The sequence below is a fragment of the Coptis chinensis genome, chromosome 3 (assembly GCF_015680905.1).
Source record: "Coptis chinensis isolate HL-2020 chromosome 3, ASM1568090v1, whole genome shotgun sequence".
NCBI classification, from domain to species: domain Eukaryota; kingdom Viridiplantae; phylum Streptophyta; class Magnoliopsida; order Ranunculales; family Ranunculaceae; genus Coptis; species Coptis chinensis.
This window is the reverse complement of record NC_141458.1, coordinates 25,658,456-25,730,544: the sequence shown is the minus strand read 5'-3', so window position 1 is coordinate 25,730,544 and position 72,089 is coordinate 25,658,456. Positions and strand designations below refer to the sequence as shown.

Here is a 72,089-nt window from a genome sequence, read left to right as displayed (position 1 = left end):
TGTTGCGGCGTTTTTTGGTGTTGCAAAAATGGGCTTTGGTTTGGGCTTAAAATAATCCTTTTTGTTTGCAAAATATTTTTCGCTCCAAATCTCCAGTTTTCGTGTTCCAGCTGGAAGTCATAACAAAATTAGGAATACTAAAAAAAAAAACCATGTTAAAACCCTAGATTGCCGTCTCTCTCCAACTAAATCTAAACTTCTTTCCTCTATCGATCTCTAAAACTCATCCTCTCCACATCTTCAAAGCTTATCTCTCCTCCACCCTCAACCTCAAGGTGAGAAGAATTGAAAAGTCATTGAAACTACAACAAAATCAAAAGATTTGTTTTTTTTTGTTCCCCCCCTAGTTGAAATCGTTTTTTTTTTTTGTCTTGATTGATTGTTTTAACTTTAAAATGGGGTTTTGGTGTTCTTTGCGGTGATTTGTGGAGCCGGTAGAACCGCTTTCGAATTGGGGTTTTCTACAAATGGTAAGATATATTGCTTTGCTTTTGATTTTGGGTATTTTGTTTTTTGTTTTTGATTTGTGATATAAAACAACAAATCTTTATATTTCAATTTGAAGGAATTTTTGGCGCGTGTATTCTATTTCAATATCAATCTTTCAATAGTTTGGCGTGTATTAATCTTTGCCGGGTAGTTTAGTTGGTTTTGTTGTTTCTCGGTCAGATTTTTGGCAAGCATCTTGTGTTTGATTTGCATGTTGCGTCTTGGTGTAATGTGTTATGGGTGTTAGTATAGTTAGATCATATTGGATTTATTGTATATTCCGGCTGGGATGTAAGTGTTGGGTTTGATAGCTACTATAATATTGTTTTGGGGTTGAGAAACTTTTTGTAATCGGTTACAACCCAAATTAATGCTAAATAGGATGATTTTAAACATCTTTGGATTGCAAGTTCTACCCTTTGTTTGCGTATTTCTATTAGGATAACCTCTTTTGGGAAAACCTTCTACTTTTTCTGTTTTGAGAGTCGGTTTAGTCTGGTGGGATAATCTCATGTTAGATAAATGGCATACATGGACTGCAGATCATCGTTGATATCAAGTTAGAATTCCTGGACGACCAATTTAATAAGTCAAGAACATCGGTCTCGAGTCCTGCTTCAAGTCAAGTATGACCTTGTAAGCGATCACCATTGTCAGACCTTATCATGGAGTCCTGGAGTCATCTCAAGTCATGTACTGTATGTAGATACTTCATGGACTTGTTTCACACAAACTGATCCTTCATATTTTTATCTAGCTTCGTCAAGTTCTTCCATGGTCCAACTCTAAGATTCACCATCCATCAGTGGAAGTTCCACCACATTTATTGATCTATATTTGGTTTAGTTTCTGGTGTTGGTTCAGAAGAATCTTGAAAAATCGTGCTTGAGAATTTGGTCTCGGGGCTTGAATAAGATTTTTAGATCTGCGAGTCTGCTTTCCAATACAATTGGATTCATCTTGTTTCGATATCTGCATAGTAAGCTACAACTGTTTTAGTACATAATGGTTAGTCTAGATTTTTCTGACGAAGTTCTGTGTTTGGTGGCGCTTAAATGCGTTTTTGTTGGGAAAACGTGGGGTGGGGTGGGGAGTATAACGAGTGTATAGATGACCTTACCTATACTAGTGCATCATAAATGGATGTTCAGGGAATTATATAAATCACAAGGTCGTTATGAATACTAAATTTTGTGAGATATAGTTTTGGACTATTGGTTCCGTCCCAAGGTGATGGATGGTCTTACGGACTTACCCGAGCACCATCTTGTAAACTTTGATTTTCTCTTTGGAATTCCCTAGTGTATAGATGACCTTACCTATACTAGTGCATCATAAATGGACGCGTTGGGAATTATGTAAATCGAGGAAGGTCATATGAATACTAAATTTTGTGAGATATGGTTTTGGACAATTGGTTCCGTCCCAAGGTGATGGTCTTCTGGACTTACCCGAGCACCATCTTGTAAACTTTGATTTTCTGCGCTGGAATTCCCTAGTGTTATCGCCTTCTACTCTGAACTTGCACTACCTCTATTATTAAAAACAGACATGCAAGTTGCAGTTGCTCAAATAAAAGTGATTTTCAAGAGCTGTAAATTTAAGCTTCTTGAAATCACTGTTTTGGAGTGAAAGTTACACGCGTCTGAGCTCAATATAATGGGGGCTCTGCAACGTAGTAGAGCAAACAACAAAGCACTTGAGAGTTTCAACTATCAACGATTATGATGCTTTGCCTAGAGAAGGTCATATAGAGACATAGAGCAAGGATGGTATTCCGTACTTGTAACATTATTTTTATGTAATTTAACCTTTACGTCTTTACTAGGGATATTCAACCAATAGATGTCAAACCACTTACATCACTGAGCAACCCGACCTCCTCTTGCAGGAGTTATAGATGTTCCTCCAGAATGCTAGCTTTTGCTCCCGTAAAGACCCTTTAACTCAACACCTTTGCCGAGCTTCCCAACGAGGACCCTCACACAGTTATACACTTCCTCACCAAATTCATAGCCTAAAACACCACAACTACTGTTAACAATACTTACTTCACTCTCTGCATTACAAACAGAGAGCTTGTCGTTCCGTTGCCATCAATAGAGTGGGATTCAATTGCGCGCATATGCTTGTAGGACCCACTGTCTCTCTTTCTCACTTTACAAATGCCATAAGCCTCTTCACATTCACTTTCCTCATAAGCTACTTGCTTTACAGAACAAAACATCTCCGACTCTCAATGCCTGTATTTTTGTGTCTTCGTCCTCAACAAAATTCAAAACAAACACTTCAAAACTTCCGAGCACATTTTCTTTGGGCTGCTTCCTTCTCCTGTTCTTTCCTCAGGCATATCCATCTGGCTTTCTTCCCGCTAATATCTTCCACTGCTCTGCATTCTAGCTAGAAATGCAAAACCGTCACATCATCGCATTTACTTTGTAAATATCACTAGAAACAGGACTACTTCTTATATATCACTACAAATGCTAACTCTGTATACCTTTATTTTCACTGCCTCCAAACGCTTCTCCACGGATGTTTCCACCACTCAAGCTCCCTTCACTGGGGTTCTAATTCTTTGCTCACCTTTGCTTTGGGGATTGCTTCTTTTTCCTTTTAGGATTACTGCAAGACTCCTTCTCTTTGCCGCGACTGTCTTCGGACCACTGTATCCTTTTCCAGGGCTGTTTCTCATTTCCAAACTTTCTACAACGCTTCCCAATTTCATCACGCCTAAGCTTTGCTACCAATTGCGTTCAAATTACACCCTTCCCTTCTTCTTTGGATTTCCAGTAACATTACATTCAGAGCTTCGTTTCTCTGTTTTCTTTTCATATAAACCGCTCGGCCTTTCCCTAATTCTCTTGGATCATCAAATCTTCACAGCTTCTTCATAAAGGCCTTGTCTAACATTCACCGCCTGTTCTTCCACCCGTACAACCTCCTCCTCCAAAACTGCTACTTCACCAAGCAGCTCCACTGTCTACAATAAAATCACACTGAATAGATTCTCATCCACAGAGGACATCACACTTCTTCCAAAACTTATCATAATTGGATCATTTTCATGGATAGATTATATAAGCAAATTCAACAACTACCGTCCGCCTTCCTTTGCTAGTCGTTTAATATTCCTTTGAAGTGACACCTAGCACAAGCGTTTGTCAATTAAACGGTCGAGAACTTAAAGTACGTCAGCTAATATATAGTCATAATGCTCCTCCACGAAGTCATCCTTAATCCAGAAGTTTCCTTGACCCTAGCAGATAGATATGGGGCAAAAAGTCCAAAGTATCTGCGAGTGGAGAAAAGCGCTTTCCACTAGGTCCTTAGGCACCCTTTAAAAAAGGAATTCTTTCTCGCTAAGCGAAGGACGGAATGTGAGCAGAGCGGGATGGTTTGAGTTTTTTAATCCTTTTTCTGTGTGAAATCGGGGCTTTAGCCGAACATCCATACGTCTGACACAAACTCCAATAAAACCAATAGCAGCTAGCAGCCGAAAGAGGAACAACCACTACCTGCTCTACCCAACCGAACTACTTGATTCCAGCTTACTAAGTGAGTTAGTCAATAAGAGGTCTTTAAATCCTTTCACTCTGCGTCAATCAAGTAAGTTGACTCCCTAACTAAATTCGGCTTGCCTGATTCGATATCTGATCGGTATGTATAGGGTTTGAATTCCGGATGGTAGAGGTAGAGAAGGCGGAGTAAGGAAAGTTCGATTCCAGAGCTCTCAATCAATCAAATAATAGAAGCTGGAATCTTAGCCCTATCTATTCTATTCCACAGCGTCACAGTTGATCTGTTGGACGAATTTAGTGAAGTGTGGAGCTCACTCATTTACCCATGGCTCTCATTACAGAAGTAAAGGATTTAGCCCAAAAAGCAATCTTGTTATAAGTCCTAAAAACTTCTCTTTCACAGTCTATAGTAATTATTACTGCATGACCAGAACATAGATTTGATACAGAGATTGTTTTCTTGGGTTTGAGTTGCTAAGAGAAAAAAAAAATGTCAAGTGGACTTGTTCGTGGTGGTGGTGGTAATAGCAGTTGTAGTAGTATAGTATGGTTTAGAAGAGATCTTAGAATTGAAGATAACCCTGCACTTGGTGCTGGTGTAAGAGCAGTCTTTGTGGTTCTTTTTTTTATTTGGGCATCCAAGAGGAAGGTTATTATTATCCAGGGAGAGTTTCTAGGTGGTGGTTGGTGATAATCATCCAATTAGGTAACTAGTGTTGTGGATCTGCTAGATTTTTCGATTTCAAAGGCACCCATAGTTTTTTTTTTTTTTTTTTTTTTAAGGTTACCCAAAAGGGGTCTTTAAATTTAAAAAGAAAAGAGGGAGACTAGACGGACAACGACAAATGAGGCAAAGAACAAGGAAAAACAAAGACGCGCTTCTCATTATCCAAACACACTACTTAAACAAATCCCCAAATTGGGTTTATGGTACGGTTTGGCTCGGAAAAACTCCTCCTTCGTTAAAAGGGCTCTCTTGAGCAATTATTGCAACAAATAGAGTACACAATTAGAATTATATTACCAAAGAAGAACCTTTACATATTATCAAGAACAACTTCCGTCAAAATCTGGGAAACATGATTACAACTCAAGTAATAAATAGGAGATCGTTCTTTGCTTTCAATCTTACGCTTTAGCACCATCCAAGGTATTTTTTGAGTAGCATTGCAACGGTCATTGGGCCCACACCTCCACAGGCTGAGTCACCCATCCAAAGAACTTTGCAAGCTTGTTCAAAGTCCACATCACCTACTGAGCCTATAGCCCGACTTTCTACTTGGGTCATCAACGGCATTTGTACCAACATCAATAACTGCTGCGCACGGGTTTGATCCAAATCACCTTTAATCATATTTGCCTGTCCCGCTGCAGCTATGATGATGTCTCGCTTCACGAATAATGCTTTCGAATCGATTATGCGTGAGTGAACTTCTGATATGATGGGCATCTGCTTTGAGAAGAAGCAACGCCACCGGTAGTCCAACTATATTACCTCGACCAACTACCACTGCCCTTTTGCTCTTTACACTTATGCCACTGTGTGATAGAAGTTCAAGGCAACCCTTTGGTGTACACGGTTGAAATAATGGATCTCTGCCTTTCATACCAAGTTTGCCAATGTTCAGAGGATGAAAACCATCTACATCCTTTTCAATGCTGATTTCATTTAAGGCGTTTTCTTCATTGATATGTGCTGGAAGAGGAAGTTGAACCAGTATTCCATGGATGTCAGGATGAGCGTTTAACTCCTGGACCTTTTGGATCAATTCAGCTTAGCCGGGTACTTTCTCGGCAGATTGATATCATAAGATTTAATTCCAACTTCACATGCCTTTCTTTCTTCATATTCACATAGCTTTGAGAATCTTTCCTACTTCCCACAATAATAACGGCTAGCCCGGGGACCTTTCCATGTTTAGTGGAGAGTTGTTGAACCGAAAGCTATTTCGAACGTATAGTATGAGCTATTGCTTTACCATCTATGATCGTGGGCTTTCTTACGCTCTTCTTCCGAAGACGCCATTATTAAATGAGATGGATAATGATGAAAGGCACCCATAGTTGATCAATAAGATGTAGACTTACGCTATTGATCACAAGCTAAAAAGCTTTGCAAGATGTTTTGCGCTTCTAGTCCACCAATAGTGCATCTAGGGCTGTTCAGTGGCTGATCATAACTATTAAGGTCTGCTATCTTTGCATTTTCAAAGATACACACTTTCAATTTTAAAATTTGTTTGAACAGATAGCTCCTTTTCATGTTATCGATCCAATTATTAAGGCTGAAATGGAGGAGAGTGCTTGCTCGAAGTGTGGGTGTTGGATAGAAAGGCTTCGCTTGTCTGTTCTTGACCCTCCTTCTAGCTCTGTTTCCGTTTCATCGATCAACCGTCTCTGCTGGTTTAGGATCAATCTGGATGTACTTCCGCTGTCAAAATGAGAGTTTCAGGCACCTTGTGGGGAATCATTCGATGTCGGAACCATGTTATCCACGAAGCCGGGTCCTTTTCCTCTGCTTTTTGTCGAATGAAGCCTTTTTTCTCTGTTTTCCTTTTATTAATATTTGAATTCTTCATAGTAAAATGATCGATGAGGTGTACACGCGGCGGGGAAGGCACCTACTACAACTCGGCCCGGAACCCCAATCTATTATCTCCGTTCAGACTTTATCCCGTCTAATCCCTTGGCAGCGCTTTGCTCCGGAACCGGCCTCTGTGGCATCGGCTTTTTGCCGCCTCTTACGCTTCGAACATAGCGGTTTCTACATCTGAACTGCGACGAGCAGCAGCGGCAGCCTCCCGGTGGTGGTCATGTTTCTCAACTTTGCACTTTCTAATGGTTTCCCAAAGCATATGGGACGCCTTGTCTAGTTCTCATTGAAAGGAATCACCGAATATTCCTTACGTCTCCCGCGACCGCAGTTTGACACACGGTCATACCCGATTGGCTCCAAATCTATAGTTGTAGAAAGAATATCAAGAGAACTATCATGCGGGAAAAGCAAGTGTATGATCGATCAATCAAGAGATAGTGGTTCGCCAAACAACTTTTTCCCTTCCGAAGAAAGATAGGGTCAATTTCGGCAGACTAATTCCTACACTTGATCGGTCTCATATGTTACCTTAAAAGAGTTGGTTCAACACATATGGCTTAAACGCGCTATTCTAGAGCCCAACCCTTCCTTCGAGCATTTTTGTTGATGGTTGAGCTTCCCCGATCCTAGCCTATCCATCTCGCCCTTGTTCCTTTTGCGGTAGTGCGTGTTTTTTGTGCTTAGGTTCTTTCCCCGAGCCTCCCTATTAAATAGTAGCAAAGGATAGAAAGAATAGCCGAAGGATAAAGGTTAGGACAAAGGATATTCATCTGTTAAACAAGAGAGCAAGGGATAGAAGGAATAGCCAAAGGCAGGACTTCTTGACTCCTAAATCATAGGCAGGGGGTTAAAAATCTCATTATAGGTTGGTCGATACCTTTACATCTGACTATGCCATCTGTTGGAACTGCTTTTTGTAGTTGAGCTTGTTTGCTTGATTTACTTGATGTTTAGCCTTACTTATTTTATTGTTTCATTGGTGATAACTTTATGACACGAGGTTTTTTAATGGTTTGGCATTTACATGTACAATTTAGATCAAAATCTATTAGTTTTTTGCTATTTTTGTCTTCTTATTTGATCGTACCTTCATGAATGTGATCGAGTTATAACTTTGATAAGTTCTTTCTAAGCTTTTGGCTATGGGCACCAATTTACGCATATAGGAGGTGCATAGTTTCACATGCATTGTCAACTTGAGTGTGTATTAGGTTTATTAATGTTTCTAATAAATTTACTTACGTGATTTTTTTTTTAATTTGTTATGCCAGATTGGTTAGATGGTCGCCATAAATAGTAGAATCAAGAAGAAGCTCGAGTGGATGCTTGCTCAAATTAGCATGTTATAGACATTATTTGTGGAATTTTTAGTTTTGAATAATTAGCCTAATTTAGTTGAACGTTGTTAAGATTATGTGAGACGATGTTTTTTTCATAAAAAATAGTTATGTGAATTCTTTAAGATCTTTTGTATTGATCGAATGGTTTAGTAATGAAATTCATTTTGTTATGATTTGTGGTGAATTGTTATAGGGTTACTGTGTTCTATAAAAATTGTTTTGGGCAGGATTATGTAAATGAAAATGTACAGGTATATATATGAATTGTACCATTTGTAATGCTAAATCGTCCCAAATAAAGTGTGTGCTTTTAAGAATTTATATCATTAACAACAATTTTGGTGTAGCTAAAAGATTTGATTCTACCGTAACGTAGACACTTTTTGCCACACTTGGTGTGTCGCTAAATTTATGGACGTCTGTTGCCACGCCAAATGTATAGCTAAAAATTCAAACTTTCCGCAACGGAAATAGTGTAGCAAAAGGTTGCCTTTTGCGATGCCTAGTTGTGCAGCTAAAGGTATCACTTTTGCAACGCCATCCTAGTTGTTACAAGCTCTCTTTTGCGACGCCAAGCGCTGCAAATAGTTTGAAATAAATTTGCAATTAATTTAATTTTCATAAATAAAGTAGCAACGGAATTAGTGTATTAGCAGCGCCCATAGGCGTCGCAACAAACTAGGAACATTTGCCACGCCACTTTTGGCGTTGCATTTAAGTATTTGAGACGCACTTTTTAGCCACGCCTTTGCAACGCCATCTGGTGCGTTGCGACAGATCTTTTGCCACGCTCAAAGGCACCTTTAGCGATGGGGTATGGCGCTGCTAAAAACATGCTCTGTTGTAGTGTCATTGTTTGGTAGGAAAGCAACACAGGGTGCCTTTCCAAAGATTCTCCTCTCACATAAATGACAATGTTCTTGAGCTAATACAAACAGATTTATGTGGTCATATAAAAGTAAAGTCCCACGGGGGAGCTTTGTACTTCTTGACTTTCATTGATTATATGTCAAGAAAGATATGGGCATATAGTCTGAAGACCAAGGAAGAAATACTTGGCGTGTTCAAGACTTTCCATAGTATGGTGAAAAGAGAGACAGGGAAGCCTTTGAAGTATATTCGCTCAGATAATGGGGGTGAGTATATTGGGCCGTTTGAAAAGTATTGCAAGAGTCATGGGATTCGTCATGAGCAGATCATTTCCAAGACTCCGCAACACAACAGTATAGCCGAAAGGATGAACCAGACAATTGTAGAGAGGATGAGATGCATGTTGTCTCACTCTAAGTTACCTAGAAGTTACTGGGTAGAAGCAATGCGCACAGCCGTACATGTGATCAACCTATCGCCTTCGAAGCCTCTGAATAGTGATTATCCAGAGAGAGTATGGTCAGGTAGAGATGTTGATTATGGATACTTGAGGGTATTTGGGTGCAGGGCATTTGTTCATATTCCCAAGGATGAGAGATCCAAGCTTGATGACAAAGCTAAGCAGTGTATTTTTCTAGGTTATGGGGATGAGAAGTTTGGCTACAAACTTTATGATCCAGTTAACAAGAAGGTAATCCAAAGTCGAGATGTTGTGTTCTTGGAAGACCAAACCATAATAGACTTTGAGGATGGTGAGAAGCTAGAAGTTTTTACTAATGATCTTGTTAACTCATAACCAGAAGTTCCTACTGTGGAACGTACATAAGGCATTAAGAATGCAAAGAACCATGGGTTTGAAGCTCATGATAATGATCCTATTGCTCATGATGATGATCCTATTGCTCATGATGGGATAAAACCTATTGATATAGAAAATGCAGATAAAGTGCATAAACCACCACTTGAGCAAGCAGAAGTGCATCCTCCTGAGGCACAAGAAGATAGGGCAAGAAGGTCCGACAGAGAGAGACAAGCTTCAACTAAGTATCCACCACATACTTATGTTTTACTATCTGATGGTGGAGAACCTATGTACTATCAAGAGTGTAACGCCCATATTTAAAATACGTATTTATTTATTTATTTAAAATTGGTTGGATTGGATTTAGGATACGTGGGCCTGATTTCTGGGCCCGAGTCTATGTTGGGCTTAGGTTTCAAACCCAAGTATATATTCATATTTTTCTAGAGAATAGGGTTTTTAAATAAAAAATAAATAAAAATGGAGGCAGAGATAGAAGCTGGATTGCTAGAGTGTTGGAGCGCGATAATTCGAACTATGATGAATTCGTTGAGCTTTTAATACAGGTGAGTAGATTAGTTTTCTATTTCACGTCTAACTTTAATGTTAAAGGTTTCTGCTCATGTTTTCGGCTAATTATTCTGTTATTAATATTAGTCCTGTCATTGTTAAAACTTGTTAAAATTGTCGTTATTAAAACTTATTAAACTCTGTTGAAACTCAGAAATTGGATTTGAACTGTTGAAGCTTGAAAGAGCGTCAATGGCGACTAAAGCCCAAAGAAAATATCGTTCAGTAAATGGGTTGAACTGGTATACAGTTTTGATATTTGGCTGATGTTGGGGTTTAGGGATGGACGTTGGGTTGTGTTGGTACATTATTAGGGAGCTGTTCAAGCTCGAAGAACTCGTTAATGGAGACGCCAGCCCCATTAGAAATCGGTTCTGTATGTTTATTATGAACTATTATGTTGTTGGGTTGGTAGATGCGGTTGAACTGTTAAACTATGATTAGTGATGGGTGATTGAATGTTGGTCGGATGGAGCTGTTGAAGCTTTGACAAAAAGCTCGAAGACTCGTTAATGGAGGTCGAGTTTTCTGTAAGTGGTGAATGAGGTAAGGAATCAAGTTTTTTTTGTATAGTATAGTGTTGGGTTTTGCTGGGGATCAAAACCCAACTGTTTCGATGGTTGGTAAGGTCTTTGTTGAAGCTTGGAGGTCCATTAATGGCGTCGAAACGCGATGTTGGAGGAGTGATGGAATTTCAATTGGGTGGTATCGGCAGGTTGGGTTTTTCGGGAGGAGTCCAACCGTTGGGATGAGGGTGGCTGATGAGTGGTGGCTGGTGGTGGCCGGAATTCACAGTGGAGGCTGCTGTTGAGGAAGAAGTAGTGAGAAGACGACCTGTTTGGTTCGTGGGCTTGGGGCTTGGGCCTAAACCTTTTGTTTGGTTGGGCAAAAACTCTATTTTTATGTTGGGCCGGTTCTATTTCTTGTTGGGGCCAGTTTTAATTGTGTTTTGGTTGGGCCGGTTATGATTTCCGTTTTTGGGCCTAAACACTAATTAGTGGTTGGGCCGGCTTAATCTTGAGTTTTGGACCAGTTTAGTTTAAGTTTGGGCCGGAACTAACTAGTGTTTTCTTTGGGCCAGTTTCTATTTTGTTTGGGATACGTCTGTCCATATAATTAAAATAGATCTAATTGGGTCTTTAAATGTTTAGACTTTTGGGGCCGGGTTCTAAGGTTTGGGTTTGGGCTTGGCTAGTTGGGTCCGAACCATTTCCTTAGTCATGAGCCCATGAGCCATGCACCTTTGCCCTTAGCCATGAACCATGGTTATGACCCTGAACCTGTTGAACATGAAAACGACAGTTTGACTTCGACAATGATGTGTTGACTTTGACTTTGACCGTTGACCGTTGACTGTGGAATATTTACTTTTTCCAGTTTTTCACATATTTAAGAATATGGACAAATGTAATAATAAAATGTTGTCGAAAATTATATAACCTTATTTGTCATTATCTAATTAAGATTTGACGTGAGTAGTGTGTAAAGAATATAAATATTGGCACATAACAAGAGGGGAATTCTTATAAGACTTGTGATTTGGACTCGAATAATTATGCGTGATATTTGGACTTGAGTTGTTCTTTCTTTTTAAAGTCATTTCATTTTGATATTTGGTGGAATGGACTTATATTTTGATTATTTATATACTATTTATATTGTGTACAAATGGAAATAATGCGTGCCTTTGATGATGAATTGAGTTCACATAAATATATTGAACGAATACGTTACAGGATTGATTGCTATTATGAGTTGCTACTTAAATGAATTGTAGTATGTATGAAGGCTTGAGATATTCCATATGGTGTAGTGCAATATATAATTGGCACGTGAAATAATAAGTTTCGATATTTGATATAGAGATATTTGGATATCATGCAATGAATAGTATTGGCACGTGATAATATGGATTGTATTATAATGAGAAACGTTGAGCTTCAGTACAATTAAGTATATTGGCATGAGATAGAATAAGAATTATTCTGAGATATAAATGTATGACACCTGAATAAATTACATAACAAAAATCCTAGAACCTAGCTACCACAACTCATGTGATTTGGCCTTTGTGATGGGCGTATGTGATATGATTGGCCTTTCGGGCGTTTCAGTGAATCTGAATGGCTCTTCTGGCGTAAGTAATGTGATTGGCCCTTCTGGCGTAGCCGAATGGTAGCTTGATTATTCTGTTCGCAAAATTAGAATGAGACACGCGATATTTTATGCCGAATAGTGGCAGTACTTGCATAATGACTTTCGTGTGAGGGTTATCTGGTGTGCGGCATCCCGCTCAGGGTAGTTACGCACGGAGTGGTTCATTATGTGAGGGGAGGTATGTGGATGTATGATAAGAGCCCAAAATTGTAGTTTTAACCCCTTAACCATCATACTTTTAGACCAATTATGTGAGTAATAATTAAGAGTTAATACTGATTACGTGTTTTTTATGCATTTCAGGCTTCAAAGTCCATGATGTGCAGAAATGTGCCACTTTAGCGAGATAAAGGAGCAAAGGTCGGTTGCTAAGGAGTTCCGTGATTAAAGGCCAAGATTCAAGAAGACAAAGCCTTTGTAAGCCCGGTCAAAAGCTGAAAAGTCGACGCAGGCAGAAACAGCACACAAAGTCAGCAGAACTTCCGAAGGCCGTATCTTTGGACTCAGACCTCGGAATTGGGCCTACCTTATGTCAAAACGACCGCCTCGGAAAGAGCTTTCCAATGGTCTAAGCTTTGACCCAATCAGAGGAGCAGAAATGGACGAAAAATCTGTTGAAGCCAACTGCAGCTGAAGAGGCCTTTTTGGACTGAAAGAATTGGGTTTTGGGCCCAAAACATGGCTCCAAGCCCATGCACGATTTTTGGATCTGAAAGTATAAAAACAAAAGCTTAGCTCTTTGTTAATGGTAAATAGTTAGGTTAGAAAATAAATTAGGTTAGGATAAGAAAAGTAGCCATTAAATCTTAGTTCTAGATCTAGTTTTTGATTAATTAATTAGTTTATTTCTTGAGTATTGAATCATTATTTTTTTATTGTTCATTAGATTAATAAGTAGTTGTTATTCATTCAATCATATCTTGTTCTTATTGTTCTATTAGATTTATAAAGTTAATTACTTATTCCATAATGACATGTTCTTATTATTGTTCTTGTGTTGGGAATGGTAGTATAAAAATTTCACATCAAATCATTACTCTCACCATTGTTCCTTTTTAGTTTGATTAGTTGAATTCAATTTAAGTCTAGACAGTTAAGAGCGGAACGAATCCTTACTCATTATATTGCATGATTATGTTTTGAGAGTAAGAAGAATTGATTTAAACGTAAGAACGGTAGGATTACGTATTAGTGTTGTTACATTAATATTTAGGATTTTACTATATTTATACGATTATCAAATGGCGCCGCTGCCATCTTAATCTCGTTCAAGACAAGAATTCAATTGATTGAATCCAAGGGGCAATCCCCCATTCTCTACCCACCCACCCTTTTTAATTTTTCATTCTTATTTCTTGAATTTTTGGAACTGTTCACTGTTTTAGGAATAGGAGCTGCGGATTCACAGAGAAAAACACTGCGGTGAAGCATTAAACATCCTCGAAAAAAAAAAAAAAAAAATTTTGGCGCTTTCGCTTCAAAGGAGCGCACTGCGCTAAAGTTCTTGGAAGCCGAAGCGCGACCCGCTCAAGCACTGTAACTTCGAAGTTTACACCGAGCCACCTGCTTCAAAGTGAGCGCACCAGAAATGAATTTTGCGGATTTCCACGGGTTTGATTCAAACCGGTTTTCAAGTTTTTCGGTGTTCTAACTTGTTATATACACGAACACGCCAGTAAACAAGGCGTTATTCATAAAGCGAAGCAAGACCCAATCAGGTATTCCTTACTTCCACACCTCGCGTCTCCGGTTAGAGGTTTCTACTAGTATATCGAATTGTTTGGAGTGTTGTGCATGTTTAGTTAAGTTCGACTTAGTCTTGCATGAGATTAAGGTGCAGTGAAGAAAAACAACTAACGTAATTACACGCGGCGCCGACAAAAACGCGTCTATCTAGTATACCACCATTACACCTCTAGCTATTATTCCACACACCACGATATAATGGGTGAAGAAAGAGAGACTCCTCTCTCGACTTCTACAAAGCCTTGAGCGATAGCCCCAAATCTTGCATCGTTCTAGCGGACCCGATTGGGGATTTCGAATCCCCAAATATTTTTATTTGTTACCCGTTTTTCATGGTTTAGACCATGAAAAACCTTATCAACTACATGTGTAGGATTGAACAAGTCCTAACAATATTCCACCATCCACGGTTGGTGCGGAACAAATTAAACCGAGGGTATTCCCTTTCACCTTAGCCGATAAAGGCGGCGTCTTGGTTAAGCGCCCCTAAACGCCAAACTCGTGGACTCATGGGCTCGACTTGTTCAATTGTTCATGGAACAATTTTACCCACCATCTTGAAGGCGGATGAAATGCTTCACAAGATTCATTTCTTTAGCCATAATCCTCATGAATCCTTTTCAGAGGCCTGGAATCATTTCACTGATCTTCTCATTGAATGCCCGCATCATAATCTTGCGAAAGACACGCTTGTTCGTGCTTTCTTTTAGGGGCTTTCACATTATCATAAGGAGGTTCTAGATATTATGACTGGGGGTAGTTTTCTTAGTAAAGGAGCCTTGGAGGCTTATAAATTCTTAGAAGATCAATCTAAGAAGAACAACAATTGGGGAGGTAACGATTCCTCCCGCTCCTCTCCTTCTTCTCTTGAGGTTAAATATGATCCCGAGCTTAAAACTCTTATCGATGCCCTCACTAAAAAGGTAGATGCCATCTTTATTCAACAACAACCCAGCTCCAGTCATGAACATTAACTCTACTTTCGTTGTAATGTACATTTGTAGTCTTGAGCATTCCGACTTCTATTGTCCTCTTGTCTATGCACAAACACCACCACAACCATCACACTTCAACCAGTTAACTTCGACATCAAGGACAAGGGAACTTAGGTGACCCGGAATAGAGGTTTAGTACCCATAACCCGGAACTATCAACATCAAGACATGAGCGCTCAACAAGCTTTAATTCCAATACAACCATCTACAGACAAAGTAGTAGTGACCTTGTTGGAGAAACAAAATCAAATTATGCAACAAAACTCCAACTTTATGAAAGATCTGCATGATCAAAACTCTAATATGATGAAACAAACGATGCAAATGATGCGTCTTTGTGCCAAAAGGTTATTGACATGTCTTCTAACCAAAATAATAACCAAACCCGGTGTTTTTCAAGTCAAGCGATTACCTAATCCTAAGTCAACAAACACCGCCTTTGAAATAAAATGTATTTCTTGTAATGGTAATATAAACCAAAGGGGACTACCAGTGATCCACTACCCTTCGTTCGAGGCAAGCGGTTGATAACCAAGTGACTATACCTAAAGATTACCCGCAAACTAAAAATGATACCATACCAAATACTATAATTGAAACTGAAGACCCTACAACTGTAGAAGTACCAGTTAAACCACAACCAAAAGGGAAAACATTACAAGACCCAATAATAGAAAGTGAAGACCCTACACCTGTAGAGGTTCGAATATGGACACCTAGATGGAAAACGGCTAGAGATAAAGCAAAGACTAATAATACTTTTATCCCTTCTGCTAAAAATAGCGATAAAGCACCATATCCCCAAAGACTAGTTGTGTTTAAAAGGGCGAGAATTTTGATGAGATTAGGGAAGTGTTTAAAAATTTGACTATAAACCTACCTTTTCTAGAAGCTATAAAAAGTCTACGGACACGCTAAGTTTCTAAAAGAGTTGTGCACCAAGAAGAGAAAAACCAACATACCCCACGAAGCATTCTTAATCGAACAATATCCTCTTTATCCGAACATAACGGAATTGTTAAGTACAAGGACCTTGGTCGATCCTCTTCAATGATGCACCTTAGGTGATACCTTCATAACAACTGCTTTATTAGACACGGGGCGAGTGTTAACTTACTCCCTTTTTATTATATAAACAACTAGGTCTAACAAAACTTCAACCAACCAAAATGACTTTGCAGTTAGCCCGTCGTTCTATTAAGTATCCCAAGGGTGTAGTTGAAAATATTCTCGTTAAAGTTCAGGATTTTTACTATCCGGCCGACTTTGTTATTCTTGACACGAAGTTGCTCATGATTCCATTCCCATCATCTTAGGGCGTCCTTTCTTGGCAACCTTGAATGCCCAAATCAATTGTCGGGATGGCTCAATGACTCTTTCTTTTGGAAATCTTTACGTAGAAGTTAATATGTTTAGACAAAAACAAGGACAACTAGGTTTGCACTGTAGAAGGGAAGTGAAGTACATTGAGAGTTTTGTACCTCACATTAGTCGGTGACACTTTAGTCCCCACACTAGTAGATACCCTCTTATGGAAGAAGACAAGGATCACAATTTCTACTCCCTAGACGTAGATAACATCAAGGAGGATTTCCTTCGACTCTTTTGCAACCCTTCTTTGCTGCCTCACGAGTTCTCTCCTATTGACATCCATTCATCTCTTGACGCCATGACGGAAGAAGAATTTTTCGCCCTCTATCCCAGTGATTCTTCTTACCCACCTATTGAGGAATGTCTTGCATATCTCAAGGCCTCTGATGATATAGACCTAAGAACACTAGTTGAACACCATTCACCCACCTCACATCCTCATGTCACTCATTCACCTTCCATCACGAATGTTTCTCACCCTCTACCTTTTCAAAGAACCATTGAGTTTGTACTTGACCTTGGCGTTTCTCCTATGCTTCATAACTATCTAAAACCAACTGGTGAAGAAGTAACACCCAAGGACAAGCCACCTGACACTTTTTCATTTTTTCCATTTTTTCCTTCTAAAAATTATCCACATCCTACGTATCTTCCACAACCATCAATTTTCTCCGCGTTCATTTACTTGGCATCCCCTTCCGTGGGGAGGACAAAAAGAAACCAGATGCTTCTATTAGGTTTTAGATCTATATAGGCTTTGCTCTCATTCCACTAAGCTACATCATAGGAAATCTTGGTGCTTAATTCTGTTTGATGGTGGATTCCATGTTAATTATTTGTGGAAAGACCCACAACTTTTTCGATTGTTGATATATGGTAAACTGCATTTTAATACATATATATTAGATAAAGTCTCGAGTATCGACTATAAAAGACTCATTTTATTCTTGATTGTACTCCATTCCAATCTTATGTTATAGGAGTGCACCATTAAGGCAACCGGACCCTCCTTTTGGGTGAGTGGTTGTAAGTGTCGGATTCTTAGTCTACGTTTCATGTGACTCACGCATTTATCTCTTGCACTTTTTCTCTCGTGGATTGAGTAGTGCTTCTCTATGGAGTGAGTTTCATTTTTATTTCTTTATCGTAATTTTGTTTTGTTTTTTCTAAAAATCAAACATATAAAAACTAAATAAAATAAAAACATAAACATATATTAGTAAGTCTAGGGAATCGACTTTAAAAAGACCCAAGTTTTTTAAATGACAATACCAACTTTAAGGAGTATAGGCCAAACAAAATTTTCAAACTTAAAAAGAGTTTTCCAATTTTGTTTGGGGTGGCATTTTTGGTATTCATTTCAAATCATGTTGCCACCCTAAGCCCTGTCATGTTTACTCCAAGAGAGTTTGTGTTAGTTAGTACGCACCGGTTTAATTGTGCTTCATATTATCATATCATCTTTACAATATTTACATTCACAGTCTTTGCCAATTTTTGCCACGTTTCTATGGTAAATTCTTTCCTTATCTCTTTACACTTTGAGGACAAAGCGTTGATTGTTTGGGGTGGGATAGAAACATTTGCAAAAATTAGACACTTTTAGGATGTAAATTCACGACTTTTATTTATAAAATGTTAAAAATTATAAAAATTAGTTAGTTACATAATTTAATTGTGCTATTGAATTGTTTCATGAACCCCCTTCTCCCAAATTGTTTGGGGGTGGTATAGAAACACGATGTAAATATTAAGCACATATTAGGTTGTATATTACGTATTATTTGTCTTAAAAATAATAAAAATAAAAAGTTTATGCTATACACTTAGGAATATTGGTATTGTTTCTTTCTTTATGTTCTTAATAATCTAGAAGTCTCACGTAGCTTTTGCATTAGAATAGTTTTTAGAAACTTAGGTTAATATGTAAGTAATAATCTTTGCATCTATCTATAAATATATTACATGAGTATCTATGATTGTTTGGCGAGAAAGTTTAAAATCTAGGCTAGAGTACTTATTCTACAAATCCTGTGAGAATATAGCCTAAAGCCTTATATGAGTGAAACATTTGAGAAAATGACACAAGGGAGAAGTATATTCCGAATAGAGAAATCACACGTCCACTTGCTTGACCACTATACCATGTCCTAAGAGAGAATTTAGGCCCTTTTTGGATCGATATAGCTAGAAATTCTGACCTAACTATATTTTCCGCTAGTCGCCCCACTGAGCCTTCCATAAACCACAATTCTTTTACCCTGTTACAAAAACAAAACAAAATATATATATATAAAAAAAAAAAAAAATCAACCTACCCATTTTAGAATAAGTCTGAGAATAGGATGAGTGAAGAAAAGAGAAGAGAAAAACCTGTGTAAACAGAAATTAGTTAGTTGCTTCAGAAAAGAAAAGAAAAAGAAAAGAAGTTTCCATCCAAAGAAAAGAAAAAAAGAAAAGAAAAAAAGAAATAAAATAAAAACTCCAAAAATAGAATAAAAGGAGTCGAAAAGCCAAAAGAAAAAGGCTAAGGATGGAAACAAAGTGTAGAAGCAAAAGAACAAGGTTTTCTCTAGTTCACGTAATATGAAGACCCTATTGTCTCGGACTTGTCTTTTTTGAATATCTGTTTCCTTCATTCTTAAACCATCTCCTAATCCCATGACACCTAATAAAGACTTCTAGCTCAATTAGGAATAGGTTAGTGGGATAGTAAGTGGCGATGTGTTTGATCAACTTCGGCTTCCTTGTGTGTCATTGAGATTATAAGGTAAAGTATGCCCAACCGCATTAATGGAGTAGCAAAACTTGAGTGGAAAAATCAGAGTGATTTTTGTCTTGACTTTTATGTGAGAACCTACTTAAGGACGCTATTCCAAAGTTTCAGAAACGAACCTGCTAGGCATTTCATAGTATTACTCATTGTATATATGTTTATTGTAGATGATTGATTATTATGCATATATTAGCTTAGGTTTTCCCTTGATTACTATATATGCATTGCTAGTGAGAGGTATAGTTAATTTAGAGCATGAATAAGGAAACAATAGTTTTATTTCTTAGTCATTGTAGTATAGATGAAGTTTGTGAGTACCTTCACTGGAAAACTCTCACGAGGCTATAACTCATCCACTAGGGAATTCCTAGTGGTTTAAGGCCTTGTTGCATATGGTCAATGCAATCGCACTCAGCGAAACGAGAGTAGATAGAACTTCATTTTTGGTCACTTATTCTAATTTCTCATCTTTGCTTGAGGACAAGCAAAATGCTGTTTGGGGGTGGTTTGATAAGAGCCCAAAACTGTAGTTTTAACCCCTTAACCATCATACTTTTAGACCAATTATGTGAGTAATAATTAAGAGTTAATACCGATTACGTGTTTTTTATGCATTTTAGGCTTCAAAGTCCATGATGTGCAGAAATGTGCCACTTTAGCGAGATAAAAGAGAAAAGGTTAGTTGCTAAGGAGTTCCGTGATTAAAGGCCAAGATTCAAGAAGACAAAGCCTTTGTAAGCTCGATCAAAAGCTGAAAAGTCGACGAGGGCAGAAACAGCACACAAAGTCAGCAGAACTTCCAAAGGCCGTATCTTTGGACTCAGACCTCGGAATTGGGCCTACCTTATATCAAAACGACCGGCTCAGAAAGAGATTTCCAATGGTCTAAGCCTTGACCCAATCAGAGGAGCAGAAGTAGACGAAAAGTCTGTTGAAGCCAACTGCAGCTGAAAAGGCCTTTTTGGACTGAAAGAATTGGGTTTTGGGCCTGATTCTCTGGCCCAAAATATGGCTCCAAGCCCATGCACGATTTTTGGATTTGAAAGTATAAAAACAAAAGCTTAGCTCTTTGTTAATGGTAGATAGTTAGGTTAGAAAATAAATTAGGTTAGGATAAGAAAAGTAGCCATTAAACCTTAGTTCTAGATCTAGTTTTAGATTAATTAATTAGTTTATTTCTTGAGTATTGAATCATTGTTTTTTTATTGTTCATTAGATTAATAAGTAGTTGTTATTCATTCAATCATATCTTGTTCTTATTGTTCTATTAGATTTATAAAGTTAATTACTTATTCCATAATGACATATTCTTATTATTGTTCTTGTTCTTGTGTTGGGAATGGTAGTATAAAAATTTCACATCAAATCATTACTCTCACCATTGTTCCTTTTGGGTTTGATTAGTTGAATTCAATTTAAGTCTAGACAGTTAAGAGTGGAACGAATCCTTACTCATTATATTGCATGATTATGTTTTGAGAGTAAGAAGAATTGATTTAAACGTAAGAACGATAGGATTACGTATTAGTGTTGTTAACATTAATATTTATGATTTTACTATATTTATACGATTATCAATGTACATGTTCGGCATTGGGAAGCGATTGTGGTAGCCAGGGAAACTAGGTAAGACATAGATACGACGTGATTTTAGGGACACGCAAAGAAAGCCTTAATTAATATAATTATGATAATGTGTTGGTTAATGATATATCTTTAAAGATATGATTGTATATAGTTTTGCAGAAGGATGGGTCAAACTAATTACTTGTGCAGAGACGACCCACTCTGTAATTGAGCATGAAATGTGGTAAGTATAGAATATGCTTGACTGATTATTAGTTTAGTTAGAACCTAAGGTGCCTCGTGGAGGAACTAAATGCCTTTGTATTATTGTCGGGAAGCTAAGGCGCCTCAGTGGAGGAACTACCTGCCTTAGTTAGGGTACTTAATGATGTTGTATTATTCGTTGGAAGTTAAGGCGCCTCGGTGGAGGAACTAACTGCCTTATAGATTATGTATGTATATGTATAAATATATGTTGTATTTTAGAGCTACTCACACCAGCATTTTTATAATGCTGACCCGATTTGCATGTTTGCTTATCGAGTGTGTTCATTAAATGAACATAGTTGATAAGTCTTGACAGGTTTAGTGTTGAAGAAGGTTAGCTGTTGCTTGTGGTTTACGTTAGCGTCGCATTTCAAAATAGGTTTTGTTTTCCCTTGAGGTGATATAGATTTTCAATTGAGACAATGTTATTTGTATTTTCATTTGTAATTTTAAATAAAGAGTTATTGAAAAGAGATTTGTAACCTAATCTTATTTGTGAATTTTTGTAATGAAGAGGACTTTTGTCTAAGTTAAAATTTTTATTGGTTTTTAATTATCCGCATATTTAAACTGTTTATGGGTTTTTAGGAGTTGAGAGTGCGTCACACCTCGAAAATCGAAGAGTCGGGAACAAATATTGTTTTTCCGAATTCTGTCGAAATTCGGGGTGTGACAAATAGGCTCTTGAAGGTACAAACAAAGAGAAGTGGTTGAAGGTCATGCATGATGAGATGGATTCTTTGCATAAGAGTCACACTTATGACTTAGTTGAGAAACCGAAATGAAGAAAAGTTCTCAAGAATAAGTGGATCTACAAAGTCAAGCATGATGAGAATAATCCGCATCCAAGGCACAAATCACGCCTTGTTGTGAAGGGATTCGGTCAAAGGAAAGGTATTGACTTTGATAAAATTTTCTCTCCTGTAGTGAAGATGACTTCTATCAGGGTGGTATTGGGTTTGATCGCAAGTATGAACCTAGAGGTTGAACAACTAGATGTCAAGACAGTTTTTCTTCATGGAGACCTTGAAGAAGATGTCTACATGGACCAACCAGAGGGGTTTGAGGTGAAAGGCAAGGAGCACCTAGTATGCAAGCTGATAAAAAGTTTGTATAGGTTGAAGCAGGCATCGAGACAGTGGTACATAAAGTTTGATTCCTTTATGGTAAAACATGGCTACATGAAGTCTGCTTCTTATCATTGTGTGTTTGTTCAGAAATTTCCAGATGAGAATTTCATAGTGCTCTTGTTGTATGTGGATGATATGTTGATAGTTGGCCAGAACATCAACAAGATATCCAAGCTAAATAAAGACTTGAGTAAGTCCTTTGAGATTAAAGATTTGGGTCAAGCAAAGTAGATACTTGGTATGCGGATCACTCGTGACAGAAAGAGTGTGAAGTTGTGGCTTTTTCAAGAAAGCTACATTGAGAAGGTGTTAAAGAGATTTAACATGGATCAAGCGAAGCCAGTCAGTTGTCCGCTTGGTGGCCAGTTCCGCATGACCAAAGATATGTGTCCAAAGGGTAAGCATGAGCATAGTCAAATGAAAAATATTCCTTATGCATCCACAGTGGGCAGCTTGATGTATGCAATGGTGTGTACAAGATCGGATATTGCTTTCGTCGTTGGTGTTGTAAGCCGTTTTCTGTCAAATCTAGGTAAAGAGCATTAGGAAGGTGTTAAGTGGATATTGAGCTATCTCAAGGGCACTTCCAAAGCTTGGTTGTGTTATGGTGGGAGTAAGACCTTGCTTGAAGGCTATACAGATGCACACATGGCAGGTGATGTTGACTCTATGAAGTCCACCTCCTGTTATCTGTTTACTTTTGCAAGGGGAGTAGTTTCTTGGCAATCTAAGTTGCAAAAATGTGTTGCCCTCTCCACTACAGAAACCGAGTATATTGCAACCACTGAGTGTTGCAAAGAGATGCTATGGATGAAGAGGTTCTTCGATGAACTAGGGCTAAAGCAGAAACATTTTATAGTTCTATGTGACAGTCAGAGCGCTATCCATTTGAGTAAGAATCTGAGTTTTCATTATAGATCAAAGCACATACATGTGCGTTATCATTGGATTAGAGAAGTTCTTGAAGACAAGCATTTGTGTATTGAGAAGATCTATACCGACAAGAACGGGTTGGATATGATGACCAAAGTCTTACTGAAAGGTAAGTTTGATGCTTGTTGTGCTACTGCCGGAATTGTAGCACACTCCTCCTGTTTATTTGGGAATTGATATAAGCTTGGAGAACACTACTTAGAGTTTTGAACTCTCTAAATTAATGTAAAAGCAATCAAGATTCCTTACTCACGATCTTCGTTTCGTAGAGTTTGAATAAGGATTCGAACTAACCTAAAGCTTAGAACAACTAAAAATTAGATGTTACAATAAAGGGAAATTAAGGAGTAAGGATATAATATAAATGTTAGATTTTTCCCTCCTATACAAACATTAATAAAAACATTAACAATGAAAACATGCACTTAATACCGAAATGGAAATTTGAAAGAGAAATTGGAGAGTTAATCCTCCTCATGTGAAACTATCATTAGTGTTGATTTGAAATAGGTTTTGATTCTTCCTAGACTCATAGACAAGTCCCTAACGGAAAAATAGATTTGATCCCTAGCATGCATGGCTCACTAAAGAGCTCATACATGCTAGCAAGTGAAACCAAACAATGACTTATCTCTAAGCTCATTGCTTGATTTCTAACTAAACTCTACACCAACTACCATTTTGGGGTAGGATGTAGAGTTAGTTGTTCTTCCTAAACCTACCAAACCAACAATTGGTTTACCCTCACATGAGTTAGACTAACTCCCCAAAAGGGAAGTTAGCTCATGATCCTTGGGACAAAGACTTATGAACTAATAAAAACACAAAAGAGAAAGAGAGAGAGAGAGAGAGAAGAAAATCCACAACCAAACTCACTTCTATTATTTCTTAGAAGAACAAGTGTTCCTCCATTAAAACTATTACAAGCTTTTTAATAAAAACCAAAACTAACTTCTCATTTTCACTAAGGAACTAAAATAATGTCATGTGAGGAAAATAAGTCAAGGGAGTAAATGGAGTGTCCCCCACCCTTGTCTAATTTCTTCTCCATTTTAGAGAAATCTCATTTCCTCCCACGTGAACTATCAAACCACATTGATTCATTTTTATCTACCACATTAAAACAAAGTGACACCTTGCCTTTTTCTCACTATTAACACCTAATCTAATTTATTACATGCAAGGTGTCAACTTTGCACCAATAATTTGTTATCTTTGTCTTGACATGCTCCATGATTGATGACTCATCCAATCTTGTGGCCCCGCGATAGTGGGTCCATAATGCGATCCGATGGCGATCCGGTATTTTGGGCGGTTTTACAACTTCCCGCCTATCGCGTAGAGTTCATCATACGATTATGCGAGCAGCTTCGCTTGTCGCGTTCGAGTCCCGGTTTCGAGAGGTAGGAGCTTTGGAAGTTTGATGCTTCTAATGGGATTTGGAAGAATTCATATATCGCCGTTCCTCGTGCTTTATTGCGGGTTTAACCAATATTTCCATGTTTCTTTGCAAATACACGCAAAAGTATGAAAACATATTTATTTCATGATTATTAAACACATAATGAACCAAATTTATATGCCTCAATGGGGTTTCATAATACACTTTTGGGTGCTTATCACACTACCCCCAAACAACACTTTGCTTGTCCTCAAGCAAAGAAGAGACACTAAAATAGATAAGTGGCCAAAAATGTGTAGTCCTAAACTAATTCTCGTTTAGCAGAGTGCGATTGCATTGACCATATGCAACAAGGCCTTAAACCACTAGGAATTCCCTAGTGGGCCGAGTTATAGCCTCGTGAGAGTTTTCGAGAAAAAGATACTCACAAACTTTATTTATACTACAACGACTTCGATGTGAAACTTGTTTCCTAAATTAATCTCGGATATCCATACATCTCCTTAGCGGGAACGAGGATTTATTTCTTTGAAACTCAAGTTAATATGTATTCAATAATTAAAACATCTACATATGATTATTCATGCGGTGAACTTTTCATTGAAATATACTAGCGAGGGTTGTTTCTAGATCCTTGGACAAACATACCTAAATGGGTTCTCCGCAGGTATGTGTTGAAACACATATTCACTCAAAAATTTTCCACTCGGGTTTTGTTAACTCCGATTAATACGGTGGGCACACGTTTCCTTACATCTCAATGACGGTCGAGGAGGAGCCGATGTCGATCAATCACGCCTACTACTTATTATCACACCACCCTACTCCTAATTGAGCTAGAGGTCTTTATTAGGTATTGTGGGGCTTAGGTGATAGTGTACAAGAAAATGGAAATGGATAATCAAAATTCTGAAGTATGAGAGAATAGGGTCTTCATATATTTTACACTAGAGAAATCCTTGTTTCCTTTCCTTCTTCTAACCGAAGTTTTTCCAACCTTGTTCTTAAGCCTCCTCTCACGGCTACTAAGGATTTTTTTTTTTTTTAAAAATATATATATATATATATATATATATATATATATGGCTTAAGAACATGATTCTATTTTCCTTTCTTGAAGCAAATGGCCCGACTTATATTTAGGACAAGTCTTTCTCTTTATTCTTCCACATTTTATCCTATTTCATACTCATCACTTAGGTAGGTTCTTTTATTTGGTTTAATAGATGGGTAAGGAATTTTTGTGGTGAAAGTGAAAGGTTTGATGAAAGGTTCAGTGGAGTGACTAGCGGTAATATTTGTAATAGGTAAGAATTTTTAGCTATGTCGATCCAAAGAAGGCCTAAATTCTCTTTAGGGTTGGTTGGTGATCAAGTAAGTAGATCGTAATTTCCTCTAATCGGAAAAACTACTCCTCTGTGTCATCACACACAAATCACTCATATCAAGGCTTTTGGTTAGATTCTCACAGGATTTATAGTTTAAGTAACTAACCGTTGGTTCCAGAAACTTACTGCTATGTACAATCAATGATACTCAGTACATGAATATTCATGAAAAGATGTATAAACTATTGCATCACATTATTATCTAAAGTTTCTTAAAACAAATCCTAATTAGGATACTAATGTGAGATTTCTAGACAATTTTCATCATTGAAAAGGAAACAAGACTTTGTCACTAAGTACAATTATTAATATGAAAATAAAAACTATATATAGGCTACAAGATGCCTAATTTTTGCTACAGGTTTAAAGCACCCCCAAACGTAATGATGCTTAGTCCTCGAAGGATCAATAATTAAAGAGAAAAGTACACGAGAACCGTAAGCAAAATTAGGGCTAGATTCTTTGGAATGAGAGGGTTGGAGATCATAATATATTATTCAGAAAGAACAAGAAAATGTTCAATAGCACACTAAACATAGCACATGATATAATGAACCATAGCGTACGAAACATGAAAAACAATAGCACACCAAATAGAAGGTTTAGCTAGATATATGTACAATGGCAAACTCAAGTTTACCATTCAGCAGGACGTGAAGGTCTGGCGTCCTCTTTAAGGAAATGCATTTCCTTAGCATCACGCCAATAGATAATAGTCTGCCAGATTTCAGCCCATTCTTTGTCTCCGGATTCCCTCAAATTGGTCTTCATCTTTTCGTCCTTTGGGTAACATCGAACATGCCTCGTATCGAAATGGGCGCTTCCATTAATGAAACCTTAATGGCGAATGATTACGTTTCTTTGGGCACATGGAATCCACCTTGACCCATCATGAAAAGTAGCCGCAAAACCGTGGGAAATGTGTCTTCATGATTCATGGCGGTGGTTGATCGTAAAAGTATATACTTATCCCTAAAAGTCGCGAGCTCGTTCGGCCGGAGACAACACAACCTAAAATGTTAAATAAAGCATGACCCGAGCTAGTAGTGCGAATACGATGCAAGCAGCCTCATTGGCAGTAGAGAAATGCCAATCTCCCATAATGTTCAGGAGTACAAATAACATTGCAGTCCCCATGTTCATGGTCATGCTTGCTAATGGAATGGTGATGTTGCGCCATGGTACATGGCCATCTCCTTCTCGTTTGATCTCAAGACCATCACCATAAGAGTCGCGAAATGCTTGCCACTGAAAAGAATGGTAAGAATTATGATAGATGTAATGCCAAGATGCAAAGAGGTTAAGTGATATGGAAGGTCCAAAGTTAGAGCAAGTTGTTGTTCGAAAAAGATATGAGGTGTGTCACCAACTTCGGATTGTGAATCCGTCTAAGTAGAAACCATGCGCATGGTTGAATCTTTGGTGTGTCATCCATATTAGCATAAAAGTATGCAGCCAAACTAGGAGAATAAGTTTGGTCAGGTTGAAGAATTAGGGAAGACCACCCAATGTTTGTGATGTAATCATGGAAGAGATGGCCATAGGCATTGGAATCCATCATAGATTGAAAGGATTGCTTTCGGGAATGAGTTTGGGAGGTACCATGGATGATGAAGATGCAATGTTTGATGAAGATGCCATGGTGGATGAAGTAAAGAAATGGGTAACGATATCGGTGAATGGAAAAATGAGTATGTAAGAAAATAGACCCTCCTGTAGCACATGTTAAAATTATATTAGTCACAACGGAAATGATGACAATCCTACTAAGCATTTCATACAAAATAAAACAAAAAAATAAGATAAAATACATAGTACGACGGAAAAACGTAATAACATATATGATTATATACTTATTGACTTAGTAATATCATGGATTCTGATATTGATCTAGGAGATGCATATTTTGCACTAGACTGTTTAGGTCATCTATTTGTTGGCCGAGCTGCATCTGAATGTCCCCTTGGCTGGCAGAGAGTACAGTTTGATTTTCCATTAGGAGAGCATGATTTTTCAAGAATTGAGAATGATTTTCCAAGATCTCTTTTCGCTCAACATCATCATGCGTTGCTTGACGATCTTGGAAATCCCGAAGGGTTGTGATGATGATATTACGACGAGCGCGTGTAGTTCCCTCAAACCACGATGAAGACGCGTTTAATGCCTTCCATGGGATTAATAATATTGACATGGCATTTTAAATCAAATAAATGGTCAGAATTGGAGCTTGAGGTGTTCTGCTCATCTATCAGAGCATCAGGGGTCCAAAAACCAACGGAGTAGTCTGTTTGAAGTACCTTTATATATGCTCTTTGAAGGGGTGTCTCTAGAGATATTATTGGATAACCCCAACGCATCATAATCTGCGTAACCAAAGTGGGTAGAACTGCTGACCGTCTTGTTTTCTTGGTGATTACGTTCCAGAGGTGTTGGATCAGACAAAAGTCATCTCTTTGAGTTTGCAAAATCCAAAGTAGGTGAAGTTGAGGCTTTGTGACTTCAGATTGGTGTGATGTACCTACCACATTATGTCCCAACCAGTGGAGCACAACACGTTGATTACTGTTTCAAAAGCGTTGAAGAACCATGTGATGTGTATGTTCGACGCGTCGCCATGAGATACGGTAGCTCGCATGATAAAGTTTTTTGAAATCGAATGATGACTCTTGAACAAGGGACTCCTGGGGTTTTAGTGGGATTTGAAGTATGTCTGAGATCATTTCCTTATTCAATTCTAATCGTTGTCCATAGGCATTGAAGTAGAATTTTCCATCTTCATAACCGCTAAATTGGTAGAACATCAAAACCAATTCTCGGGAATAACTAGCTGCTGAATGATATAGAAGAGGCGTCCATCCTCGACGTATGATTTCAGTGTCAAAATAAGGAGAAAACCGGCCTTCTTCGAAAGTTTTTAGGTAGTCTTTTTCTGCCGTTATTTTTCTTGGTTGAGCCATTGCTGAGGGAAGGATAGTGAAAATTGTATGAATAAGAATGACTTAAAAAAAAAAAGATTTATAGGCAATCTATGAGGCTATACCAATCTGGAGTCCAAGTGTATTTAATGACCCATGTGATTATGAACAGCATCATAGGGGATCCACAGTAAGTCTTTGTCATGTCAGATATCCAAATACAATTAATGAGATGGTTTAATGTTTAGAAAATACGGAGAAAAGTTTCACAGGGTAGTTAAACTTACACGTAATTTTAGAAATGATGATCATAACTCAGTAATAGAATATGGATAGAATAATCGAGCTGCATGTGTGACAAGTGTTATGTGTACCTTGCAGCGTGCGCGATTTTCTCTGAACACGATGTGTATCCATTAATTATTTCGGTGAGTTTTGGATGGCCTTTCTTTGTTACTTATTATTATTATTATTATTATTATTATTTTTTATTATTTTTATTATTTTTATTTTTTATTATTTTTTATTTTATTTTTATTAGAGAGGAAAAGACGACTAATATACACAACTAATTAATACGGAACTTCTCCATTTAATACGTAACCCGTACAATTGTGTGAGAATTATTTAACACACTATACTAATATACAAAATGAAAATCAGAAAAAGAGACGGTTACATAGATCTAGATGTTCTGGATCATGTTATGCATGAGTGACAAGAGAATAATGATAAACACTGTTATCACGACTAATGTGATAGCCCATTCGCGTTGCTCCTTTTCCCATCGCTCTAGTTTATTCATTATTGGCAAGAAATTGAAAATTTGTGAAGAATAATTTGTGAAGATTGAGAGAAGGGAATGAGTGAAAGAGGAAAGGAGAGTTGTATTTATAACTTGGTTTCTGACCGTTGGGCATGTGACCGTTTGGATCAGTCCGTTGGGTTCTGACCGTTGGGCTTTGAGAGTAGGCCCAATGAATCAAGGAGCAAACTCATATTTTTGAAAGTACTATATTCGCATAACATAAATAATTTCTCATTTAAACCGTCTGGAGATACAAAATTATGAGAAATCAACCGATATATAATAATTTAGCACTAAAAAATAAAAATGCAATGGAAGGGGGTTGAGGTTGGTGGAGTTTAGCCAGTCGTCGCTGGTTGAATTTCACTTCTTGGGTATGCAGCGAAAGTGGATGGTGAGGGGACCAAGATCCGTTTTTTGTGGAAGAAGAAGTGAGGGGGGTGGACGCGTGGGTGCCCCGCGCGTGGGCTTTGTACCCGGATCTTGGGTTTTTGGGTCGGGTCAAAATTTTGGCCCAAGTACAAATGAATTACAGAAATTCCTCTTATGTCGAAAAGTTCGAAATTTCAAACGTGGAAATTGATTCGTTTCAACTCCGAATTTAACGGATGAGATATCGAACGATCGATTATTAAAAATGCCATCCACTAGAATATGAAAAATCACATTCAAACATCATTTTTTTTTTTTTTTTTTTTAACAATCTTTGGTTTTTATTTATTTATCCTTTATATACAAATGTACAAGTCGAGAAGAACGTGTCAACAACACCGGAAATCCAAATAAAACAACACATCACAAACAAACTTTAACTTCGAGGCAACTTTCATGTCGGCTCTGGCGAACCCAATCCAAACGATTTGTGGCTTATCCTTTATGTTTTGGGGGCCTAGGGTTTAGGACGGTACCATCCTTGACCAATGTGCAATGGTCTAATAATAATATTACCCTTAGTACATATGGTATAGCCTCAAACCGCCCCGAAACAGTCACATAGAAAACTGAACGGGGTTGGCCTAGGGGAATCCATTGCCCGTACGAACTAGGAAATGTCCGATGGTGCATATCACGACTCTCTTTGGGCACCATGCTGGGTGCTAATAAAACAAAACGAGTATATACATGTTGAGTCTTTTAACGTCAGATCCTCAAGACGAATGTGAGTCTTTTAACGTCAGATCCTCAAGACGAATGTGAGTCTTTTAACGTCAGATCCTCAAGACGAATCCCAACCTTACCTCGGGAGCAACGGACGACGACGAAGTTTATCCCGTTGAGCTGGTGTCGGACAATAATATACCTTATACCGCTCATCTCGGATAAAAGACCAAGACACGGACAGAAAAGGAGTTTGACCGGTTCATACCACCCCATCCATCCTTTTAAACAAATTAAACTTTCGAGCAAAAGTACTACGACCATTACCAATTCGAGATGGGTGAGATTTGGACCAAATGATGAGTTGGAGTTCGCGAGGAAGAGAATAGAAAAGGGAGGAGAAAGAAGGAGTTGAAATTTTTGGTACCCATTGTTTTCCTGGAGGCACGTTTGCTCGATTATCAGAAGACATTTATACTCAGTTCTGAAGTAGAGTTTTCGTGGACTAAGGTTCCGGCGCTTGCAACCACACACTCTAGGGAATTTTAGAAAAGAAAATAGAAGAGGGCCCGGCTACCCTAATGGCATACTTTTCCTGTTTAAATACATGGAAAGAAGTACACCAACGAATCTATTAGTCTGTGTAGACTGGATCATTGAGAAGAGTCTCTTCGACATCTGGAGAGCGCAACTCATGATAATGTTTAAGGCGCTGGCCATTTACTTGGAATTCGCTACCATCATTTTCGTTTTTCACAGAGATAGCCCCATAAGGGGTGACAGCAGAGACAGTGAAAGGACCAGACCATCGAGTTTTTAATTTTCCTGGAAAGATGTGTAATCTTGAGTTGTACATCAAAAGTTTTTGACCGACTTTGAACTCTTTTCGCAATATGTGCTTGTCATGCACTCTTTTCATGTTGGCTTTATAGGATTTCGAGAGATCATAGGCATCACTCCAAATTTCCTCAAGCTCATTTAACTGCAATTTTCTTTTTTCGCCTGCCATGTTAGTGTTATAATTGAGGCTTTTGATATATGCTTGGAGAACACTACTTAGAGTTTTGAACTCTCTAAATTAATGTAAAAGCAATCAAGATTCCTTACTCACGATCTTCGTTTCGTAGAGTTTGAATAAGGATTCGGACTAACCTAAAGCTTAGAACAACTAAAAATTAGATGTTACAATAAAGGGAAATTAAGGAGTAAGGATATAATATAAATGTTAGATTTTTCCTTCCTATACAAACATTAATAAAAACATTAACAATGAAAACATGCACTTAATACCGAAATGAAAATTTGAAAGAGAAATTGGAGAGTTAATCCTCCTCATGTGAAACTATCATTAGTGTTGATTTGAAATAGGTTTTGATTCTTCCTAGACTCATAGACAAGTCCCTAACGGAAAAATAGATTTGATCCCTAGCATGCATGGCTCACTAAAGAGCTCATACATGCTAGCAAGTGAAACCAAACAATGACTTATCTCTAAGCTCATTGCTTGATTTCTAACTAAACTTTACACCAACTACCATTTTGGGGTAGGATGTAGAGTTAGTTGTTCTTCCTAAACCTACCAAACCAACAATTGGTTTACCCTCACATGAGTTAGACTAACTCCCCAAAAGGAAAGTTAGCTTATGATCCTTGGGACAAAGACGTATGAACTAATAAAAACACAAAAGAGAAAGAGAGAGAGAGAGAGAGAGAGAGAGAGAGAGAAGAAAATCCACAACCAAACTCACTTCTATTATTTCTTAGAAGAACAAGTGTTCCTCCATTAAAACTATTACAAGCTTTTTAATAAAAACCAAAACTAACTTCTCATTTTCACTAAGGAACTAAAATAATGCCATGTGAGGAAAATAAGTCAAGGGAGTAAATAGAGTGTCCCCCACCCTTGTCTAATTTCTTCTCCATTTTAGAGAAATCTCATTTCCTCCCACGTGAATTATCAAACCACATTGATTCATTTTTATCTACCACATTAAAACAAAGTGACACCTTGCCTTTTTCTCACTATTAACACCTAATCTAATTTATTACATGCAAGGTGTCAACTTTGCACCAATAATTTGTTATCTTTGTCTTGACATGCTCCATGATTGATGGCTCATCCAATCTTGTGGCCCCGCATAGGGTCCATGTGCGATCTAGTGGCGATCCGTATTTTGGGCGGTTTTACAACTTCCCCGCCTATCGCTAGAGTTCATCATACGATTGTCCGAAAGCAGCTCTCTTGTCGATTCAAGTCCCGGTTCGAGAGGTAGGAGCTTTGGAAGTTTGATGCTTCTACGTGGATTTGGAAGAATTCATATATCGCCGTTCCTCGTGCTTTATTGCGGGTTTAACCAATATTTCCATGTTTACTGCAAATACCTGCAAAAGTATGAAAACATATTTATTTCATGATTATTAAACACATAATGAACCAAATTTATATGTCTCAATGGGGTTTCATAATACACTTTTGGGTGCTTATCAGGAATGCTTGGAGGTATCCTCCCTCACTGTTCGGGAGGGGGAGATTGTTGGAGTTATCCTCACATGAGGAAGAAGAAGAGAATTTGGTATTGTTTGTGTGAAGAGGTTTGAGCGAGCACACGCCCAGAAATGGTTTTGCCCAGGCTCTCTTGGAGAGAAAAAGAGGATAATTTTTTTAGCCCTCTTACGAAACAAGTCTACTGGACTTTTCTGAGAAAAATCGAAGAGAGCGTCTTGTATTGGTCTTTGAGTCTTGTTGAGAGAGTGCGCATAGCCATGCCTAAACTTGTTTGTTTCTATTTTTCTACAGTAACCGCGAAATTGCAGTTTACCTAAAAAACAGAAGTAAGGTTTTGGATAACCAAAGTCTTGAATAGAAATCCAATTTTGAGAGTAATCAAAATTGAGAGAAAACCCTTGCAAAGAGAAAATTTTGTAAAGAGAGAGGAGTGATCTAGTAAGGTGAAAAAACTTGAGAGGAGTGATTGTAATCTTCCTTCCCATACTTATAAAAGGATTAACTCTTGTAGAAGTAAGCATCATTGGCCGAACCACAATACATCTTTGTGTTGTGGTATGCTTTACTTGTTTTATATTTCTATTGCTTGTTTGTAATAGTTATATCTATAGATTATGATTGTGTAGTGAAATATTAGATTTTCGATTGGAATAGTAGATTGTCCAAATACAAACTATCTTAGTGGAGATCGATTGATATCGTTTTTCCCAACACGTTGCCTCATAGAGTGGTAGCATTCCTCTTTTTGTTATCATGGTTTTGCACTTCTGCACAACTCCAATCTCACGTCTTAGTTGTGAACTTGAGTTTACAATAATGGAGTCGAAAGTTAAAAATGAGAGAAGCTCGCTTTCCATCATAAATTATGGAGAACGCAGAGCCAAAAAGGGCCATGGCCTGAGTGGCCAAGAGCTTACCAATCCTTACGTGTTTTTTTTCCGATAATATCTTACCAATCCTTATGACCGCAGTGCATGGGCCAATCCACACTTTCATATTTCATCAGATCTTCCTAGAAAGTGTTTAGAATTAGGCTCTCCAACAGAATGGGCTGAATAGGAATTTTGTGCAAAGCACGTTTGGTTCAATTTAAACTTATATCATTAGACCGTACTAACCAATGTGAACATCGAAAATGTGGAGTACCACTGACCAAGGTTGGATTCAACAACCATTGGCCTCTATCTCTGAGGGAGGACCCCTAGCTTCTGTTGTTTTCAGAGTGGTGTGCACTCGTGTGAACATATTAGGCTCAGAGAGAGAGAGTAGGTCATAACCAAAATATACCACAAATGCTGGCAGACGGCAAACCGTTAACCCTAATGGCTGCTGACGTGTCCTAATCACAATCCAAACATCATAAGAGCAAAAATCCAAACAATCACAAGAGAATAAATGTATTTCAAAACTGACATGGGGCATGCATATCCCTCAAATCATTCTCGTACAAAGGCCATTGAAAAAGTGCGCTAAAGCATATATATCGCTTTGTCAAACAAAAAAAAACAGGCAATAAAATATTTTGCCAATTTGCACTCAGATGCAGAATACAGCTTTCCACATGCTAGGGATACAAGGACTGAAGGACATAGTATCAGCACAAAATAATTCATATATGAGTTGAAATCAAATACATCAATATGTGCAATTCTTGGGGAGATTCCTTATGACGTTGCTCTTCATTCCCATTTTAGAGCGCATGACCTCTACTCCCGACCTATTCATCTCCCTCAACACTTTCAACCTCACAAGCTGTTCTCTGGACTGTACCGTTGCTAAGCCCATGCTCTTATACCTGCGAAAGAGTTCTCCATTAATTTCTTATCAAATATATTTATTTAAATGCACGCAAGCGAGCGAGCACATACACACACACCCACAGATACACACAGGGAGCGAGAGCAAACCTTGAGGCTAAGGCAGCAGCAAGAGCAACACCTCCTGTAGAAGAGGGACGAGGTTTCTGGCGGTAATAACGTAAAAATTCCCGGGATCCAAGAGTCCTGATAGAGGTCCCAATGTCATTTTTCCTTGTTATCACTAGCTCAGATCCACCACTTCCAAGTTCAACGGTGTTGGTCATGTCATCAGATGAAACTAGTTGTTTCCCAGCTGCATCCACATAACTACACAAGAAAACCCACTGTAAGAATTCGGAAATTCCTATAATTTTTATTTATCTAGGCGGTATACGAACAACCTTCAAAGTATAAGGGCATCACCAATGCAGAGCTTTAAAACCCAGGGCCACGTCAGTTTTTCGAGGGCAATAAAGAGTAGCGAAAACTCTATATTAATGGCTGTTCCAATGGAGAAGATAACCCCTCCTTTATAACACGTGAAATTAGACAAGAAAAAACATAAGTGAAGTCACGTGCCGACTTAAGTAAAGTCATGTGCACAGTTTCTATTAAAGGCTTGGGCTTCAGGTCCTTTAAAACATCTGTAAGAATGAGGACAATTATAAAGGGTGATAAACATGGAGGCTCATTTAGGGGTTGCGCTGGAAGCTTTTTTTCTTAGGTCCATTAAATTTGAAGAAAACGGCCTGTATCCAAGCCCCATTGGTGATGCCCTAAGCTTTACACTGTAAATGTGATTCTCAAGAAAAAAACAGAGGTACCCCTTATGATTTGTACAAATTATATTTGCCAGTTACCAAGTATAACCTATAAATTTATAAAGTTTAGCTTTAAAGAAGAGATTCCCATAATTGGGTGACAGTTGGTGATCCCACCATAGAAAGACACAATATTAGATTTTGAATGATCAGAAGCAAATTTTCAAAAAAGAAAACAAAAACTAACATTACTGACACTGAGAAAATAGCTGGAGACAAAATCAAAAAATTCACGCAGACCATGATTGACATCCAAAAACATGTACCAAACAGGAAAGTGAAAGTCATTCTCCACCCTCATCACGACCACAGTAATAAAGGAAATAACAATACAGCATATGTGGAGGAACTCGGCAGTTACAAACCTGCTGCTATAATCATAAAACTCTTCCAATTCACCTTCCTCATCATCACCGCCATCGCCATAACGTACTTTGCAATGACTTTTTGCCAGCATGTGCTTCCTCACTGCTTCCAAGCTGTTAAAAGGAAGGCATCTATCATTGCAATACAAACACATGAAATCCCTCTTGACCTGAAAATGAAAAGACCATGACAAGGTGGAAAAAATAAGATCAAATTTTCAAGACGTAGTAATGCAAAAATCTAATAAAAAGTTATACCTTCAGACCGAGATAAGTAAGCAGGCCCTTCGGATCCTTCAGGTACTCAACATCAGGGATAAAGAAGCCATGCTGTTTGTGCATGTGAACCATGCAACTTTCTACAGTGCGGTGCTTCGCATCACAGATGAAGCAGCAAGAAGGGTCCAGCTCCTCATCAGCATCCATTTCATCATCTGAACCAGCTTCGCCCATGTTCAAGTCTGTTATTGATTCAGTAGCATCATCAACCAAAACTCCATCTGGACCAACCTCCTCCCACTCATCTTCACTGTTGTCGCTTTCTTCCATTTCAGACTCCTGAATAGGCGTACGCCTCGGGAAGGGCTTTATCACTGTAGCACCCACAGTTTGAGCACCATTTGATGCCCGAAGAATGTGAGACCGTGACTGAAGATGCTGAGCATGAGCCTTAGAGCTTCTATAACCCTTGTTACAAAGTTCACAACTGTATAGCATAGGAGTTTCAGTCAGCTTGGTTTGTTCTTGGGCAAGTGCAGATTGCCTAGCATTAAACAATGCTTCGGTGACCCCTGGCACCCCAGCAACCTGTTCAAAGAATCGTAAAAAATAGGAAGGCTTCAAACAAATCCTCTATTCCATTTATAATAAGTCGACGTGGAATGAATGACAATCCAGTCTATTTCCCTAAAAGAAATAAAGGAAGTTACCTTGCGTTTGAGATTGTAACGATGCCATTCGGATTGATAATGAAGTTTCTGCTGTATATCGTCCTCGAATTCTGAATTGCATGAGTTGCATGTAAATACCGGCATCTTTATTTTATTTTCGATATTTTGGTGAAACCCTAACAGAGAGAAAAAACAGTGAGCCAAAAAGGATTTTATAGGAGAGAGAAAGGAGGTAATGAAATTTTGCTAGCGGGCTTGGTCGTATTTGGTGACACCTGTTTTTTTAACTTACGCAAGCATTGACGATTGAAAGCGTCCGGCCCACGATATCTCTCTTGTTTTTGGATCTGGAGGCCATCGTCAATCTCTATATATACTAGCAAGATCTACGTGCCATTTTTTACTTCGCCATTTTTTATTAATCTTGAAATTGGGTTTTTTTTAGAAGCTAGCAAATTTTGAGAGAAAGCACACAATTTTTTTTTTTATAGGAGAGTGTGTATGTGTTGTGTCTTGAACTCACAATAATTAGACCACCTAATTAAATGGGAAACCTGATTCTACTCACGTGTTGTGACAATATATGAAACTTCAGGAACTCTTGATTAACAACAGGCTAATTGATTTAGATGAAGTATAGTAAATAAAAAACAATTATAGAAAGGCATAAAGCAAGGTATGTACAGATTCAAGTATGAATGAGATTTACTGATGCGTAGCTGAGTAAATGTGCATATCTGTGGTTGGTCCTATAGCGCAGAGGCCCCACTATCCAGTTGTGGTGTGCTAACTCTTTCCCACCGATGGGGGACTTCAAACTGAGAGTTCATAAATGCGTTATTGTTTTCAATAAGTTATCCCTCGTTATGTTGGCTCTCCATGTGAGTTTTAATAGCAGAAGGGAAACCTCTTACAATAGATGCATCTTTTGTTGGTGCTAGAGAAACCAGTTGAGGTCCAGTACACTAAACTGGTGCACTTTCATCATATTTATGACTTGTCCTTAACCAATGCTCTTGAAACCCCACTGCTACTTCCTCCGTTACCTCCCATTCCACTACCACCCCATGACGAAGTCATGCCCTGAACCGAAAAAGTTTGCAAAATCTGCAGTAGAAGATGCATGGGTGAAAACAACCAAGAGAATTTCATTTTTTAATCTTGCTTAAAAACTGACATGGAAGAACCTAAGATTTGAAATTTGCTTCCAACAGTTTCAGTGTAGCTACCATGAAAACATTCAAAACAACAACAGATACCAGAGGCCTGAGTGATTAGTAAGAAGAGTTTCATATAAGATGAATCAACAACTATCCCTTCTCTTCTTTTTCTCTTAATTGATAGATGTCGCAGATGTTAGTACCTCTTTTGTCCTGCCTATAAATAAGTGAATAGCTCTTACAGTTGTCACCATCTATTCCAAGTGAAGTAGGCAACTGAATAGGGAGAGTTCCAACCCCTACACGGACCTACTTCTCAAGGCTTTCTCATCTACGTGTTGGGCTTGTCGAACACAGCTTCAACATCACCGCTCACAGGGCAAATGATGTAATGATTGATTTTTTGATACTGATTGAAAGAATGGCACGAAATCTTAGCAAAACAGTTAGTTGTTTGGTTATAGTTGGAACTTTGGTCCACTAAAGAAAGAAGGAAGAGAGAAGGAACCTCTGGAGTACAACTAACTCTCGGTGGGCCCTTATATTACTCTATTCCTAACCCCACTCTGGTTGGACAGAGAAAAGAAAGAAGATCACTTTCGAGCGATAAAGGCGTAAGGGCAAAGCCGAGGATCAATAGGAGAGTCAAGCTAAGAAGAACATAGCCCTTACCCCGTCCCTCAATAGCGATCGGGTGCGGAGACTTCAAAGAGAAAGAGCGGCGGGAAAGTGAAGTACGATAGAAAGAAAGGAGAAAGCAAGAACGATCAAGTCGAAGCGGAAGCAAAAAAAAAAGAACTGAAGTTCCAACTTCCAAGACGAACTTGATTTAGTTTGAATCCCCATCCTTGGGTCGACCCTGGCGATGTTTATCAAATGATAGATTTAGCGACAATGAATGATTAAATGAAGACGTTTCCAATTCCGGAAAGTGACTAACTTACTTGACGAAAGATCGGTCACCGACTTTGAAAATGGCTTGAAAGGGACGGATATAGGGTTCAAAACTGTACTGAGTGATGGCTTTCCGAATTTCAAAACCGAGGCGTAGATGATAGTTTCAAGGACGGACAATGGACCATATGAGTTCGAGACCGAGAGGATAGATTTGACTTCGAGGGAGGCGAAAGGCGCAATGAAAGAAAGAGTCAGATAAAGATGTGAACATGAAGACAGAGGTTACCCTACCAGGAAACAAAGCTTGTGGAAGTTTCCCAAGTAGCTCTAGTGAAAGGGAAAGCCCAATAACAGCTTGCTTGGTGCGGTAGAGAACCTAACTCTTTGCCTTTGGTAGGTCACCACTTTCTTCCCTGAAGTCCGTCCGGTCATTCCATACAACGAAGCTAGCGAACTCAGGGGAGAAAGGAAGTATGACGACCGATTCAATTGCTTTTTTTCCTCTCGACTAAATTTATTGAATATAGTTGCGTGAAGCGAAGCATAAGCGCTAACCCTCGATCAAAGGAAAGAGGGGAGCTGAAAGATGTGAAAGAAAGTCTATTCCGGCGTAAAAGCGTCTGTAGGCCTATCAGCCATGAAGTTCTCGATCCGGCCATGCGAAAATAATCCATTTTCTGCCTAAGATTCGAAATATTCTGGTCGTGGGCTGCTGCGATCATGATGAAATAGGCCTTTTGAAAGAAAGACCTTTTCGGGTTTTGGCTTACGGCTTATCTTTCCTCAGCTAGTTCAACTAAGAGATCTGATTCCGCTAACAACAACCCTTATTCCTTCAACATCTCCTTCAAAGAGCTAAGCCCGGGTCTCACCGAGCTGGTTCAACTTGAGGAAGAACTGCTTCGGATCAAAGAACTATCTTCCCTTTCGACAATAGAATAAATATAAATCAAAGCTTGAGGTCGTTTCCTAAAGAAAAGAATGTCTTTCCCTGGAGCCAGGTAAGTTAAGTAAGGACGTTGCTGGGGGATTTCACTTTCGAAATTGAACCGGGTGTAGGTCGATCCCTTCACGTCCTTCCTCCGAAATAATTGTGGTTAGGCACGAAAGTCTTCATCGGAGTTGTGAGACAGGCAAAAGAAGTTCAGATCACAGCTTCTCCTTCAATTCCCATCTCTCAAGCTAAAGATAAGGAACTAAGGTAAGGCCTTGGACTACTTGTTAAGCAAGTCGAGACAACAGCAAAATTCAATGGCAACGGATGCATCAATAGCGTGACGCGGGGCTTCTCTTCGGTGGTTCAAACTTCAGAAGTTCTTTGTCAATAAGATCTTGAATCATGTTTATCAGATTGTAACATCTATCAGTCCGGTTGCCCTGCTCCTCCCATGTGATATTCACGCTGGTATTAGGATTATGATTCCGGGAGGTGGATCGATCTTGATCCAGGAGGTATGGATGTAACCAACTTGGCTTCCAGCATCTGCGGAAGCAATTGTGATAATGATAGAGGAAGAAGGCGAAATGCTTTCAATGCAGTTAGCTACCTGCCTCAGGTTTCACTATCGAGCTATCAAAAGAAAAAGTAGATCATACTCTTAGACGTTACGCTCCTCCCTCTGGATAGAGGAGGGACCTTGCTTCACTCCCCTTAGAGAACTGCAAGCTTGTTACATGAGTGAGGCTACATCCTACTTCCCAAAAGGGAAAGCCGAATCTAATACATTATTATCTTTCCTTATCTGTTATAAACTTCAAAAGAGAAACTACAGCAAACTCAAGGAAGTTAATCTAAGTACGACAACTCTCTAGGAACATCCATTTAAGCAGGAATAACCACCTTAGAGAGTTTACAGGCAATAACTAACAGAGGAAAGAAGAAGCGAAAATCCATAGGAAAATAGCTTCTCTCACATCACTAATTAAGCCCAAATAATAACTTTTTTTGCTCATGATCCCCATAGACTATCTCTACTTGCTAAGTTTTTTGATAATTGACGCACTGAACCACGCCACAGGAATCCTTGAAGTGATGTTGCACAATAAAGCTTTAACAGTTAATTTTGAATCTAGATCAGGTTCGTCAAATTCAGCTAATGTGCAATAAGACGTTCTATAGACAAATGCTCAACCTCACCCCTCAAATATCTATAGAATTAGAAAAGAATTGCGAGCAAGTTTGACTTGCGGAGCAAAAAAGTTTTATAAAAGTCTGAAGTTCAAAGAATGGAATTTTAAACCAAATTTAGAGCTCAAGCAAAAACAGTTTAAGCAAAGACACACCGAGATCGACAAATGATATACATAACAATCAAGAAGAAAGTGGAGAAGAAAACCTTTCCCCATGAGACTCTTTTATACTGATTTGCATGTTGTTGCACTGTCCTACAATGTATTTGCACCCAATCATCGCCTAACAAATCCTTTGCCTCTGACCTGGAAAAGAAAAAAGCTTTATCTCTAGTCAATTATATATCCTTAGTCTACTAATTCCAACTGCCAGCGGCTGTCTCAGACCTTCTCACAGATATGACCATATAGTGGATGTTGTTCATAAGAAACCACTGAGTCAAGGCCGGATCCATATACTGCTTTGATTTTTCATCAAGATTAGTCTGAAGAGCTTGCATTATCCGTTTTGTCACCAATGCCAAGAAGAATAAATGGTATAAGCATCGATCTGGTCGCAAAGAAATCCATGGACTTGAAATAATGAGAAGTTGCTGCTCGTAGGACTGAATAGAAGCATACCAGGAGGAGCAGAAATATTTACCACATCTCTCAAGGTTGACCACAATAACCACGTTCCATATGCAATGACATTCAATAAATCTTGTATGGCACATACATCGGCTCCTTCAATAAATCTCATTCGCTTGTGTGTTAAGGTTGATAGATAACTGCATGATCCCTAACCAAAGAAACGTAGCAGTTTTCGATGAAATTAACGAATCATTATTGGATCCTTTGTATCTCCCAATGTACGTGTTACATATGTCGTTAAGTAGGTTGTTTTGTCCATTTTACTGAGGAAGCCAAGATCATGGTCAGTTTTAAAGCAAACAGCCCTTCCACGATCCGGATCTGAGATATTGAGCATGTTTTGACAACATTAAGCGAGAGTGCGAACCCTTTCGGTTTTCAAATTTCAAATCAATTCTTGATGAAAGTGAGATCCTTTATGGTCTTTCCATCATATCAAGGCAAGGTGCTGCACTGGAGTAGTCCCTCTCGACAAAGAAGTTACGACATTAGATCTTTTGATAATCACTCTGTTGTATAACTCAACTCTGAAAAACTATTTCTCCAGACCCCACAGATGAGGTAGGTTATTGAAACTGATTGAAAACTTTTTACAGAGAACAACTTTTCGGAATGGTCCCTACTTCCAAGCATGATCTAGCAAGATTGTAACATATCTGCAAACAGGCCATTCCACAAAAATTGCAAAATTTTGGGTACTTGCATAATCTCTAAGCGGAGTAAACCACAACAGACCTACCCAAGGACTAAACCAAAACTGCCCTACCTACTTACACATTATTTTTTTTTGCTAAATTAACAACTATACCTACAACCCTCATGCGTGGTGGCAAAAGTATTAATTCCAATGAAGTAAAGAAGTAAATAACAAATTGAGGATTCTAAAACAGGGAATACAAACAGAGGGATACATTAATAGATTTCTAAATTGCAGGAACGACATTGATGTCACATGTGATTATAAGACAATAAAACATAGCTACAAAGCTCCAAATGAGCATTCGCATGGGACTGAAAGGCTTAGGGAGAACATAGTCTCCACAGAAATAGCCATATAGGATTTAAAATTCAGAGGTTGTTGTATGACATATCACTGTATATAGTACAACATAATCAGTTCTGTTGTTCCACAACCAAGGAAATGATCATTGGATTGAATAGATGGAGATTAAAACTTCCCTTAAGTCATAGATATACATGTTCTCCACAATATAAAATATGTTAAATGGAGACAGACAAAGCATAACAAACAGAATTGAATAACAGTACATACATGGTAGCGATTTCATCAGAAAGCTGATTTGATGGTATTTATCCATGGAGCTAGTTCTAGCTGAGATCTCTGGAAATTGAATGTCATAACCAAAGTAAACATTCTCATCATCAATTACTAAAATGCAGCTTATCTCAACCCATGGAAGTGGTGAGATTCACCATTGATTCATTCTACGATAAGAAACTGAAGAAGTTACCAGCGAAACACACAAACTTACAAGTAGCCAAGACTTGGTATGCTGCTTAGGTCTTGAACTGGTCCTTGCAAGCTGTAGTTACTAAGATGCCTGGTAAACCAAAGGAAGGTTGAGTGAAACAGTTTTTAAAAGCAAATTTTAAACAAATGCATCGGATATTGCTTTGCTACAATGGATATAGCTTTGATGTGATATAAGAATTTACATCGTTTATTTACATAGATTTAAAAAGCACATGAACGACATTGATCTAATATGTGATTGGAAGAAAATAAAACATAGCTACAGAGCTCTAAATGAGCATCCGCATGGGGCTGAAAGGCTTAGGGATAAAATAGTCTCCACAGAGATGGCCTTATAGGATTTAAAAATCAATAAGAATTGCATGACAGAAATAAAATGCAGCTACATTCTCACTAACTAAAATAGTAGTCCAAATAGAATGGACGTGGTTTTAACTGATTATATCATACAACAATCATAGTCAACAATTAAGCATAGTTTTAACAGAAGCAAGAACTGATCCTACATGCAGAATACTATCATAAGAAAAGAAGGAAAAATACTAAGGTACAAACCTATGCAATAGTGATAGAAATCCTTAAGTACTTGAATCATTGAATATAGAGATTATTAATGGTGGCAATTAAGGGGTGATTTGAGTTGAGGGGTAAAACAGTCTTTTTAGGAAATTTTTAGAAATTAGAAGAAATATCATGGAAATAGTGAAATCGAGAGAACTGAATGAGGGAAGTCCTAGTACTCCTAGTACTACTGAAAGGGAGGTGGAAGAGATGGAAGCACTGGTGTTAAGCAGATTTGGGGAAGGATCGCTGGAGAAAATGTTAAGGAATCGAATGATGAAGATTCACACGGATCTGATTCAAGGAGAACCAGTGGAAGAGGCCCATGCTAAGTTAGGACAAAACCAAGCACTAGTGGTGTATGAGGAACCTAAAACACAAGAGAAGGAAGGAAACGGAGAAGTGGAGAAGGTAAACCCTAATCCCGAAAAAAATGGATCTGGAGAGAAACAGAGGACTTGGGCTGAAATACTTGGACGTAAGGCAGTGGGAAAGAAGAACCTAACGTACATTAAACCAACATATGTTGATGGGAAGCCAGTGGTGCACGTAAAGTCAAGCCAGTTTGAGCATGTTATTAAGAAGTACGATAAACTGGTGGTGGGAAGTTTCGTTGGGAAGAAACCAGGGTTTATGTTTGTGAAAGATGTGGTGACTCGGTCATGGCGTCTGAAGCATAAGTTTACAATGAAAACTTATGGAGATTCAATGTTCACATTTGAATTTGAATCAGAAGAAGATCGAGAAACAGTTCTGGACATAGGAAGCTTCCATATTGCAAGTCAGTTGTTCGTCGTAAGGCCTTGGAAACTATTCGTAGAGGCAGAAGCGAAGGAACTTAAGACGATTCCGATATGGATTATTATGAAAAATTTCCCATTGGAGATGTGGGATTCAAGGGGGTTCGGTCGAGGTTGCAAAGCGCCAATAGGAATACCGATGTTTACTTGATAAACCAACGGAGGAGATGACCAGAACCACTTATGCAAGAATCTGTGTTGAAGTCGATGTGGACTGCAAGTTCCAATCGGAAGTACCACTGGTGATAGATGAAATGAAAGCGATGACCATTCCAATAGAATACAATTGGAAACCACCAATATGCAAACACTGCAAAGTGTTTGGACACAATGATTCAAAGTGCGGCGGCGAAAAGGAGAAACGAGAGGGCAACAAAAGATTTGGCTGAAAAAGGGAGAGGGGGTGAAAGACAAAGAACGAGAGAGTGAGACACAGAATACTGATGCTCAAGAAGAAAAGACAGAGCAGGAAGAAGAAGGGATAGGAGGTGAAAGAGAAGTAGAGGAAGAGAATAGAAAGGAAGGGTGGAGGTCCCCATCACGAAGACACACAGTTAGAGCAAGAGCAGACCACAATATGCCTGAAGTTACAGAGGGTACAGACTGTGAAAAGGGAAGTGAGCTGAATAAAAAAGATACAACAGAAGGAATGGAAAAAATAGGTGAAAGCAAGGAGCTGGCTCTGAATGTGAAACCATTGCAAGTAAAGGAGAGTAGGATTGCAACTCTTACCACATCAAGTAAGATAGTACCAACTACATCAGGAGGGGTACGAAAAACAGGAATGAAGGACCAATAAAGGTACAATACAGTCACATCCAATCGAAGTAAATGATTAATACAGCTGCTTGGAACGTGAGGGGGTTAAATATGGTTTTTAAACAGATGGAGGTGAAAGAATTAATAAGAAAGTATGAGATAAGTTTGATAGGGCTGCTGGACACAAGAGTTCAGGAGAAAAACATGGGACTGATCACTGATAGAGTATGTGCTGGTTGGGAAGTGATTCATAACTATGAGTTGAGTGAAGCAGGAAAGATTTTGGTATGCTTAGACCCAACGATGTGTGCTATTATTAATATAATAAGGAAGGTACAGTATATAAGCTTGGAGTTAGCTTTGAATAATGGGAAAACATGTGTGGTTACCATCATATATGCGAGTACAGATTATAGGAGGAGGAGAGAAACATGGAATGATATAATAAGTATGTTAAATAGTATACAGGTGCCATGGCTGGTAATGGGAGACTACAACTCCATCTTGAATTCACAAGAGAAGGTGGGGGGATTACCAGTGAGACCGCAGAATTTTGTAGATCTGTTAGAGTGCACGAATACAGCTGGGCTGGTAGATTTGAGATACAGTGGTAATTTTCTCACATGGAGTAACAAACAAGAAGACAGAGTATGGTGTAAACTTGATAGGGTTATGGTGAATTCAGAATGGGTTGATGAGAATAATGATATGGAGGCAGGGTTCTTAAATCCGGGAGCAACATCAGACCATTCAGCCATGGTGGTGTACTCAGTTGTTCAAAGGCATAAGAAGAAAAGAACATTCAGATACTTTAATTTCTGGTCTAACGAGGAAGGGTACATGGAATTGATACAGAAAGCATGGGAAACTCCGGTGGTTGGGAATCCAATGTATGTATTCATGAGGAAGTTAAAGTATGTGAAGCTAGCTTTGATAGAATGGAACAAGGAAAGAGTGGGGAAAGTAGAGGTTCGGTTAGAGAAAGAGAAAAAAAGACTAGATGAGGTACATACCAAGTTACAACAACAACTAATGGAGGTAACACTGATGCAAGAGGAAAAAGAGGCTATAACAGGATATGTTAGAGCTTCTTTGAATGATGAATCTATGAAGAAACAGAACTCAAGAGATCAAGTGATAGTGCTAGGGGATAACAACACAACATATTTCTTCAAGTCTATGCAGGCAAGAAGAATGACGAATAAGATAACATGCCTTAAAGATGGAAGTGGGAATATGATTGAAGAGGTGGATGAGATTGGGAGAGAATGTGTAGAATATTATAGGGAGCTGTATAGTCCAAGAAACCTTACAAGACCAGATTTCGATATGTTTGATGAAATACAGCCCAGATATGTATTAAACGCAGAATTAAAAGGGGAGCTGGAGAGAGATGTAACAAGAGATGAGATAGTGGAGGCGCTGGCTGGAATTGATAGTGATAAAGCACCAGGGGGAGATGGATTTGGATCACACTTCTTCAAATCTGCATGGAGAATAATAGGAGATGATTTTGTGAAGGCCATTAAGAACTTTTTCAATTCTGGAATGCTATTAAAGGAGGTAAACTCGACTTGTGTAACTCTTATCCCTAAGAATTTGAGTCCTTCATCGCTGAGTGATTATAGACCAATATCATGCTGTAGTGTGATGTATAAAAGCATTACTAAGGTCATGACTAGCAGAATGAGGAATATTATGCATAATGTAGTATCTCCAAATCAATCAGCGTTCATCTCAGGAAGGAGCATCCAAGATAATATTTTATTGTCTCATGAGTTATTACATAATTATCATAGAGATGAGGAACCTTCGAGAATGGCAGCAAAGATTGATCTGAAAAAGGCATATGATTCAGTGAGATGGGAAACAGTCGAGTTTGCATTGACAAGGTTTGGATTCCCAGCTAGATTCATTGGATGGGTTATGGCATGTATTCAGACACCGTACTTCTCTATAATGCTGAATGGAGCGCCTTATGGATATTTTTTAGGCAAGAGAGGAATAAGGCAAGGGGATCCAATGTCACCATATTTATTTGTTATGGTCATGGAGTTGTTCTCAGAACTTATGATGCAAAGTGTGGTTAGGGGAGATTACAAACTTCATTATAAATGTCATGATCCTATGATAACCCATTTATCCTTTGCAGATGACTTGATAGCATTCATGCATGGAGATTTGGGAACAGCAAACACACTGAAGGCCACACTTGAGGTTTTTAAAAGGTGCTTTCGGGCTTAGAAGTAAATGTACGAAAAAGCCAAGTATTCTTTACGGAATGGATGAAAGAAACATTGAGGAAGCAACACGGACATTACAATTCTCTGAAGGGTCTTTGCCAATGAAGTACTTGGGAATGCCGCTAATCACCACAAGACTCACATTTACAGATTGTATGCCTCTCATCACAAAGGTAACAAATAGAATTCAAGGATGGAGGAGTAAATTCTTGTCTTATGCGGGGAGATTGCAATTGTTGAAAGCGGTGCTCAATAACTTGAGCGTGTATTGGTTATCATCGTTTGTCTTGCCTCAAAGGGCAATAGATGAAATCAATAGATTATGTAGAAACTTTCTATGGACAGGGGATGATGGGGACACATCTCATGCTTTGATCACCGGAAGGATTCATGTTTACCATATAGTGAGGGAGGGCTTGGGATAAGATGTTTGGAAACTACGAATCATCACAAAGAAACATAATGCATCTCCGGAATGTAATAAGTAAGAAGAATACACCGTGGGTGAGATGGATACGAGAAGAATAAGATTAAAGGGAGGAATATATGGGATATTAAAATTCCAAACGATTGTTCATGGAGTTGGAGAAACATCTTAAAGGAAAGGTCGAGAAGCGAAAAGGGATGGCAATCTTGCATTTGATTGGGGATGGGGAAGAAACAAGGCTATGGAGTGATCCATGGCATCCTCGGGGCATATTGAAAGATAAGTTTCCTAATGCTCTTTATACACGAAATGCCACAAGAATAGTAAGGTTGCATGTCTAATAGAAGATGGGCGTGGCGATTCCACAAAGGTTCGAGGTGCGGTGTATGCGAAATTAGTACAAGACATAGAGAGAGAAGTCAAGGTGCATAAGGGAATGATGAGATAGTTTGGACTGCGGCGGTGGGAAGGAAATTACACCATGAAAGACACATATGAGGGACTCGGACACAAAAAGCAAAAGAGTAACCGGTCGGGGTTGGTGTGGTTCACTAATCGAATACCAAGGTACTCATTTATAAGTTGGCTGGTAATCTTGAAAAATGGGTTAAAGACATTCTGCGAGGTTAAAAGAATGGGATGTAGTCGAATCCGAGTCGTGTGTATTGTGTAATCTTGAGTCGAAAAGAAAGAGCACCTCTTCTTCTGTCTGCGGATATCTTGAAAAGTGGTATGGGAGGGATTGTTGATGAGAGCGACCTATCACAAGACAAGAGAGCAAACTTGGCGGGAAGAATTAAATTGGATCTTGAGCAGTAAGGGGAAGGGGGAAAGCAAGATGCTCAACCCGATATTTACAGGATTCATATATTGGGTTTGGCGGAAAGAAACTTCGAGGATTTTTGAACACAAAGCGGTAGTGAGCGGCAGTGGTGGAAGCGATAATGAGAGAGGTGAAAGTGAAGGTACACGCGATGAAGATAACAATGGAGGAAGGACCCGGAGGCGCGAAGTTTGAAGAGGATGGAGCAGGCGGTGTAGAGGTGGTGGAGCATACAAGCTTGAAATGCAAATGGAAGAAGGCGGTGGCAGGGAATTACACCTTAAACACAGATGGAAGTGTGAAAGGATTGAGAGGACAATGGGGAGCAGTAATACGAGATGAAGAAGGCATAGTGGTGGTAGCAGCGCATGGTGTATCGGAATTCCAGAATATAGCTTTGGTGGAATTACAAGGATTAGAACATGGAATCAGGTTAGCTATGGGCCAGAATATAGGAAGAATAGAAAAACCAAACGGATTCAGAAAATGTGGTTGCATTTATAAAGACCGAGGAAATACCCATGGAGAGCGAGAAGGCGGATAAAGAATATCCATGATATGATAGCGAGGAGTGGAATATTTCGTTATAGAACATATCTACTGAAAACAAACATGTTAGCAGATGCAATAGCGGCAAATTGCCCAAATGTTAGTTATCATGAAATTGTAATTAGCACATTAGCAGAAAATGTAATCAAAATAGCACATGATGATGCTATAGGAAGAGAGTATGTGAGGAAGTGATTGTAAACACAATTTATTATGATTAATAATAGGGGTAGGGGTCCCCGTTAACAACCTAAACTTGCCAATCAAAAAAAAAAATAATAAAAAAAAAATATATATATATATATATATATATATATATATATATATATATATATATATATATATATATATATATATAGAAATCCTTAAGTTCCAGAACAACTTTGATCCTATAAAGCGAAAACACTCATTTCAGGAAAAAAAAAATCCTAACTGATCGGAGAAGAAAAAAAAATGATAAACCTTTAACTATTATCAGAAGAAGGTTTAACAAAAGCAATTTGTGCCAATGAGGATCTAGATCAAAAGTATTGCATAATGTCACCAGACAGTCCAGAAGCCAATGGAGTTGAATTAAAAAAAACAGTTAAATTAAGATAAACAAATTAAGTGGTGGTATCTTCTTCAATATGATGGTTATAAATTATTTCATTTGCCCCAACTTGAGGATCACAACTACTAGTTCACTTGCAGCAATGTCTATCGTCTCATCAACTTTCAGCAAGTATTTCTAAACACATTCAGACATACCAATATCAAAGTATTTGCAAAACACATTAAGACATACCACTATCACAGTTTAACTAACAAAGGGAGAGCGAATGAGACGATGAAGGCAGATGCATTTTTTTTGACAACATAGATGTAGGTATAGACCCGAGAGAAAATAGCAATTCCTTTAACATACCACAAACAACATGAAGGTTTGCTAAAATGAGGGGTTCCTTTGCCGCCAAATGTCTTCCTTCTACAAAACCAAGTTGAATTGGGCAGTGAGACCTGTTATATGCTATGGAGAAGGCTCAAATGGCAGCCTTGACTGTGTTGTGTCTTGTGCTGTTAATAATGTTGAAGGTGTTGTTGTGCAATTCTTGTCTGCAGAGTCAAAGTTGGTATTTTGCAGTTGATAGATATCACTGTCTTGAGTCTAGAAAACAACCTGCTTTTCTATGTAAGTTTCTAATATGGATGTATCACACCTAATTTTCCTGTAATTGGAAATTCTGCAAGTTTTTTTGCTTAAGCTTTTTGAATGATATCCAATCTTCCCCCCTCACCCCACACACACACAAACACTCCATATTCAATACAGTTCGACAAACTTTATGCAACTACACCTGTAGCGAGGGCATCACATGAATTAAGAGCATAAAGTGGCTATTAAGTAGATATATAACAGGACGATCGGGGAAAAAAATAAAATATAACACATATTATGTCTTGAATTTATAGCCAACACTAATAACCATGAACACAGAATAAGGGTGAAAGCATGTAAAACATTGTTATAAGTTGCATGCCAAAGGAAATATAATAGCAAACAGCTAATTTTTTTTTGACAAACACATGCATAAAATTGATACTTCATAGATAGGCCTTAGAGGACCGAAACACTATTTACATTGATGAACTACTCAATTCAATACTAAGCATATCCATAAATCACTTTGATACAAAGAAAGATTTGGATGAAGTAATTAATTGATGTTTTAGGGAAACTTAAAAAAAAAAACAATAAGAAACGGGAAAAAAAAAACAGCTAAAACAGTAAAAGCTTCAATCCTTGGTCGCCGTCTCGTAGTTGAAGTCCATAGAGGGTTCATATTCCGAGCCAACATTATCGTGCTCCTCATCATCGCTGATAACTATGACCTCAGGATTGGCAAGTGGGTACTGCAAATTTTGAACTTGATGTTATAGTATTAGGTTCCTATTGCGAACTTGGGCTATTTCGTTCCGTAGGTTAGTTAATTGGTTTCCAAGAGTTTGGACTTGCGTACGTGTTTCACGAAGTTCATGAAAATTGAAATCAATTATTTCAACTTCAAATGTTTGTTTTAAGTAGCTAACGGCTAACCTTGCCGCCACTTGTTCCGAATCATCCCTAAATAGTGTGGGCAATTCAAAAAATCTCATTTTCGTAGGTTGTAGTTCAACCCACGACTCATACCGGCCGGCGACGAAATTTGATCCATAAGTAGGTAAATGCATTCCTAGTATCCGAGACGCCTCATCGAGTAAGTTCTTGAATGAAATTGGTACGTTGTTGTACGCCATGGCCTGTAACAGAATCTCCAAATAAGGCAAAAGAATTAGTTAGTAGAAGTTAACTTATTATGAAGTAAATAGAAAAATTCAAATATGACCGTGGAGAGCACAATACAAAAGCATAACACACTTACTTTGTTTGCCCACTTGGAGTTTGAGAGGATCAAGAAGCAAGGAGAGTAAATGTGTAGGAAATATAATAAAATAGACGGTATTTATAGGAGTAAAACCAACGCAAAAGAGAAATAAGATGAACAGCCATATGCATTGATCGGCTATTAATGTTGTGTGGGGAATAATGGTGAGTGAGGAGTTATGTAGAGAGAGTAATAACATTTGCTTCAGAGGGTTTTAGTTTTTAAAATGGTTTGCCTGAATTGAAGTAAATATTGTGGGAGACGAAGCATTTGAAAGGAAAGTGCTGGATACGTTGGTCGCTACTGTTAAGGCATAATTAAAGGCCCAAAATTGGAACCATGTTTTAAGGAGTTGGGATTTAATAATATTTGTTTTTAAGCCAAATGGTTTATTTAGAATCATATGTTTTGGACCAGATAAAAACATAATTGGCATTGTCCATAACCATGGCATTAGTAAATCATATTTAATAAGTAAATTTGCTTGTTTGGGTAGAGTATTAAGCACAGTTGTTAAGGTGTTTACAGTTCGGACAGGACAAAATTAGGTGATTTAATTAACAGGAGTACGAATGGTGATAATTCGATCGGAGTCAAGTCCTAAGTTTTGATCGGGCTTGTGTTAGACATTTAAAAGGATACGATCCTGAAACTTTGGACACATTGGTTTGGTGTAAATGGTATATGGTTCCTTTTCACTATTAGTTGATAACTTCAAAAGGGGCAATGCATGGCTAGACTCAAAGGATGCGCTGCATCATTTGTCTGCTGCACGTCTGTTAGCTAAAGTCATTTAAGATTTTGGGAGAAACTCAGGTGTAGGCATTGCACGTCTCGAAGTAACCATCAAATTAAGTAATTTAACGACACTCACTCTTGTATATTGATGCAAAACATGTATTATTAGTGTCAACTGAAGACCATCTCGCCCACGTCTCATACGCTCATGTTAGCTACATAAGTAACATTTTGCAACCATTGGCAGCCCAATTACTTTCAAATTCCTCCAGAGAGTACATGCTAAACAAACGGCTGCTGAAGACATAAGTGAAACTCTTATGTTAAGTTATTATTTGGTGTCAATACTGTTTGGCACTTCGCATAATGTTCCACAACCAATGAGAAAATCATGGCCTCCTAAACGACCTAACATATTTTGGAGTTTCAACTTTTTTTTTGTTGCGAAGGAGTGTTCGTCATTTTTGTTATAATTATGTTATGGGACTAAAATAATTGTTCTAATATGACGTACCCACTATGATCTTGATCAAAGTATTGGAATTGGAATGCAGCATTGAGACGCTCTTGTCCATCCGTTTTGTTTTATATGCATTGCCATCTGCGTCAGCCTGTTTTGAAGATTGATTTACCGGATTAAAAATTAAAGAGAAATGATAAAAGAATAATCTAAAAGCTTGAGTACAAAAGGCTCAACTGTCGATATTTCTCACTATGTTATTGGACTAATAGTATCCATTAACTGTTTCGCTTCATATTGAGAAAGCTTTGTTCCTTGCTTGTACAATACCTATTCCAATGCTTATAGTGTTATGGTCCCACAAGAAGTCAAAAATATCAAAGTCTTGGTACGTGTTTGTTCAATGTTAACATGCAACTTATCTAAGATATGTGTAATTGCCTAGTAACTGTACCATCTTCTTAGCTCTTAGTATGGGAGCAAATTTTGAAACAACATAATTTATTTATCAGTTAAAACAAAATCGTTGCTTTTGTGTACACATCCACTGTCTTTTTTTTATCGCTATAATTTTAAGCGATAATATGGATATATGAACAATAAACTACTGCAATATTCATATGCAAATGGATATATAATATAATAAAAAAAATTCATAATATTCCAGTTTAATATACATTAGACTATATGCATGCGGGTCAAATAATCCCATCAACAGTGACCTTCTCTCTTCTATAGGCATCTACAAACTCCTCGAGTTAACATCCCTAACTTCAAGGTTGCATAATATTTCCGCTGTACACAAATTGTAGTACACTTTGTGCATGTAGTGCGCACAAATAAGAGTGAGACTCTGTGCGTTTGTCCAACGTATAGTAACTAAAGAATCCAAAGTCTAGCAAGGCAGAAGTGGTGGTGTTGAGTTATATGTGCAACTCCATAATGTTTGGAAACCTGCAGTTCATATAAAAGTTGGATTTAGATAGTAACCTCCAACCTATCAACACATTAACAGATCTCGACTCACTCTGTTAATGAAATTTCTTGTAAGGATCCTTAGTTCGCAATCTGCATAACTAAATAAAAACTCTGAAACAAAGGTTGGATCTATATGTAGTGTTGTTGCATTTGAGGACCTTTAGTAATGTATCAACTAATATGGAGAATTCACATGGAATAATCTCCAAGTAAAACACTAACAAAAATAATATATGCTTTGTATATTACTGACACATCTTAGAACCTATACTAATAGGATACTTGGTGGAATAGAATTCTTGGCGCAGCGTACCGCATTTTTATTTTGTAGCAACATATTGTGATGCTATGTTAGTATCTAATGAGGTTAATATCTACATATCTCATCGTGTTTGGACATCATATATGCTGTTTAACCTTTAAAAATTGGAAGGAAATTCAGACCTGATAAAAACATAACTGGCATTGCCTATAGCGCTAGAATTAGTAAATTATATTCAATAAGTAAATTTGATTGATTGGGTAAAGTATCAAGCACAGTTGCAAAAATGATTACAGTTCGGACATGACAAAATTAGATGATACAATTAACAGTAGTACGTATGGTGATAACTCTATCGGAGTCAAGTCCTAAGCATTGAGTTGACTTGTGGAAGACGTTGAAAGGAAATGATCCTGAAACTTTGGACACATTGGTCAGGTGTAATTGGTGCCTGGTTCCTGTTCAATATCACTTGATAACTTCAGAAGGGGCAGTGCACGGCTGGGCTCCAAGGCTGCGCTACATCATGTGTATGCTACGCGTCTGTCAACTAAAGTCATTTAAGATTGCTTGAGAAATTCAGGTATAGGCATTTAACGTCTCAAGTAACAATCAAATTAAGTATTATAACATCACTTACTCTCCAATCGTCGGTGGTGTCAATTTCTGGGTTAGAGTGCGAGTGTTAAAGAGTAAAGCGGAACTGATCTATTTGGCACCCCACGCAGGTCCAGCGTTAACCAAGACTGGACTATTGTCATCAGGATCTCCTACACAATCTCATTTTTGATAATAGGGTTGGTAGACAGCATACTTGCCTCGACCCCCAGTCCAATTCATGTTCACCAAGTTGGTATCTAATTAGAAATCTCTGCAATTTAAAACTAAATATCAAATGACAAACACATTAATATGCTCGGAAATTTTTGATTGTGAATCACTATGCATGAAGAATTTTTGTTTTCAAAATGCAATACTTTGTAACCTGATAAAGTTTTCAGACCACTGGAAAATATCCAGCTAGAGTGTTCACTTCGAATAACACAAATGAATCAAGGAGCTAATATGTTGGCAACGCCTAAGTATTTTTTGTTCCAGGCCAACAGCAGATAACACCCTTAGAAGGGGTCTCACCAACCTGGAGAAAGAAACAATGAAAGCATTTGATGTAACAAAAAACTGCCCAAATGTCACCTCATAAGCTAACAAATATATTAGAGTTTTCTAACTTATGGGAGTACCATTAAATGGAACACTGCCCAAAACTCGGATTGATAAGACACCAACATTTTCCTCGCAAATCAGGGCGATGCAATAAGTTATTTTTCCCCGTAAGTGTGATGTCTAGACCATAACTGGCTCCACGGAGGCAAACCTGACACACCCACATCGATCTTTGGCTAAGGATGGCAGTGTAATTTTAAAGAATATTTGGTAGCACAATAGATAAGTCGATCCAAAACACAAACCTGGTATGTCCTCTGCCAAGAATGGCCACAAGGCATGAAAAGCGATTATATTATCTCGAAGCAATATCACTCTGTCCGGCCTTGTCCAAGCGCTCTGCCCTCAGTAGGAGTTCAAAAGGTAAAAGAAGGAATCAACCCTTTCAACCTATTTCTCAAACCAGTAAAAATCATTCATAATAGTGACTTTAGTGTAAAGGGATACCATAATAGATGTAAAGGGATAGTTCCTCAAAGATTAAGGAACTATCCCTTTACACTACCATGGCTGCCTATGTTAACACTGTAAGCATTTCATGCCAACTCACGATAGAAGGGTTGGATAGCAAAAGCTAAAAACAACCAATGCCAATACCCTAGCCCAACATCTAAGCATAAAAACTTTAGAACTGCAAGGTAAATGTCAATTGACTCAATTCTTTTTTTTCAAAGAAATAAAAAAGAGTGATAGATAACTCGAACATAATATGTTGTCCATTCGGCAAATGAGACTCTTTGCACAATGGGGACAAAGATTCCAGGACAGACTTTTGTTTTTTGGGGAAATAGGCCCCAACAATTGATCTAGTCCCTCCTAGCTTCAGTTTACTATTTGTTTTTATTATAGTCAACTACTAATATACGACCAACGCTATCGAGTTCAACATGGTATTAAGCTCAAAATACAGACACGGAAGAGTTAGAAGGTAAACTATATGTTCACATACTGATAGTTTTTTCTTTTGTCATGAACGTCCAATCCATATATGTACTGCATAATTGCACTGAAAAGATTCCACACACAACACACCAGCCACAAAACTTCAAGCAACATTGATGCATCAGAAAAATTTAGTACTAAATCTAAAGTTTCAAGTTAAATATGGGCAATTCTAGTAACCAAATGGTCTTTTATTTCCAATAACAATTTGTTATTTCAAATCACTCCACCTTTCGTTCCTTTTTTGATCGGCAACAAACCTAGCACCAAATATTAATAAAAACCCTAATACCATGAACATTGACAAATAATTGTAGGTAGAAAAGAATTATAGATTCAAAAGTATTGTCAAACCTATAAAATTTGTGCTGCTTGGACCAATGATACGTACCCTCATATGGTGATTACTCTCAACTGGTTTGACATGTATAGAGTTGATCGACAGCCAACCCCAATGCCTAATATTAAAAACCTTAATATGGCAAAGCGAAAAAGGACGGTATATAAGGCGGTTACATATGCTAGAAGAAGGATATCATTGTAATAATGCATACTCTTTGCAAACATGTTAATCATCACAAGCTACAACGAGATCGCAAACTTCACATGAAAAGCAAGGAATCCATACCTATACCTTGAAAGGTGATAGCAAGTTATGCAAGTAACGTTACCAATAGACCACCATAAGATCACTCCAAGTTATCCTCCATTATGAGGTCTCGCATTTGGAGGGAATAGTAATTGTAAACACACTACAACAGCCAAAAACCTATTTTCAAAAATTCAGTTCAAACAAATTGTCAATGGAAGGAAGAAAAAAGAGAAGGAAGAAACATTTTAACAGTGAACAACCATTAATCAATTCATGTGTAAGGGCCCCAAACCACAATTACATCTAAAAATTAAGGATTTAAGAAAGACAATAATCCAAAAAAAAAGTTACTAACAAAACAATTATTTTGATTTAATAAATTTACTGCTCTAGAAGGAAGAATTATACTAAAAAATGGTATCAAGATAGCCAAAGAAAGTATGATGATCACATAGATATCAAGTTGAATAAAGTGAATGACACACCTTTTCCTAATGGGGTAACAAATGAACTCCTCCTCTCTAAACCAAGTTAACCCACGATAGCAGATAAACTACATAGGAATATTAAGCCCACAACTCGGTTGAAACTGTGAACCCTTCAGGGGATTTGCAAATTGATAAGCTAATCTTAAATGTGAACCCTTTATGTGAGCTAAAATGTGTTATTCGGCATGGAGACCACTCTTGATAAAAGGTGTTTTTTTTAAATTCAACAATATTAAAAACCAATCAGTTATTGAATAGCATCAACATATGAAACCATTGAACCCACATTAACACGCAATATCTAATACACACCTACGTACACATATGAACCTTGAAATTCCGTCCATGCATGTACCGACTTCATAAATCATGCATTTAGAAAAGAAAAAAATAAAATCTCGTGCAATATATAATGATACTTGCACACAAAAGAAAGGTAAGCAAGTCAAAGTAGTATAGGTGAGAACAAAATTGATAAAACAAATAATACCTAGATTGAAAAGCTTGACTGGACCAAAAAATAAGCTGAACCCGAACTCTGATAGTTGAATATTATAGAGGTTGTGGTAATTAACTTAAGAGATTGATTATGCAAAATCATACCTTGCACATGCCGTCAAATCCCTACCACCAAGGGAAAATCAGAATACAATAAGCGCATGACGTTGTAGAGGCTTCGATTTGACATCATCCCTAATTATATTATGATTAAGTGGTTGCCTAAATCAATTTCAGCAAAAGCATTAACCTCATCAAAATTAATCCCAGAATTTTCTTGATCACCAAAAGCTGGTCCGAAAGGTGTTCACTTCTCGTGCTCGTTTCTAATTATCCTAACCACAACCTCTATATACCTTCTGTTAACTTCCAATGTGAAACAGTACAACCTTGTCAGTAACATAAGAGTATTCACAGCTTCATCTCATAACAAAAGAAAAAAAAAAGATTTACAGAGAGAAACCATCTGAACTGCAGAAAAGGTAAACAGAAAACTGGAATATAAAACCACCGGAAAACGGAGAGGCAAACCATATGAAATGCAGTACGCAACCTGACCTAAATTGTAGTATCAGCCGAGACAAACAACGATGGCTATTAGACAATGAACAAATTAATTTACGCCAATCAATATCAGACTAATAATTTTAAATATCTGTTAAGTGTTGTTCTATAAGAAATTACCATTCTTGAGAATGTTAGACTAAGTTTGCCAATCATTTATAAATTATGAAAAAGTAATATGACGTTAATGCATATATCCTACTCCTTGCTAATCCATTTTCTACACCACAAGTATGAACTCTTTCTTACCTTTAACGTTTAGCGGCTCAAAGTACGCTAGTAAGCATTCTAATTTTATTTGATGGTCAAATAACAAACAACAACAATTCATATAAAAAGAAAAAAAATCAATCCCCATTAAAAGGTTACCTTTGTGACGATTTCATGAAGCTATACCTGTTGCAAAAAAGAATTTAATCTATAGATGAGAGAAATGGGCGCATAAGAGAAAGACGGCTGGTTTGCAAGCAATTAAATCTGGTATAAATGGGAATAAATTCGATATTAATGTGAAGGCGTAACTCGCGAACAATTTAATAGCGGCGTGATTACATGCCTAGTAGAACACTTAAATTAAACTGGCCTACATTAGAAAGTTGCATAAGAGATTCCATCTGTTTCACATATACCTTCATTTCTACTGTACTGGTATGGTAGTTACAATCCTTAGGATTCATACATAGATGTTTGGTGTATGCGAAAGGGAAAAGCAAGAGATAAATTGCAGCATATGGTACATGAAAAAAAAACAAAGGGAAAAAAAATGGAACAAAACAATTAACATATAACTGATATAAAAAATAAACCAAAGTTAGATCTAGAAGCACCAAACCACAAAACGAAACAGATAGTGCCGAAAAAAAAAAAGAAACACAAAGGCACCAGCGAAAAAAAGGCATAAAGAGGCACACTTCTCAAATAGTATCCAAATCCCTCCTGTTAAGAACACACAGTAAAAGAAGTAGAGTTATGACAATGTATTGATTCTGAAGCCATGGATGTCTCCTGCAATGTAGAAAGGGTGAAAACATTGTTACACACGGACTTTTGATTTTATGCTTCATGTAGATTTTTTTTAATAAACAAAATAAATAAAATTTTAAATTACAACATCCAAGAGTGTTGTGTTGTACATTCACCTTGAACTATGTTCTTTTATTTTTTTTTGATGGCTGCATCTCGGAGTTTAATTCTTTGCATGGATCATCTTCTTCAACAACATCAACAGCTGACTCCACAGATGCATCTTGGTTTCCCTAAGGTTGTGTAAAATGGTTAAATGTGATTGTAGTAAAACAAATTTGTTATCCTACCAAAAAGACACGAATGAAACTACCTGCTCATCCAATTGACAATCGATGACAGCTTGGTTAGGGTAAACTTTCTCAACGGTAAACGATTCAAACCCTTCCTTTGCACTGAACTCGGCAATTTGCACTTGGAAAATGTAAGAGCGGCCTTCAAGTTTCCTTAGTTCAGTTTGAACCGCTTTGGGCTCTCGGTCCTGTTATTTGGATAAGAATGGGTAATTTAGACAAATGACCTTCATTTTAAAAATAGACGGAAGTCATGGGGGTTTTTTAATTAGCTTGCCTTATGGATAATTTCTAATTCTTCAACTGACTTCTTAACCAAGTGTTCAGCATGTTTGTTGAAAGCCACAAAAGTGGTAATGTCCGAGAAATCATTAATAGCAAATCGAAGCTTGTACCTGTTTAGATGTTAGAATGTGTATAGTCAAGAAGTAGATATACATATAGTTCCTATTTTGTACTCGATTGAAATAAAACAACAAAAAACATATATTTAACTCACCTTTTTTCGTTGTCAACCCTACATTTTGGACAGGGTGTCTTGGGTTCAGTCTGAGCAATCGTTTTCATACAACGCTTGCAACAGTTGTAGTACCAATTAGTACTGTATACTTTGTCTATAATGGCACTGCAAGTATAACTTGATCCCTACATAAGAAAGAATGGAGTATATTTTGAGCAAAAGGTATACACATTCATATATGAAAGAAAAAAATTAGCATATACCTTATATGATTGATCTCTTCCCATTTCCTTCAATTCACCTATGGTAACTCTCCTGTCTCTAAGTAGTGCTTCTTCAGATAGATTTTCAGCAGGGCCCTCAAGCTCGACTAATATGTTTGCAGCTTCAATGCTAGTGGGCAACAATAAAAATGACTGTATGACTCGATATGTGTATAGGACAATATATAGCCAAGGAATGGTAGTAAACCATATACACAAACCAATTAAAGGGAGAGGAAATTGGCCCAAATGTTATTGTGGTTGATTACAACACATTCATTTGTTATATAAACGAAAATAGTTTACGTTCATCTACAACAGTTATATGTTGTGACAATTTTGTCCTATATATCAACTTATTTTTATTTTCATAACCTTTTTTTTAATGCGGTATGAAAGAACGAATGCAAATATGTTAGATAAATATGCTAAACTCACATGCGCTTGTATTCAGTGACAGCATGGATATCTAGGTTGACATAGATCTTTGTACCACTAACAGATGAAAGGGTAATCTTGTCTACAACAAAAGACATATTAAAAGTGCATCGGCTTAGAATAGAATTTAAGAGTAATTAATTTTCAATAACAATTCAAATTGCGAACACTGTAAATGTATTATTACCTTGATAATCCCTTGCAGCCAGTGAAGTGGCTATAATGATCACATTATGTTGTGTTAGTATGCCATCCGGAATCGATCTGACCAGATCACCCCATAAAGTAATGGTCACTTCAGCACGCCTAAAGGTTGAATAAACTTGATTAGGTTACAACAATATGTTTGTTTGTTTAAATTGATATATGAAGGGTCTACTAACTTCTGATCCATGAGTACTATCTCCTTTAAAACTGATCCAGATTTTTGTTTTGGTCTTTGACTTTTTCAACACACAAAATCACATCTACTTGTTTAAATAAATATAAGGTTAGATCTTTGATCATTTTTAGTTCACTTTAAGATACGGTTTAATTTAATAGGGAAGTAAAACGGAGAGGGAATATTTAAGCATAAGATTGTGATTGATTAGCTGATAAAAGAGTTTTCTGTTTCGCTTTTTCTGGCACCGTGTTATACTCAATGAAATTGAAGTTGTATCTTGGATTTCAGCCCCCCCTTCATCAACTGACTGTATCAATGTTTCTGGTTTGAATTTTATTACAAAGGGATGCACCACTGGGCGATAGGTCGTTGCTAACACCACGTCAAATCTCTCAATGACGTAGATGTTGCCCTCTTCCAACAAAGCTCCTTTTGCAAATTTGTCAAATTCTTTAAAATCCTTCGATTCCAATTTAGCATGTATGTGGGTTCTCTAGCAAGAAGGGGAAAAAATCAGTGGTAAATTTTGAATGATTGCAAAACAAACGCGGTTGATTACCTTAGCATCCAATAGCAGAAAGTCTCTACTTAAGACCTCATTGTTGTTATTCCAGTGGATTGACTCCCACATTCTGGTCAGACGAACTTTTATTTTCAATTTGGTTGTACCTGTACAAAGCGTGGAAAGGTGATGGAATTCTGTTGTTGCCATTGAGGTATTCCTACAAAACAACTATATTGAATGTACGAAAGAAATTCAGCCGAAATCTTAAACACACACTTACAAAGAAAGAGCATCTAGATTACATAAGAAAAAAGAATATAATTATTTGATAGTGCCATAGAAGAAAGTTTTGATTGCACATAAGGCGAAGACTAACATGATTGAGAGGAAAATAATAGCATGGTATGTAACTCCAACGATTACTTGGAAGATGCAAATATTTTACTTGATCAATTGAACGATATGCTCCCAACCTCTCCAGCACAACATGTATATAAACAATAGTATAGGTAGCCTTGGAGTAGAACGGTCTTGACCAATTTAAGAGGTTCAATATTGTAAGGGTGTTGCATACGTTTTTGATATTAAACATATACATTAATGGTAAGACTGGAAGTTGTATAGATTGCGGGCATTTTAGAAGGAGGAATGACGGAGGGAGAACCCAACCCAATTTTTTTTTTTTTTTTTTTTTAATTATTTTATATATATATATATATATATATATATATATATATATATATATATATATATATATATATATATATATATATATATATATATATAATGGGCAAAGGGAAAAGTGAAAACTGCCCACGTATGCAATTTTACCCTCGAACATATATAATTGGCATATTTCACCCTCGAACTTGTCAAGTTTTACCACTTACCCCCCTAAAGTTCAGTATAGGCAATTTTAACCCTGTACTTGTAAAACATATCCACCTTCATATTTCCGGTACATTTCCGGCACCTGAAGAGTGACGTGGAGTGACGTGGAATTATATTTTATGACGTGGAATTTCTAATTTTGCCACGTGTCAAATTCTAATTTTGCCACATCAGACAATATAATTCCACGTCACTTTTCAAAATGCCGGAAATGAACTGAAAAAATGGAGCTGGATACGCTTTACAAGTCCGAGGGATAAAATTGCCCTCAAGTGAAGTTCAGGGGGGTAAGTGGTAAAACTTGACAAGTTCGAGGGTGAAAACTGCTTTTTTGCCGCTTTCTTATTAAATTTTAGTTGGCTCGGGCAAGATGAACAAAGTTATCGGGCCCATTATGATTGTTACCTCTCTATGTTTCACTTTTAACTTTTTTTTTTTTTTTTTGATTGGCTCTTAACTTGTTTTTAATTATTAAGATGTTTTAAATTTGATTTATATAATTTTTCCTTGGAATAATCATCTTGATTTAATTGAGATTAAAATGATTGAGTGTGGTGATAATGGGAAATTCATACGGCCTTATTAATAATGAAAAATAGTATCGGTTTCTGCAATTGTGTTTTGAGGTGCACATTAGTTACTTTTCTTCTCTTGTGGTTCAAATGTACACATTAGGGCGTAGTTGGTATACTACAATGTGAATCTACTAACTGGACCAATATACTAATTGAACTGAAAATACGATATAGATATTGGCAAGAAATGATAACTTGCTCAATGTATTGTCTACTTGAATCAATATGACGTTAAAAATAAAACAAAATAAGCAATAATAATATCTTTAAAAAACAGAAAAGAAAACTGAAGAGATGTAATCACTACGACCACATCGCAAAAATAGAAATATAGGCTCTCATATGAGGAATAGGTCACGTCGATTGTTATTAAATATAAGGAGAACTGGTGTTTTGTATATCAATATGTTTGTTCACCATCAGTCCTCTTAAAACATCTTTGAAGTAGCATCAATTCAAGGTGGCTTCCATACATGAACCACTATTTGGTTACTTTGATGTACAGTTTCCATTTGGTGGTGAACGTCTAGCAGGAGCATTAATTCCATTTAAATAGCCATGAGTAGCCAAGATTGAAGGTTCACTTATGGAATCCCACTTCTTGACCCCTCACACCGAATAGTTTGGAACAAAAGTCGGCAAACTTCGCCAAAATCATCCCCTCAAACAACAGTAGAAATTCATTAATCAACAAATCATTGAACCTATATTATGGTATGGTTCCATGTGTTTTCTTCGTGATAGTATGTTTAAAGTGCGTTAGAGCCTAACAATGTTGGCTCTAAGCTACTTTTTCAGTTATTGCAATATATTCATTCCGAGGTTTTAGAAACATAATGTCCAATGAAATTAAGAGGGACCACTACTTTTGAATCCCTTCAAGATTCTTGGGTGCCTTCGAGGTTATATTGCTAACGAAAAGTCAATTGCTTTGTTTATGTTATCCAGTTGTAATGCTATTACATTTGTAAAAGTGACCATATCCGTTCCAGAGAAATGTGTATGTTTGAAAGTTCGGGACGGTAGCTGCATTTGTTCCATAGCATATGTTCTTATTGGTTCTTATTGTTGTTCATTTAAATTAATGCATAAAAATTCAAGTTAGATACAACAGGGACCTAAACAAACTAAATAAAAAAAGAAATGTAACTTACCCGACATTGCTCAACATCAATGTCACCGGTCCTAGAAACCCATGAAAAATCGACATGAATCCATCACCTCACCGAAAATAAGTAGATGTAATGCGTAAATCATAGCCTCCAAACTATCAAGGGGGAAAAAGGCCAAACAACTAATCAATGACCCTATGAATAATTTGATTAAACATCACAGAAACAAATTAAAATCAAAAGCTAAAACAAATCAGAAAAAAGAAATTGCTTTGGTGATGCTACATGGGTTGCTTGAATCAATTTGCTCAAGTTATGTAAGGTGCATCTACAATCGTTAATACTCTTCTTTTTATTGTTCTTTTCAGATCTTTTAGTTCCGAACATTCAGAGAATCGGAGGTAGTCTGACAGCTATATTAACAAAGTTGCAACCTTGACGCCACATAATATGTTGAGCTTGTTACTAACAAAAAGAAGTTGTAGGACTCTATCATTTTCCTTTTATCAATGGTGAGAAGCATAGTATGTAGTCACGGGAGAGCACGAATTGAATGGTTGTGGAACTAAGATCAAATTGTGTTTGACCATGTAGGAGCCAAATATGCAGATAGCCAATCCATGCAGGACTCAACTTGAGCAATATTCTAGGAATCAACTTACTGAACAATCTAATCACCAATTGAATTCTCCTACGGCAGATCAAATAGACTCCTAGATGAAGTTCAAAATGAGAAAGACTTAACGTTTAATTTATTGCCACTATGACTGTTCCGCGATGTCATTATTACCATCTAACATTGAAACACCAGCAAAGTGTACTGCAATAACTTCTTGTATTGTTATCAAATGTATAAGGTCCCCATGACCCATATACGATCATTTCAAATTGAAAGGCGATCAAAATGCAATGTCACTTTAGAGGACTAAACATAGCATGGTTTTACTCCGTGTTCGATGACTGCAAAATTAAAGTTGAAACAAAAATAGATCGCGGAAAGAGCAAGAACATAGAACGGCGAAGTAATCGGCAAGTGGAACTTATTAAATGCAAATTAAATTGATCTGTTTATGACCATAAGATGAAAAGCCTATCACAACCGCAATCAAACTTGGTTATTTATCTAAAAATCAATGGAGTTTTCCTTGTCCTTTGGTAAGTTCTCATTATAGCAAGGGAGACACGGTATTCATTGGAAGAACTGAAAATCCAAATTTAGGCCTAAGACCTGACGATCGTCTCTACTCTCTAGGAGTCTAGGTACATTCTCAATGCAATGAAGACTAATTGTCTAACACTTCTCCGCATTGGGGCTCAAATGCGGGTAAATGGCTTTTCGATTCCCACACACTCGTTATCATCATGCTCCATTTCATCTTTGAACATGTGTACCCACCAAGTCTCATCAATACTAATACTCGGCTAAATAACTCGATTCTTTGTTCGATTCTGGTTGTAGTTGGTTTATATGCCACCATATAAACAATGATCATATGAACGGCACAAAAGATTCATTCTTAGCGTAGTCCGAGCTAGCCTCATTAAACGCTCTGAGCCACACGTGCAAGTTTCATGTAGGATTGAATGTTGTCGTCCTTTCAACCCACTCCCTGGGTTAGGGATAGGGAGGCCTCTTAGAGTCAGGCAAGGTATACAGATGAGCCACACCCTTAAAAAGAAAGAAAGAATTGCTCGCCACCAAATAGAAAATAAAGGAAATCCGCCATGCTTGCGAATGGCGTCCGGGTCCGACCCTAACCCGCCTTTGCTAATCAAATGCCCAAAGTCCTGTCGGGCAAAGAAAGTCACAACCTTCCCGTTTCGCTAGGAAAGGAAGATTTATCAAACTTCCTTGCCGTTGAGGTACTTAACATTCGAACATTACAAAATGAAGATTTCAAAATGTAAAAACTTCTCAATATGGATGAGCAAGATAATGTTAATGTTTATTAACAACGGTATTCTCGAGCAAGCCTTGGCCATTGGCCTGTCAAAGAGAGCGTTGCAACTTCACCGGTCGAAGAGAAACTCATAGAGGAAAGGGCCAAGATCAAAGGATCAAAGAAACCCGACCGATAGGCTCTTTACCGAAGAACTCAACGCCCTAATCGGTTCCTACACTCTAGCGGATGTAACCCCCAAGGTGCTATTTTCTCGCCGCGCATGCGATCCGCGATTCTTCGCTCTTAATGCGGGTGTCTTTCTCTCGACCGGTTTCTCCACTACACCTCATAGAGATAAAAGTAAAGAGGGGAGAACCTATTATTTCACCAAAAGGGATTTTTACTGAAAAGAGAGCCTTCAACGCCCACCCTACTCTACTCCTCAACTCGTGCCATCCACGATGACTTCAAAATCTTAAAAGCCCGAGAAGGGCGGTATAGCTTTTCGGTGCTAAAGGGATCGACAACACAATCACTCTTTCGTCGTAGTGCGACTGTGAACTCGATGCGGGGGATCTTATATCTTATATAATCAACTGGATCTGTATGTAACCCATGCCGGGGACGCTTCCCTAAGCTCGGACCAGTGGCATCTATTTGCTCTGAACATTGCCCCCTGGGTGTTCCACACATAGCTAGGTACCCATGGGATTATGATTGACCCAATGGATACTACTTCCTTGTGGGAATCCCTTCCGCGTTCTCGACACGCTAAGCAAAACCAAAACCCGACTATCACGAAAATACCGCTTTTGTTGTTAGGTTAATCTGCCCGTATCATATAGTACCCTATTCTTAGTTAAACCATTCGTGCAAAACGTCCACCTAACCTTTATCCTCGGAGCCTTTCGACCGAAGAACTCATCTCTGCTTTTTAGTTTGCGATAGGGTGCTCATAATCGCCTTTGTTTCAGGTAAGCTCGTCAGCATATTTTGTTTTGGGATTCCCAGTTGACCTCACAGTCAGCAGAGCATAAGTATCAGGTTTAGTACCCTTCATGGTGACGAATCCATCCATTGTACTGTAATTCGATCAAGACTTGGTAGTAGATAAAGGCTTCAAAAAAATTAGGAATTGGCATAGGCTTCAACATATATTGGAAGCAATAAGGGTAGTAGTAGGCTCCTGACCCTGACACCAGGGTATCCCAGACTCAATAATAAGGTAAGTGAGCTCTCCGCACTCATACCATTGCAACCAACAGTGTACAACGCAAACAGTAGAATTTAAGGTAGTTATAATTACCTCCTCTTCCTTGGCGTTTGTGAAAAATTTGTTGCCTCCAAAGTTAAGTAAGTTGCATTCAGTTAAAGAAATGATCACAAACTGTAAGAACACATTATCCACTCCGTAGTTTTATATAATAACTTCCCAGCAAACGTAAACACGTCAAACATAATCTTGATGTAGTGATATTAGGAAAACCTAATTCGCGTAGTTAATATTGCTGCAGGAACACATGCAGTACAATATCAATTCCTTTGGTTACACTTGTGAATGGATATGTATAGGCATAATTTCACAAATTCATATATCTTCTCAACAGAAATGAACTTAATGGAACAACATAAAAATGAATTTTTATCTTGGAAAAAACCTATGTAAATTCCTTGCTATAACAAAAAAAATAGTGCAATTGACTTGTCAAATTGCACACCAAATGATTACATATCATTAAACCTCGTTCGATGGATTAATCGGGTGCGAGCATAAAGGAAATTGCAGAGGCAACTGTAGTTCTATATTGTGTACATAAGAGACACAATCAACGTACGAAGTAAGGAAGATTAAAATAACATACAAATATATGAAGCAATAATTAGGCAGCTAAGAACAAAAGACACCAACGGCTACTGTGCACTGCAAGAACGGAGGATGTCGTTGTAGACAACATTTTTAGTGTAAGTTCCAGAGAGACCCCTTAATGTTCCCTTCTTAACTAAAACTCTAGTCGAAGATTGTGAAACTCCTCTTGATAAAGCAACATAGAGTTGGTCGTGGGAGAAAACATGCTCGGGTAAATATACTCCAACATTTGGTATTGTTTGACCTTGTGATTTGTTTATTGTAAGAGCGAAGCTTAGCTTCATAGGAAATTGTTTCCTAGTCAGCTCAAAAGGTAGCCTTGCATCTTGAGGGGTGCAATGGAATGCGGGGCAAGAAAACTCTAGCACCAGCTAAATTTCCAGTAATGATTTCAGCATCAATTACATGTGTGTCGAACCCTCTACATATTAGTCGTGTTCCATTACATAGGCCATTCTTAGGATCTAAATTTCTCATTAGAATAACTGGAGCTCCTAGCTTGAGTTTCAACTGGTGAGGAGGCAGACCACTGGGACAGATAGAATTTAAGTACTCTTTATGGGTACAAACCACGCCGAATCATTTCCCAATCGAATCAAAAGAGTAATACGACACTTCTTCACCGAAACCCGATCAATTATTTCATCATTCACTAATTCAACGGTTTCATTCCTAGGAGTTATTATTGCCCTTTAATCATGTAGTCGTGTCACCGCATTTTCATGTAATCTTGGAAAGATCTCATTTATAAGATTCACACGTGAATGCTCATTCTCCCACTGCACCCGACAATATCTCTAGGAAGTTCAATCATGTCCCCATCAATAAATGGTCTAGTCCCATCGCCTATGCTCATAAGAAACTCCGCCAAAGCGGGATCATTTTTTTTTCACATGTTTTCCTTAAGACGATCACATGCACTTTCTCCCAAAGGGGTGAGTTTGTAATACATGCATCAATAGTTTGTGCTCTTGTCCCACGTGAAACAATAGGGAGTACTTGACGGAAATCTCCACCCATAACTAAAACCTTCCCTCCAAAAGGCAATTCACTGCCTGCGATGTCTTTTAAAGTTTTGTCCAAAGTGCCTCAAACGCATAATGATGTGTCATTGTAGCCTCATCCCATATCGCAATATACTAAGCTTGTTGTAACAAACATGCCAATTTGCCCTTCTTGCTTATTTTGCAAGTGGACGTGGAATGTAATTGGTATTGGAATCTTGAACCTAGAATGGGTCAGTATGACCGCCCGGACATCATTATAGCGGCAATTCCTCGGTTGTTTGTTTGCAATAGCAATTTGGCCCTCACTCCGGAGTTTTGCTAGAATGGATTTATATAAGTATGTTTTGCCTATTCCGCCTGGCCCGTCAACGAAATATACCCCACCCTCTCCCTGTTGGACCGAACTGATAATATTTTCATAAGCATTTTTTTTATCATTAGTAAGTTTACTTATAGAAGTAATGTCTTCTGAAGCAATGGGAATAGATAGTTCCTCTCTAACCAAATTGGATATATCATCTAGGTCGACATGTTCACCGGTGATTGCAGGCAAATTGTAGCCCGAAATATTTTGACCATGTTGTTCCAATAACACTTGAAGTTTATGCGTAAAAGCGATCCGGTCACATACGTTGAGTTCAAACCCGACGCGGTGTAATCTTCGGCCATATAGCTATGGAATTCATTCCACAAATCACGAACTCCAGATGGATTACAATAGACCAAGATTGTAACAAATAATTTCCGTAGAGAAAAGGGCATTTGTATCCTCAATGCTTCAAGCAAACATTAAGTGAACATCATTATCCCTTTCAAGCAGGCCCAATGCTTCAGCCACCTCTTTGAATGTGGGGTATACATTAGATCCGACCGTTCGTAGATGCTCAAATGATGTTGGTCCCCGAACATGATTAAGCAATACCCTCAAGTAGTACCTCTCACCTTCAAGAGGGATCTTTGCATAAAAGCCTTCCAATGACACGATTATGTCCATTTCTTTATTTCCAATGATTAGACGTCTTGTTCCATACATAATGTCCAGGGATCTCACGATAAAGATATAGCCGAGCAGCCTCATCAATGCTATTAAGTTTAAAAAATTCTATTAACATTGTGCGGGAGTTCTTATCATCAGCCAAAACATCCTCAATGAGTTGGTTGCCTTCATAGGTTACCTCATGCATATTCTTAAGATGGACCTGCAAAGAATACACAGATGGGTATATCTGACTAAGCGGGAATTCAAAAATTCTCCAAAGGGCTTCCCGTGGGCAAATCCAACGTCTATCTACATACTGCTTTATTTCATCTTGTTCTTCTATGTCTATAGATGTTACTTCCACGGCCACTCGATCTGAACCCTTGTAGATATACTTGTACAAATATTTGACACTTTTAATGCTCGAGCATACCTCAACATTGATATGGCAATTGTATTTTTTTTAACAACCACGGGTTATAAAAATACAACCCAACGATTATCGACCAATCGTATCGGCGGCGATGATTACGGACAATTGCAAAAGCACCATTGTCTCGCATCATATATGTAGCATAGGAATCAATTCCTTGATTAGTTACTGGTGCAAATTGTTTTGGGAAATTTCTTGTACATTTTTTATCTTTCATGCAAACACATGTTGGATTCACACAGCACCACACGATCCATGAATTATGTGTTTGACAACAATCTCATATAGCTCTGTTCAATATTTGGATCCTGAATTTCTGCTCTAACAATTTGGTCATAATCGTCTGGAGTTGTTAGCTTGTCATTCTCGTCAAGAATTAGAAGGATGTGTGCATGAGGCATTCCTCTTTTCTGGAATTCAATAACATGAACGTGTGCCACTACTTTCCCAAGAATTCCTTTAGTATAAACAAATCATTCTTCAACTCTTCAAGCTTTGCATGAAAGAACCTTACTATCAAATCTGGCTGTCATTTGGAACTTGACCTTCTAACAACTCATCAGTGATCTCCTCCCAAGACGGATTGCAAGTCATTGTGATAAACAAATCTGGCCTCCCATACTTTTGAACTAATGCCATAGCATCGTGATATCGCTGGTGCATGTCACGGGGACATCCAACAAAAGATGCGAGGCAAGATTGTTTTGCATCCAACATTACCTAAATATTTTTAAAAGATGGATATAAGGATGTTTAACCGGTTAAATGGTAATAAATTATAAAACTTAATACACACCTGAATGGATTTCTCCTAAGCTTAAAAAGTCTTGCAGTCCTTGATAAAGCTCAGCCCTAATTTATTGTTGGTGATCAACATTATCCACATTAATCTTAGAGTTGATATTTTAACATAATTGTCAACTATGTATTGTTGCAAAAGGCGGCCACTATGGAGAAGTAGAAGTGAATCATTTGGTGAATCTAACAATGGGAAGACATTGGTCATGTAATTGTTTTGGAAAACCAATACGAGAACAAAACACTAAATAGATCGAAGTTGAAGGCTTACTTGGAGCAAGTAACAATAAAATTGTTGACTTCGTGAGTCATTTTCTATTAGAACGGAACATATGCAAATTCCATCCGGGCTGCCGTAAGGGGAGTAGAAGAGGGTATTAAAATGGATCATAATAATTCGGCCGTGTAGGAACATTCTCAAACTCTCG

At 37.9% G+C, this 72,089-nt stretch overlaps 1 protein-coding gene and 1 pseudogene across 1 annotated transcript; both read right to left on the bottom strand.

Annotated features, from left to right (window-relative positions):
* Nucleotides 1–5,145: 5,145 nt before the first annotated feature.
* On the bottom strand, nt 5,146–6,589 carry LOC147508848 (bifunctional protein FolD 2 pseudogene; annotated as a pseudogene).
* A 28,029-nt stretch (nt 6,590–34,618) lies between these two features.
* Nucleotides 34,619–37,373, bottom strand: LOC147508847 (Zinc finger protein 622). Its single transcript, XM_086601209.1, has 5 exons — nt 37,161–37,373; nt 36,490–37,038; nt 36,232–36,401; nt 35,154–35,372; nt 34,619–35,041 (listed from the first exon to the last, which is right to left on the bottom strand). Exons 1-5 carry the CDS (start codon nt 37,263–37,265, stop codon nt 34,882–34,884), a joined length of 1,203 nt encoding a protein of 400 aa, XP_086457335.1. The 5' UTR covers nt 37,266–37,373; the 3' UTR covers nt 34,619–34,881.
* Between the last annotated feature and the right edge of the window lie 34,716 nt (nt 37,374–72,089).

Bases quoted from the DNA above. Each gene is read 5' to 3' on its own strand.
- LOC147508847 (XM_086601209.1), bottom strand. From the start codon at position 37,265: ATGCCGGTATTTACATGCAACTCATGCAATTCAGAATTCGAGGACGAT. The intron at 37,039-37,160 runs GTAACTTCCTTT...TTCTTTGAACAG, and splicing joins GTTACAATCTCAAACGCAAG to GTTGCTGGGGTGCCAGGGGT. The intron at 35,373-36,231 runs GTTTGTAACTGC...TTTCTTGTGTAG, and splicing joins TTTTATGATTATAGCAGCAG to TTATGTGGATGCAGCTGGGA.